Here is a 52,244-nt window from a genome sequence, read left to right as displayed (position 1 = left end):
ACCACAGTGACCCTTGGGCTGGTACCCTCTCCCCCTCTTCCAGTGCAGCCATTATCAGAAGCTTCCATTTCCATTTGAGATTAATCACAGTTATCAATGACTACTATTCATGATGATTCTGCTCTTCTTCCATGGGCAGAGGCAGTGATGCTTCTGAATACGAGTTGCTGGGTCACTGTGAGGACAGGATGCTGGACTCGATGTCTGTTGACCTGATCCAGCAAAACTCTTCTCATGTTCTTAACGTTCTCTGCAGCATAGTCTCATTCCCCCACTCCTTCCACTCGGAGTCCTTGTCCTCATGTGCTTCTTGCTCCTGATCTGAGTCTGGGGGCTCAAAGGGACAAATATTTTATTGCTTCTCATTTGATGCAAAACGTTTTCTTATTTTGTACATAAGTTGGAGAAATAACGTCCATAGTGGTGGACTTGTTTTCGAGGCAGAGTGAGGCAGCTGCCTCAAATGACAGGTGCTGGGGGAGGCAGTGGCATCCAGCCAGCTTTCCCCATTCTTGGATCGCCAGATGCTACTCCCATCATGCCTAGCCAGCATGGCCAATGGTTAGGGACCCAATATTGGAAAAAGCTGCCCTGAGCTAGCCTGCTGTCCTCAGGTGCTGTGGCCATTAGTGTCTCATCACCCATCCAATTGGACATGCCAGTCCAATCAAATGATGTACTTAGAAAGGTGGAAGGGTGCTGTATTGTCAATTTTTGGCCACCCCAAATTCTGTTGTGACATAGCTTTTTTGTTTTGGTTAGTCGTTTAGTCGTGTCCAACTCTTCGTGACCCCATGGACCAGAGCACACCAGGCACTCTGTCTTCCACTTCCTCCCGCAGTTTGGTCAGACGCATGTTAGTAGCCTCGAGAACACTGTCCAACCATCTTGTCCTCTGTCGTCCCCTTCTCCTTGTGCCCTCCATCTTTCCCAACATCAGGGTCTTTTCCAGGGAGTCTTCTCTTCTCATGAGGTGGCCCAAGTATTGGAGCCTCAGCTTCAGAATCTGTCCTTCCAGTGAGCGCTCAGGGCTGATTTCCTTAAGAATGGATAGGTTTGATCTTCTTGCAGTCCATGGGACTCTCAAGAGTCTCCTCCAGCACCATAATTCAAAAGCATCAATTCTTCTGCGAACAGCCTACTTTATGGTCCAGCTCTCACTTCCATACATTACTACTGGGAAAACCATAGCTTTAGCTATACGGACCTTTGTTGGCAAGGTGATGTCTCTGCTTTTTAAGATGCTGTCTAGGTTTGCCTTGCTTTTCTCCCAAGAAGCAGGCGTCTTCTAATTTTGTGACTGCTGTCACCACCTGCAGTGATCATGGAACCAAAGAAAGTAAAAACTCTCACTGCCTCCATTTCTTCCCCTTTTATTTGCCAGGAGGTGATGGGACATAGCAGGGCTGTGGAATTACCTGCTTTGGAATATAAGTGCACCAGACCTTCTCAGCGACTTCAGGGAAATGTTTTCAGCTTCTTTGCTCATGCTCATCATTGAATATTGTGGTGGCTCCGTCTTTGTACCTAAGCTGGGGGAAAAAGCACTCACATTTATTATGGCTACATTCACACTATACATTTAAATCACCTGATACCACTCCAAACAGTCTGGGCTTTCCCCAGATAGTTCTGGAAGCTGTAGTTTGTTACAAGTGCTGAAACCTATTCCAGATCTCCAATTCCCAGAGTTTCCTTTGAAACTCAGCTGGTCTCTAAGGTGCTACTGGAAAGAATTTTCTATTTTGTTTCGACTTTGAGAGGGATTGACTGTTAATTCTGAGAACTGTAGCTCTGGAGGATGAAGAGGGAGTCTTCTAGTAACCTTGCAGTGCAAGGTTAACAAACTGAAGCCCCAGGATTTTTATTTTATTTATTTTTTGGTGGAAAACCATGACTGTCGGATCATAGTGTTTTAAATATGTGGTGTGAATGTGGCCATACGTCTGCAGTGCAGTTCTGTTGCAAAGGTAGAAGTAGCATATGTAGCTGTTATTTGAAGCCCTCTGTTTGAAGGAGTCCTCTGTTTGGAAAACTGTCTGCTCCAAGTTTGGTTTAAAGATGAACAACAATAAGAAGAGAGAGTTGCAGGGGCAAGTCGTGAAGTTGACCATCAACAGTTATCACCTGGCCATATTCCTCCCCACTATGGCAAGTCAGGCTGTATATCTATTAAAATTATAGTAATTATTTCCAAATTTTGCATCTCTCTGTAATACATTAGCATGCACACATTTTTTTTTATTCTTTTGCAAAGCTGTGGTCTCTTTTGTAGCTGTGCAAGTGGCCACCCTAGAGTGCCAACTTGGCCCCGTGACTCTGGGTGCCCGGGGCTGTGGGTGCCATGCAGTGTGCATGGCCCTGGTACCCAAATTTGTGGGTGCCCGGCCCCTTCATGGGAAATTTTGTGGGTGCTTAGGCACCCAGAGCCCCAGGGAGTTGGCACCTACCGGTATGCATTGAGCTGATCCTTCTCGTCTCAGATGAAGGCCCAGCAGGGTATCCTATACAAAGAATGGGATTTGGGTAGATGGGCAATCTCAGTTGCTGAGGTTTTAAGGATTCAGTGAATGGTTGAGTCTTATTTCCATTTCACTTTGTGAGTCCCTGCTTTTAAGAAAGAAGCAAGCAGGCATGCAAGCAAATGGAACAGAAATTCCCAAAGAAACAAATCATTTTCCCAATTAGGCATTATAACCCTGTTAAAAGGACAATTTGAAGAGAAGGGAAGAGTGGCTCTCGGCATATTAGAATGGAAACGGATGAGCTCAAACAGGCAGCGCTTTGTTATGTAAATTGATTATGATTGAAAGCGGTATTAAGTAGACCACTGAGGCTCTCCGCTAAAACCGCAGGATGCTTCTCTATGTTTCATCAGCAGGGGGCAGTATTGCTCAGTTCTTGGTCTAGACCAAAATCACCATGGAAACTACAATGCTTGAGTGGCAGATAAGTTAAAAAGAACTATGCGTTTTTATTTTTATATATTTTTTTAAAAAGCTGTCAACTAAGTAAAAAAAAAAAAGTCCAGTCAATCAGCTGTCTGTATTTGAACTGATTGGTCCATTATCAGTTCAATTTCTCACTGGAGCTGATGCTTGAAAGACATTTAAGGACATAAGGAGAGTCCTGCTCTGGGTAAGGCAAGGGTACCATCTAGTTCAACATTTTATCAGGCAAATGTTGCCAGGAAGCCCACAAAAAAGGCACGAAGTTTAGCATCCCTGCCCTGTTGTTTGCCTGCTAGCAACAGGCATTCAGAGGTATACCCCCCCCCCAAAAAAAACTGGAGGTTCCATAACTGGAGGTTAAAAAACATTGATTGCTTTTCCCTCCATAAATTTGTCATAAGCAGCTACCTTATACTGTCAGATCAACAGTCCACCTACTTCAGTATCATCTACACTGACTGGCAGCAGCTCTCCAGAATTTCAGGTAAGGGCTGTTTTCAGCCCTGCCTGGAGGTGCCAGTAATTTCCATCTAGGTGACTGGATTCTAGTCGTACTGGGGAGGGGAGGGAAATCTGGATAATTTTTTAAACTTTACCATGCCCCTTCTTAGCTATCTTCCTCTACCGTCAAAAGCACCCAAAACAATAGCTTGGGGTATGTGTGCAGGGAACGTAGGGCTACCCTTTCCAACCCCTTGATAATTTTATTTGCCTTTTTCTAATACCTTTTCCAACTTAATGATATTTTGAGATGGAATATCCAGAACTATACGCAGTATTCAAACTACGCTCATACGATTAGCTTTATGTTATTAAGGGAATGCTTTGTTTTCAATCCACTTCCTAATACTGTTAGCATGGAATTTGCCTTTTGCGCTGTTGCTGCGCACTGAACCGAGGCTTTCCTTGCGTTATCCATGACAACCATACGGGGTTATTTGGATCCTCCCACCCACTTGAGACTCCATCAATGTACAGTGTTTGTAGTTGAGGCGGGATGAGGATAACGTTGTGATGGCATAGGCAACCGTGTACCGGTATGTGTTTATACTCTGTCACTGGAGTGGTATGATGCAGAAGCATTACATCACATCTTGCTTTACATAAACACCCTCCCTATGTTCTTATACCATAGCACACAGGAAAAATAAGCCATGTTCTGATCCGTGGAAAGCCAGGAAAGTGTTCCAACACCAGGGCAGGCATCCTGTCTCAGGCCTTGTTCCCTGATTTCCCTCCAGTGCTACCGGTGACTGAATGGCAGCCTCGAAGCTTCACTGCTCCTGCCTTTTTGCAGCATCTTTCTGATATTGCATCGCACCAACGCAAACTTCTTTTTGCATAGGCAACCACAAGGCTGCTGATGATTATGAGGCCCTATCCAGCTTCCAGAGCATCTTCATTCTGAGTTATCTTTGTTACATGTTCTCCTGGCACTATCTTTGTCATCTTTCAGGTTGCCAAGTGAAAGTTGGGGCTTTTAATGACATTTCATATCCTTTTTTGTGATTTTAGCTGTTGGTTTTTGTTTCTTTCAGCAGTTGACCACCACCTGGGGCAGGTGTCGACAGATCTCAGCAGTTACCAACATGGGTGCACATCTGAAATTAACATGTAGCTTGCCCCTGAGCCAAAGGGGTCCATCAGGCCACCCTGCTCGCTGCCCCCTTTCCTGCCTTCTTGCTTCTTCCCACAGATCAACACACTTAGCCTGAGGCAGCCGGGGTTGCTCCATAAGCTGCCCTCCCCCAAAATAATACTTATTATGTTGCCTGAATGAAAAAGACCCAAATAAAAGACTAACAAAAATGTTTACGTCAGCACTGAACTTTCTCTTACAAAGGACAGCTTTGGTTAAAACCTGGCCTTAATTCTACCTTTTAAACCTGTAGTGAATCAATTCATGGCTGGTGATTACTGCTTTTATGCCTTAACACTTTCCTTGCCGTTGTTAAGAGGCAGATTCTTGGCATGCTCAAAAGCGGTCGCTGCCTGCTCAGCTGTGTTTGTTGTGCATCTCGGTTCAGAAAGACCTGAATAGGCCCAAACTGGCTCAGTCTGAAGATTCTTCTCTCACCCATACACAACCCCTGCCTGCTCCTCTCAGTATTCTATCCAGCTTGAGAGCACTCATGAGTTTTTGGCATCTTCCAGTGGTGGCTGGTGCCCCCTGGGACTGGTAGGGCAGAAGGCAGGGAAGCCCACAGTAGCTGGCTCCACTTACCTCCCTACAAGCACTGAGACTTAGGGAGAAGGAGGCTGATAAACAGTGCTATCCCCTGGGCTTGTAAGTAAGAAGGCAGGCAGACAATGGTGACTGGCTGAGGGCAGACTGAAATTGGTGAGGCAATGTCCATTTGCCCTAAGGGCATTTTCACTTTGATCACTACACTGCAGCCGTCTTCTGTCAAACACCCCCATTTATATCTGACAGTAGAGACCTGGGTCCCTACTTTCTGAAGTCAAAGATGTACAGGCAGAGAAGGAGGAGGAGGAGGAGGAGGAGGAGGAGGAGGAGGAGGAAGAGAAAGAGGAGTTTGGATTTGATATCCCGCTTTATCACTACCCGAAGGAGTCTCAAAGCAGCTAACATTCTCCTTCCCCTTCCTCCCCCACAACAAACACTCTGTGAGGCAAGTGGGGCTGAGAGACTTCAAAGAAGTGTGACTAGCCCAAGGTCACCCAGCAGCTGCATGTGGAGGAGCGGAGACACAAACCCAGTTCACCAGATTATGAGTCCACCACTCTTGACCACTACACCACACTGGCTCTTTGAGGCTAGGAGGGCCTTCCCAATGCATTTTGCAGCCTGAGGCAAAGGATAAGATGGTGCCCCAAACATTCCATGTACAGAAGCTGATTGGGCTCGAAGCTGACTCTTGCTTCAGCACAGGTGATGGGACAGTTTCCACCACCATACTCGGGAGCAGCAGGCTAGCATAAGGGTTGCAGTGCCAGCTGTCCTCCAACAGGGGGCTCAAGTGGAATGGCAGGCGCCTGCCACTGCTGCATTCCCACCCAAGTACCTACTGCCTGAGGCAGCCACCTCACTCTGTCTAATGATAGGGCCAGCCCTGGCAGCTTCACAGGAGCAAGCAATGAATCCAGTCCAAAATTAGGGAGGCAGCCTAAAGGAACGGAGTCGCACATAAGAAGGCAAGCAAGGAAGCACAGGAAACTCAAAGGCAAGCAGATAGAAAATAAATCTTAACCAGAGCTGGCAAAAGAGGCTGATATTATCAGACAGTCTCCAAGGCACACACAGCTCAGCAGGGAACACCCAGAGGATACCACCAGAACAAAGAAGGACGGCAGCACCGGTAGATAACAGTTGCCAGCGTGTATTGAAGGAACAGTCGGGGGAATTTTAAATGCTTCTTGGGGCATTTCTGCTGCAGCGTGCCTGAAGTTCTGCTGTCTTTTTTTATAACCCACAACTAACTCCCAGAGTCCCCAGGCCATGCTGCTGCTCCTTCTGCTATTGCTGCCCGCTTTCTCCCTTCTGTCCTGAGGCTATACAGAACTACACACAGCCAGTGATTTACCCAGGACACAACATGTTGTTGCTCTTACTGAAGGAGCCTACAGGAGACCTGGAGGTTGTACAGCAGGACGCAGAGTGACATAGTGTGGGAATATGTCTTTAAAGGTGTTACTGCACCTGTTTGTTTGGATTTACTTTAGGTGTCCTTCCGCATTAGGAAGGAAGGACAAAGGATCCAGCAGGGAGTTTTGCTGCATGGATCCCTCCGCGTTTGGGCGAAGTGCGCCAATTTGGCCAATATAACGCGCGAGACAAGCTAGAGAGAACATCGGTGCGTGACAAGCCAGAGAGAAACCAAAACCAAAACCAGGCGCACAGAGCAGTTGAGAGCTTCTTCACCATTGACTGCAGTCTCTTAGTATTTATTTCATTTTATTTAAAAAGCTTTTATTTGGCCTTCTAAGTTTTGGCCGCTACCTAGTTTAGTCTATCTTCTTCTCCGGAGACCTCCGGAATCTTCGGAACTTCCAGACACCTGCAGAAAACCTTCAGAAACTCCAGCAACCTTCAGAACTCACAACAGAAACCAGAAACCTTCAGATCATGGCCAGAGGACCTTTTCACAGTGCAGTGGGAGCAGGAACTCCAGAATTACTGGTCGTCCCATCTGCTGGCTATCCCCACAACATAGGACTTAAACTGTCACATGACTCTCTGGCTTAGGAAGGTCCTTGGTTTGCAGTTTCCCAGTTGGCTTGTTTTGCCTGCAGCTCCCATCTCCTGATTAGCTGTTCTGGCGGCATAAAGACTAGGGAGCCAACGCCTGGATCTTAGTCTAAATTCTGTAGTGTGACAGTGATGTTTATACGTATGCCAACTAATATGGCAGAGAGGAGGGAGAAGGTGATCAGTGTGGAATTGAACACTGGCCAGCAGAAGAGTGCTATGAGCCCCTCCAAGATGCTGGCAGCTGGAGCCTTGTCTGTGAACCCCAGTGGGGCAGCTAAGCAATTTTAGACTTTATGGTTTACAGGGAACCTTCCGCACCTCTTTCGATGGGAATGTGTGTTTAAAATGTGGTTATGCAGTCATGTTGCATTTTGGGAGGGAGCCCTGCTCATTCTATGCCCCTCTGCTCCAGAGCTTTGTTAGCTAATCATTCTTAAGTTGGTGGTGACACAGGTACTGGACAATAGGTACTGTATATGAAAAGCATGCCAAATTCTTTCATTCTCAGATAGCACTAAGAGGAATGTTTTTATTTAGGGTGTGTTTTTTTTAATATAGAAACAGTAATCTGAATGGACAATGACAATAAAAATGGATGTTGGTTTCTCAGTTGTTTTTAGTTTTATTTTCCAGTAATTGATGCAGATTCAGGGGAGAAGGAGAGATTCCTTCCAAGGACATATTCCCGGGGAATCCGACCACCCCACTCTGTTCCCTCCCTCGCCCCAATTCTCTCAGGCAGTATAGCTTTGCTTTGAGGGCACAGGAGGCTGTGGAAGAACATCAACAGAGGTTCCTTGGCAACTGTAAATGCTCATGCTTCCACCCGCTCAGCTTTGCCAATGAAAAGCCATAGATCCACAAAGAAAACAGAAGTGGTCATGGGGCAGGCAGGCAGTGGGCAGCTTCATTACTCAGCAAAGAGTTCTGTATTGGGAAAGTGCCACATACCGTAAGTCCCGGATCTGCTCCTTCTGAACTTCCGTATTAATTTGCAGCGTTCATTCCCACTGCCTTGCAAGTTTCATCTTGTTAATGTGCCTCATCTGAGCCCAAGCAGCTTCTACCATTCCAAGGCTGCTGGTGGTATACTTTTATGATTTTGTGGTTTCCATTATTACACATTACACTGCACGTTTCCTTCAAAGGGTGGCATATGTTCTTTTCTCTCCTCCCCCCTCCCCATTTTATTGCCAAAACTCCCCTGGTAGTTTACACTAAGAAACAGGGACAGTTTACCGTGACTGGCCCAAGGCTTTATGGCCAACGAGGAGTTTGTCAGCCCGAGTTTGACATTCTTTTTTTTTTTTAATAAGAATTTATTGGATTTTTCAAATTAAAATACACAAAATACACAAACACTACACAAACTACACAAAATAGACACAAACAAAACAATTAATTCCTCACCCTAATCTTCTTTATAATCCTAAACTTGGGACTTCCTCACATCCTCTCTTTCGCGTTCATTTCTAATCTTCTTTAGTAACTTTGTAACATTGTAAAATCTACTTTTTAACATCTAATCCAGTGTTTTTCAACCTTTTTTGGGCAAAGGCACACTTGTTTCATGAAAAAAATCACGAGGCACACCACCATTAGAAAATGTTAAAAAAATTAACTCTGTGCTTATATTGACTATATATAAAGTAATTCTCTTGAATAGGAATCAAATAAACACAAAGAAAGTATTTTATAATTACTTTATTATGAAATAGTAAGTAAACAGAAATATTAAAAATTATAAAATACTTTATTCAGTGCGCAACCAGGGAACTGTTTGGCTGAACACAAAGCTGATATTCTGGCTGGAATTTTTCCCACGGCACACCAGGCAACATCTCGCGGCACACTAGTGTGCCACGGAACAGTGGTTGAAAAACACTGATCTAATCTTAATCTTACAATTATAATCAATATATCTTAAACCTTAAACCTTATTCTTATCAACCTATCTCCAATCTCCAATCTTATTTTATCAAACAAAACATCAAATTACACATCTCTACCTCTTTTATCCTCTCTTCACTTAACTTTGTTATACTGTGGCCTATATTTCTTCTGATTCCAATTACAAATATATATTAAAAAAAACTATCACCTTTTGACACATACCTAGATGTTTCTTCCAATCTCATATTCCGTTTTCCCTCTGGTGTCGGAGTACTGTGGTGAGCCTTTCCATCTCTAATAATTCATATTTTACCCCACCCCTCTCCTGTCCATCACCACCCTTTCCTTTCCCCCCCCACCCCCAATCTCCCCCCCCCAACATTCCATCAGTCCAGGTTCTCCTTCTCTTATTATCTCCTTCAAGATTAATTTTACTTCTTTTCCTTCTGTTCTTCCCTTCAGGTGTAGCTTCTTATTCTCCAGACTGTAGCAGTCTTCTTGATAAATTGTTTCAATAAGTTCATAACAAAGTTTCTTTCCTCCACTCTCAACTTCTTGTTGCACTTTCCATGGATGTTGTTCTTGAACCTCTGGGATGCCACCCCAGAAATTCATTGTAGTGTCCACATTGAGGGCTCCCCGCTTCGCTGGCGTGAGTTTGACATTCTAACCCAGGCTTCCTCAACCTTGGCCCTCCAGATGTTTTTGGCCTACAACTCCCATGATCCCTAGCTAGCAGGACCAGTGGTCAGGGATGATGGGAATTGTAGTCTCAAAATATCTGGAGGGCCGAGGTTGAGGAAGCCTATTCTAACCATTACAATGCAGCGGGTCTTAATAGCTTTGATCATTAAAGTACTAAACAGCCTAGGACTGGGATTTCCAAAGGAAAACCTTCCTTCATGTCAGCCTGATTGTGCATTCAGATCATCAGCAGAGGCTCTGTTTGGACTGCTCCATCCTTGGGTGGGCTGTAAGTGGTTATCAGGGGCAGGACTTTCTCAGTTGGGGTACCCTGACCATAGAACACCCCCCTTCCAGACATGCTCACTTGATTGCTGCAATTGTATGCTGCATATTTAATTTTGAGCTATTTGATTGATGGTAGTAATGCTGATGCGGAAGATGTGACTTTTTACTTGTGGGTTTTTATTTGGTTTTTAGATGCAATATAATTTATTTGTTGTTCTATTGTCTTGGAGGTCACAAACAGAATGGAGGGGCATACATTTCTTAAACAAATGAAACTGTACGAACCTTCTCCCGCCCCTTCCTAAAAAGTAATCTCATCAAATAGGAGTAGAAATGTTTTCACTGAGTTTCATATAGCTCTGGGCTTGATTGCACTAAATTGCTGTGCTTTATTTTATTTAGAAGATTAATTCCCTGCCTTACAATCAAATTGTCTGCATGGTGGCTTACAACAGTCTGCAATAATACAACAAACAAACAAACAAACAAACAAACAAAATCCAGGCATCTACCCATAAACCTCTGGCTGAGGGATGGAGTTCAGACGGTCAGAGTATTCTTCCCTTTGATTCTGTGGTTCCCCCAGAACAAATCGGTTTCAAATCCTATCTGAACCGTCATTCACTAAGCAGTGCTAGGAAAGCTGCTCTTTCTCAGCTTCTCATATGCAACGTGGAAATTAGCAGTATTATTCTGCCCTATGTTGAAGGGTTGTTGTGGTGGTATTTATATGTGCGAAAGCTGCCCCAGGCCGTTTGACCCTTGAAAAAAAATATAATTCTCTTTTTCTCTGCTAGAAAAGACTGCGCAAGAGTTTAAAACGTAACACATCGCTTTACTTGGTATACAAAAACATATTTGCATGTATTTTTTTATATATGAGGCTGGCAAACTTATGAGATTTTACAGGCTTATTCAGAGGCACATGGCAGCATAAAACAAACTTGCAACCTGAAGTAGTACAGTCCATTCTACCACTTCATTTTATTTATTTTATTTATTTTGGGATGCGGAAAGGAAGCTTTGGGTTTCCTGGTTACAAGCCACTAATCAGCATGTGGTAAAGAAGGTTTCTCCTTTGCAGCAAAGGCTGCTATATGTAGGGGAAAGTATGTAGGCAGTATTGCTGCAAATTGCCCTAGAGATCTGAAGACACAAGAAATGCATTCTGATACAAGTTTATAATGTTTTGTATTACATAAGTGTGTTATTTTAAGAAGATCGTTGCACACCACCCCAATCTCCGAGTGGTGCGAAATTCCAGGCACTTACCCAGGGATCGTGTTTCATTTGGAATGAGGTACAGAAGAGACTGTGGTGTCTTCAAGAGACATAGTTTATTTAGACATTTATTTATTTACCCAAGCCTACGATAAAGGGGTTTATAACATTAACACCCCAAGAGGGTCTTGCTTCTGCCATAGCCCACCACCCCTAGCCTTGGATTCAAGCAGAAATCAGGCATGGCTCTGTCTCCCAGCTGTCCAGCCTGCAGCCTTTCTTCTTTCTAGCTTCTAGCTCACTTAACTCAACTCTCCGCCCTCGCCTTTGTCTTTCTAACTACCAGACAGTTGAGGGAAGGGGGGGGTCCACCCGTTTGCACTCTGGCACAGAGCCACTTCCTTTGTTACCTTAATGACCCGTACTTGGGCCATTACCTCACCAGGAAGCTAAGCTGGCTATTGCAGGAATCGAATCCTTGCTTAGATTTTAACACTTGCTGGATCCAGGAAGTAGAAGTGTCTTGGCACACAGCCTACCACCTCCCCCAATTTTGTGTTATTTCACACATTACAGCAGCCATTTTGTGTTATGCCACAAGCTCATGGCAGCCATTTTGTGACCTGTCGGCATCCATGTCCCTTTCTAAATTTGCTTGCTGGCCTGTAAAGGTTTGCAACCCCCGATCTAGAGATTATCGGTAGTGGCTGTTATAACCCACACCAACACCCAATGCTGCTGAGAGAATGGCAGTGTCTGTCTTCATCTTAACCATTTCTGGAAAAACAAGAATGGAAAGAGGTTAACTTGACTGTGATCAGCTGGGAATGCGAAGCAGCAAGTCTCTGGGATGCAGGCATGGCTAGGATAGAGTGTACCTGCCTGAAAGTCCTGCACTGCCTGTCCAACAAAGCAGGAGCAAATCATAGAGGGAAGTGGATTCCTTACATCCAAATTTTTAGATTTCCTTACAAATCTACAAAAATGTCGTTAGCCACATTGTTGTTTTTTGCCACAGGGGAAGCCTCCAGAGGGGTGCCATTGAGGCTCCTAGTCTCTCTGTGTGTACACAAATCTTCATGGGGGGAGTGCCAAATAGGGTCTTTGACCCAGGTGAAATAAAGTCTAGTTTTGCCCCTGCATAGAAGGTAGGGGTTCACCTATCCACCCAGCTCCATATTAGGCTGCTGAAATGGATAAAGCTTAACAGAAAACCAGGAATAGATTATGGTGTAAAAAGATTGTTTCTGGTATTAGAACAAATGCCTGGTGTGTGTGTGTGCATACTCAGAGAAAACCTTAAATTTAACTGCATACCGCCCCCCTGCCCCCCATTTTTAATTGAGGGACCTTGCTTGTGGTCTATTGAAAAACTAACACAATTTCTAGGAAGCCTGAATTGTGTCCACCCCTATAGCCTACTATACCACGCTGGTTCTCCATGACTTTGAGGGGATGGAGTTCAGGATTGGGCCCCGAGGCACAGATCCCAAACAGGGATAAGTAGGCCTACATAAGAAGAGCTCTGCCATGTCAACGGCCCACTGAGCCTAGAACCCTGTTTCCCTCAGTGGCCAATCAAATGCCACTTGGTAGCCCACCAGCGGATCACAGAGGCAGTAGTCCCCTCAGGCTGTTGTCTCCCACCCCCCACCCCAGCGGCTGGCATTCAGCGGCTTAATGCTCTGAAAAAAGGGAGCCCATATAATAGTCATCATAATCACTAATACCAATTGAAAGGCTTATGCTCCATTAATGTGTCTGATCTGCTTTGAAAGTGATCAAAGCTGGTGGCCATAAGCACATCTTGTGGTGCAGAATCCTGTAAATTAGTTGTGGTTGGAAGAACTTCTTCAAACCAGTCAATAATAGATCAAGGTGGTTCATAACAAACGTATCTCAGGAATAGGATTTCTAGAATGGGTAGGAACGACATGAAATAGGCGATTATGTAAAAATGGACTCCCAAGTGTTATTAGCTGCTTAGAACCATTGCGTATCTATCATCACATGCCCCATGTGTTTTAAGAAGTACTAAGCATTCTTTACCGATATCATCCTCAGGCAAGCGGAGAGACCTTGATTTTCCACTTACAATGTGGCGCCTGCCCTACATGCTCGAATTCCCTCTGCAATGGGCTGTGAAGGTAGAAAGTGAATACCTCCCCCCCCCCCGCGGTCACCCAATAAATGTGAGACAGCTTAAATTCATAACTCATGTGTGCTGCTAGGTCATTGAAAAGTCACAGCCCTGTGATGCAAATTTGCATAACGTGCATATCCCAATTTATATGTACAGGTGCAAATTTAGGCTGACTTTCAGAGGGAAAGCTGTCCTGTTAAGCAAAGGGTTTGTGTGTGTGTGTCTTAAAATGTAATTTGAACAAGGGGCATACCAAGGTATTGTGGCAGAGATGGGGGAACATGTCGTTTTCTCATCAGCCCCAGCCAGTATGGGCAACTATCAGGGATATTGGGAGTTGTAGCCCAGCAAAATCTTGAAGGCCACAGGTTCCCTGTCCATAAACTGTGGTATACCTAGGAATAGCGTGAAGCAATGCTGTTCACCCATAGGAGCAGGGTGAAGGCTCACATTGGAAGCTGCATTGCACTGAGTCAGACCGCTGGGCCATCTAGCTTAGTACTGTCTACACTGGCTGGCAGCAGCAGCTCTCTAGGCTGAAGAGCAGCTGCCAGCCAGTGTAGACAGTACTAAGGACTCCAGGATTCCATTCATGGATCTTTCTCAGTTCCTCCTTTAGATGCAGGAGATGGAACATGAAGCCTTCTGCATGCAAAGCAAATGCTCTACCCCTGAGCGACCGCTCTTGCAAAGAGCATCACGCTGGCAGAACCACAACAACTACGGTTTGCCGGGGTGGGGGTAGGGGTGGGCATTTTCGTCAGGGAGTGACAGTTAATAGACACCTCCACTTAAGATAAGACCCCAATTCTCTAATGGCTCCTGCTTCTCGGTTCTTGCAGCCAGCACGCCTCGTTTGCGTGAATCGTGGTTTGCCTTTCGCTGCTGCCTTTCTGCTGCCGCGGAGCCGAGCTTTTTCAAGTCGCAGGGAGTGGGTGCTCTGATGTCTTACTTAGGGGGTTTCTGCGGCATACTCAGCCGCCAGCAGTGAAACCAAAACCCCACCTCCTCCTCCCTGCCTCTTTCCACTCGCTTCTGATCTTGGCAATGGTACAGGCAACATAGGGAGGGGGGTGGGAAGGAAGCCCCTTTGAGAGCTGCGTCTCCCCCCCCCCCTCGCTGATAAACCACTTGGTACGCTCTGCCTGAAGTCCCAGCCAGCCCTTCCCAAGCCAGAGCTGGAAGGGAGACAGGCAGGCAGGCAGCCTGAGTTCCTCTGGCGGCCAGATCAGCCCCTGAGTTGGACCACTCCTTGGCAAGATGAGAAGACTGCTGGGAGCTGCGGAAGGACCTCGCCTCTGACCTGCTGCGAGGGGCGGTTCAGGGGGATCCCCGGGACAGAGGCTGATTCACTGCTTGGGCTGTCATCCTCTCTGAAGGCGATGTCAGGACCTGAAGCTCACAGCCACGGCAGGAGGCTGCCCTGTAAGTCTGGGAGCTGGTGGATACATGGGGAGAAAGGTGGGACGGGGTGGGGGTGGGAGGGAAGGCGAAGCAGCGCCCCTCTTGCCTTCCCATCCAAAACTTTTATCAGTTGGTCTCTAAGGTGCTACTAGAAAGAATTTTCGATTTTATCAGGCGTTTCTGTGAAATGGGCTGAAGCTTTTCCGCGCTGCCGTTGTCTGAGCTGAGAGGCAAGGCACAGGCGCTTGTCAGGCGCAGCAGGGGAGGCGTAGTAGGGCATCATTCTACCAGTTTCTGAGAATCGTTCCAGGCTATAGACATGCAGGGTTGAACAGCAGCAGCCCGTGGCTCAGTGGCCAGTTAGAAGCGCTTTTCTCCATGCACACTGAAAGCAAAACAAGGGGTTTGAACCCCGAGAAGAGTAGCTCGCTGGACAACACCTCCCCCCCCCCGGCTTTGCTGTTGGAAACGCGGGCTCATCGGCTTGGAGATAGATGTCAATTCTGTAGGGCTGCTCTGGGCGCAGCTCAGAGGATTGACACCTCTTTGTAATGATCAACAGCTGGGAGCCATCCTAGCCATTGTCTTGTACTGTAATTGTAGTGACAGTCACCCATTAGTATTGTATATCATGCAAACAGAAGCCCACGGCATTCCTTTCACAAGTTGAGCTGACAAGCATGCCTGTGGTTGTTGTCTCTCTTATTTCACACACGCATACATAATCTGTTTCTTGTGGCTTTCACCTTATGAGAAGACCACTTGTCAACCTTGGGCTTCTGTCCCTTTCTCGTTAGCATTCTGAAAATACACCTTGGCAGAGCCTCCCCGGCAAGCCTTAAAGGAGCCTCGGTGTGTGCTTGCGCTGTATTTATGGATAAAATGGATGCATTTGGTCACTTCTTGGCAATCATTCTCTCTCTCTCTCTCTCTCTCTCTCTCATGTTCCCATTAGATGAACAGGTTTTGTTCCAGGAAGGGAGAAACTGTAGCTCTGATAGGCAGGGGAAGCAGAGGTTTATATTTGGGTCTGCAAGCCACAAACCGTAGATCCCTCTCACCACTAGGGCTTACTGTTACCACCGTGGGGAACGGGACATGGAACTAGATGGGTTCTTGATCTGATCCAGCAGGGTCTTCTTATTTGTCCACTTCACTTGGTTTTGTTTTAAATATTCTTACTCATCCTTGAGGGGGGGGGATTAGGAAGCCAAAACTGTATGCTCCTAAGCATGCTGATTTGCAAGGTTCCTGTGGTGGTTGTGGGGGGGGGCGGGGCTTGCTTCCAAGTGAATGCTTGCATTATAACCAAATCATGCAACCTCAATAGCCCTCTTAAAAACAGCACCTAAAGAGGCCAAAGGTAAGGTGTTAGGGCACGCACCCTGCTGTAATATGACTGAGCATTCCTCTAGAGGTCATAATCCCTCTGGGCCCCACATGCCCATCAGCATTTTTCTTTAGTGAACATGAGAGCTCTGCTGGATCTGAGCAGGGGCATACCTAGTCCAATTTCTGCTGCCCACAGTGGGATTTTCCAGTGGGAAATCCACAGGCAGGCCATGAGCACAACAGTGGCATTGCACTGTTGTTTGCCAGCACTGGCATTCCGTATTCACGTTCCCTCTGATTCCCAGCCTGTATCCACCATGACACAATGACTGTTATTCTCCATGCATGTTAAGCTGTAAAGGACGTGCCACAGCCATCCCCAACATGGTGCTTTCTGTGTGTGTCTTGGGCTACAACTCCCATCAGCCCCAGGCGGCCCAGGCTGGAGGTGATGGGACGTGCTATCCAAAGCACCCAGAGGGCACTACGTTGGCGAAAGCTGCTCCAGAAGCTGTTGCCAGAGTACCGATTCCATTGCTTACTACAATAACAAGATGTTTGCCACCCCCGCGAAAAGATGCCAGGTAGGCTACATCCTTCCTCATTTGCCCCTCTTGACACTTTCCCTTGTGAAATACGTCACCCACCATCCCCGCAGCCCACTCGCCAGCTCTGACATAGTCACATGACTCCCCCCCCACACACACCTTGCGTTGTGTGCTGCCAGCTTCCTTTGCCACACAGTGCCCATCTTCACGTCATTTCATGCACAGGGAGGCTCAGTACTCTGCAGATTAAATGCAACGACGTATTTAACATCACACTGAGTGACGGTGCTGCTGGAATTATTCTCTGGTGTATGTTTGTGCGTGTGTATATGCACAGCCATGGTTTGTCAGCAGGGCTGATGTTTTTCTGAGATGGGTTATCGGGCATCTCTTCCGGTCCAGGCTGAAGGCCTATTCCTTGAAGGATAGGCTACAAAGAGCAATGCCGTAACATTGGCTCTGAGGGATCTACTGCTTATGTTGTTCCTGGAGAAACGTAGCTGAGCAAGAGAGGTTGTGGACTTCCTAAACAGTCTTCTGCTGCATGGGGATGAGGAGAAGGGGAACTTGGAAATAGCGTAGAGATAAGAGTATTTGAGGATGAGTTGGCCTGAAACCAGAGGCCCAGCCAGAATCCATCAAAGACTCTTGTACAAACGCTCCACCCAGCCTTCCTCTGGGATATGATACTGCAGCAAAAGCATAAAATAATCCAAACCACTGTGGGAAGAATTGTAGGAGGGAGGAAGGAGGGAAGGCAACCGAGGTAGCGGCTTTTGGCACAGATAGACAGAGGGCTGAGAGGAAGAGAATGGGGGCGAGGAGGTGGCACCCCATGACTCTTCTTTCCGTCACAAATTCATAATAAAAAGCTAGACCAACCAATCCCCAAATCCCTCGAGTCTCGAAGCTAAAAATATCCCCACAGATTCCTCTCCAGCAGAGAATACATCATAAGACCCTGCTATTTACAGGGCCAGGAGTTGCTTTATATAGAACGACGAGTAGGATAAAACCATGAGCGCATTAGAGGGGATGACTGGAGGACAAGAGGCTCTCCAAGCACCAAGGACAACAATCTGTGACAGCTTCTGCGTAATTCCTTATCCAGACTGAATGAAGTCATCATCATCACCATCATTTCCACCTAAGTTCAACCTAATTGCTGTTTACCTTCCCTGAACAGTTTGTAAAGGATACTTTGGGGCTTGGCTCCAGAGCAAAAGGAGGTTTCAAATGAGTTCCCCTGTGGGAGAGATTTCCTGAATCTTGCGGTTCTCTTGAAATGAATGAATTTATTTTTACAGTCACGGACCAACTTACTAAATCAATAATACAAAAATAATACATTAAAATTTACACAACAAAAACAATACACACATATATACATATACAGTAGCATTTAAAATATATAGATTAGAATTGGGGCATTAAAATATGGCCTAAAAATTGCCATTTAGGGGGTTCTCTTGAAAGGTCTCACACAGGCCACAGGAACAGCCTTAATGTGGATTAAACCAGTAGCCCAAACACAGTCTTTAGCGAAATAATGGTGTCTGAACTCAAACTTAGATGGAAGCCACACCCTTTGGTGAGAAAAACCTTGACATTTAATCCCCAAAACAAGTGGTTATGTGCAACGAAGGCAAGACATTCTGCATATGCTCAGAGGAACTGCCCTCTCCAGCTACTCTACAAATGCAGAACCAAACAGACCCCAGTAATGCTTATGCAGTAGATGCATAAGCTCATGAAGCGTTGGTGAAATTAACTACTGCAGTTGAACGGGTTGAATAAACCTAGCTGGAGCAATATAGGATGCTCCTGTACATGACAAATGATCTCTGAACTACATAGTTTCTGGAATATAGATAGTATATTTTTGTGGAATATTCATGGCTATGTGTGTTCTGTAATCATAATTTATGATTGCCAAATCTGGTATGGAAAGCAGAATTTACCAAATTCAAAGCAGCTCAGTTTTCCTTTTCTTTTTCAAACAAGCTTCTAGCCCCTTAGGTTTCAAATATAAACTTGAAAGTGCTTGTGCAATGCCTTGGGGGATCTCAGAAGCCTGAAGTGGATGTGAGCAAGATTCTGGTACAGCTCTTTGCACTTGTCTTTTGACCAGCAAAAGAAGAATAAATCATGCAAAATAAATGAGCAGTTTATATATTACATACACTTCTTGGTCCAGCTGCTGATGAAACCAGTTGTTTGGCAGAACTACAGAGAATATCCCTTTCATGTTCCTGGAAGACAGAGATTTCTTTTTTTTTAAAGACATCTTTATTGAAAGTTAGAAAACATGGTACCATGCACTAAACATAGTAAGTAAAAGAGAGTAAAAGAAAAAGAGAAACAGCACATGCGTAGAAGGCAAAGCAAAGGGGGGGGGGAGATAAAAAACCAAAACTGTATACTTTACAATTTTTTATTGCAGTTCACTAGATCTTAACCTTCTACAGTATTTGTAAGAATGGATTCCAAATATCATTGAATTTGTCCATGGCAAGTCTGCGATAATATGCAAGTTGTTCATATGTTGCGGGTTTGTATAAGTCTTCAATACAATCGTAGACAGGAGCTGCATTTTTATTTTTCCGATTCATCAATATGAGAGTCCATTCATATTGTCCTTTTGTAAGGTTCCACGTGCTGGATATATAATTCAAAAGGAAATTTTATACTGTAAATGTAAGATTATTCCATACAGTTCTGGTTGGTTAATTGGTTTGGCAACTTCCAGGCACATGATGTGTGATGCTAATTATTTCCCCCAAGAGTTAAATGATAACTGATCAGAGGTAGCTACTGGAGAGCTATGAGATTCAGGTGAGGGTCAGATGACTTGTCAATCCCAGCAGGTATATAAGAGGACGACCCAGGCACATGATCTGTGATGCTAATTATTTCCCCCAAGAGTTAAATGATAACTGATCAGAGGTAGCTACCGGAGAGCTATGAGATTCAGGTGAGGGTCAGATGACTTGTCAATCCCAGCATGTATATAAGAGGACGACCCACCTTCTGAGGGCCTGGGCAGGCCTGTGACCTGCCAAGGCCCTCAGAAAGTGGGTTCTTTAAGCAAGTCACCATTGCTGAACTTCACTTTCCATCTGCAATATGAGAATAGCAATGCTAATCTACTTGCATAGTTGTTGTAAGATTAATTTATGCAAGGTCCTTTAAATACCTGAAATGCAACAATGCATGGTTACTGGATCCACTATTGCAGTCTCATGAGGTGCAACCTGGCAAGGATATTTCTGCTGCTGTTAATTTACATTGGTGCCAGTGGCTTCCTCCCTGCAAAGAAAATCTCAGCTGCAGATGATAATTTTTTTATCAGAACTGCAGCAAGGAATAGAAGGGTTACATTTATACCATGCCTTCTGCCACCCCCATAATTACCAGCTCTCAGCTGATGCTATTTGCATTTTTAAAATCCTGCTTGCTAAATTGACATCTTTGGAATGCGTGTCTGCTGTCAGGAGGAGGGAATATTTTTCAAAGGTGTGTTGTAAATGTGTTGAAACCAGATCATATGTGAGCATACAGCTCTCCAGGGGCCTGGAGGAAGAAGGAAGTAGGAAGAAAAGTTATTCAGGTAGTCCTTATTTGCAAATTGAGACAGGTAGGGCTCAAACATAATTTAGAAGCTGTTGCCTTTAATCTGCAAATATTTACCCTTCTCAATCCAATGCAAAGGCTGGCTGGTAGGCATTTTGTACATGCTCAGACGCTGTGGGTAGGTGCTCTTTAGAAAACATTCCAGCAAACTGTATGGCAGCTATGAGTGCTGTTTTTGAACCAGAGTCCGGGGTTTGAACCCTGGTTCATATTTAACCCTGCATGAAGGGAAAAGGTCCCCTACATTAGTTCCTTTTGGTTTTTGAACCTTCCTATCTAAACATTTTCCATTTGTCTTCCATGCTTGAACCACGAGATCTAGAAACTTGATGAGAGCCTGAGGAAGCAAAATTCTGCACCATATGTGTTGACTGTGAACAGTTATGAGCATAATAAAAAGAAGAAGGGCAAAGGGTTGCGATGGCAACCATAATGGAGTCTGGGAAAACAAGTCTCTTTCTCACACATGCAAGCATTTTGTTTTACATGTGGCCGGGTGAGCAGCCCATGAACCATGGGTTAGAAATCCAAATGTGGTTTGCATTTCCCATCCCAACCCCAGAATCTGTGGCCTTCGTTGGACCCGAAGAGTTACACTACTGTTCTTCCAGTCTTGCAAATGTGGTTGTGGCTGTTCCTTAGACCCCAGCTCTGTTCCGAGTTATTTACCCTTTTAAGCAGTTGGGAGCTTTTCGTGGACTGGAAGAGTCTGGAAATGAAGAAAAGCCTCCCCCCCATCTTCTCTTGGATTTATGCCTACATTAACAATCCTCCCCCTCCATCCCATTCTTTCATTTGCGTTGCCTGATGCATAGAGGGCGTTTTGTATTCAGGATCCAGCAGGACAAGGGATAATGACAAATGCCACCACTCCCAGCAGAAATGCAACCAGACAATCCTGTCAACTCTCTTGGCCAGAATAGGACATTGCCTGCATTCTCCAGAACTCTTGGTCCACCCCATCCTCTGTTCCCAATATTTCCATGTAGATTCTATCTACTGTCTGGTAGCATCTCCTACATCCATTGCTTTCTGAGATGAGACAGAGAAGTTCTGTGCTTTTCATTATTTAGCCACAATAACTATCTAGTGCCTTCTTCTTCAGAAGGAATCAGCCACTAAATACCAGGTATCAGGGAAAACAGCATGGGAGGGCCGTTGATTTCATGCCTGCTGCCTGTAGGCTTTCAGTTGACGTCTGGTTGGCCTCTGTAGGAAACAGGATTCTGGACTAGATCTGAACGTTTCATCTGATCCAGCAGGGCACTTAGAATCATAGAGTTGGAAGGTACCTCACCTAGTCTGACCCCCAGCAATGCAGGAATCTCAGTTAAGCATCCAAGACAAATGACCATCCAACCTCTGCTTTAAAATCTCCAATGAAGGAAAGGCCACAGCCTACCGAGGGAGACTGTTCCACAGTCGAATAGCTCTTACTGTCAGAAAGTTCTTCCTGAGGTTTAGTCAGAATCTCTTTTCTGTAACTTGAAGCCATTAGTTTGAGTCCTGTCCTCCAGGGCAGGAGAAAAGAAGCTTGCTCCATCTTCCATGTGACAGCCCTTTAGATATTGTAAGGTGGCTATGATATCTCCTCTCACTCTCCTCTTTTCCAAGCTAAACATACCCATCTCCTTCAAGCGCTCCTCATAAGGCTTGGTTTCCAGACCCTTGATCATCTTGGTCGCCCTCCTCTGCACACGTTCCAGATTGTCTATATCCTTCTTAAATTGTGGTGCTCAGAACTGAGCTTGCTGTACTCATTATCTGGACGTAGCACTTTTAAAAGCGCAGAGCACTTTCTAAGGCCAAGTAGAATTGTTGTGTCTCTTTTCAGGTATTTAAAGTGCCTTACATTATCCGAGTTATTCTGACAGCCTGTAGCAGCTCATGGCTTGACTGAGATTTGAACCAGAGTGACTCCTAATTCATGTTCTCAACCCCCTGTGGTACGCCAGCTTCCTTTGCAATCTCTTATCTTGCACATCCTCATGTCATTCCTGGTAGGTCACTCTTATTTCCACTTTACAGGTGGGAAGCCAGGAGATAAGCAACTTCCACAACATGCGCAAGCAAATCCATGTCTAAAATGGGACTTGGGTCCCCAACTTCAGCTCCAGCTCTCCTTCCAGTGGAGTTCCCAGGCTGAAATGCTGTCTGCGGGCCACAGTTATTAACTCAAAATAGCCAGGGATTCCATATGCCAGGGTATTTCAAAATGGGAAGCACACCATGTAGGGGAAAGAGGAAACCATTTTGGACATCTCAGTAGTAATAGGCAGGCAGCAGGGGTGGACTTTGGTAATCTTTTGTAATATGGTGCTCCATGCAAGGCCAAAATTTGGCGCCCCAAAATAGATCTTCTCAATTTTGTACCCCCTCGGCTTGGTGCCCTGTGATGGGAAACCACCCTAAATCTGGTGCTGACTTGGGAGGTGGGCAAGTATGTGGGTCAGCGCCCCATTAGGGTTGCTGAAATGGATATTTGGGGTCATAAGCCCCCTAACCGCAGTAGAGGTCAGTCTCCAAACACTGGAGCTGGGAGGGGGCACAGAAGGCAGACCAGTGCAGCAAATTGTAAGAGTTAGAAGCAACCTCAGATATATTATTTCAACCACCTGCTGATGCAGGAAATCTGCTAACTTCTTCCTTTATTGTGGGACCGGCCCTACCATTAGGCTGAGCAAGGAGGCTGCCTCCTGTAGTGTATGCTGTATGTGTGTGGATATGTGGTGAGGTTTCATTGCCTGCCTTGGGCCTTCCAAGCTAATCCACTGCCCAAGATACTATGGACAGCACTGTCCTGTTACCAGTTTTGAAGTAAGTTCTGTCTGCCAATGCACTCAGCTTCTCTCTATGGAATGGAAGGGGACACCAACTTGCTCTTTACGTCAGGGAGTAAACTGTCTGGGGCTGGTCCAACCTGATAGAAGGCCTTCCGGCCTCTTCTTAAGTGGTTGCTGTGTTGAATTAGGAACAGGAAAAACTGGACCAGTAACTCCCCAACATCCATGGAGCTCACAGGGTGACCCTGGGCTAGGCACCATCCTCACTTCACCCCACAAAGCTGCTGTGAAGATGAAAACGCAGTGAATACCATGTACACCACCCCAAGATCCCGAGATCAGGAGTGAGGAAGCTCCAGTCCAGGGCTGAAATGCGGCCTTCTAGACCTCTTTGTGGCTCTTTGGAACTCCCCTCAGGCCACACCCTTGACTGGCGCTGCTTTGTACCCCAAGCATTTTTGCCTGGCTGGAATGTGTCCCTGAAGTCTGATAATACTTCTTGCTTGCCCAGATGAAGAATAAGGGAGCACTTGAGTGGATGTAGAAACTAGCCTACTGAACAAAATGTAAAATTTCCTTTGGTTGCTCCACTCATTCTCATCTCTGGCTCTATCCACCACTGGCAGGTGGCCCTCAAAAAGCTTGCCAGGAAGGAATGTGGCCCTTGCTCTGAAAAAGTTTCCCCACTCCTGCCCGAGAGAAAGAGCGCACTCAAAATGCAATCTTGTAAATAATAATGTGATCTGTGTGGCACCGAGGAGGAGGAAGTGGCAGGATGCTCTAGAGGAGCCAGCCTTCCTTTGATATATTAAAAGAGTTGCTGTTTTATAGCCCACATTCCTATGACTCAGGCACCCAAGGTGGCTTTCTCCTCTTGTTCCCTTGAGAACGTGAAGCCACCGATGGCGCGGCCAACCCACCTGCTTCCAACTTCTTCCCGTTTGCCAAAATCTTCCCTGCATGTACACTGAATAGAGGAATTAGCAGGAGGGAAAACCCCAGGTCTCTTTTTTTCCTTTCCTTCGGTCCCCACACTAGCATTCAGGCCCCGTCTTCGTTGTGTAATGAATGAACCATGAGAGCCGGAAGGATTAAGCAGGCGGTGGGGAGCTCTGTTGCCCATTTGATGGTCTCGGTGGCAGCCGGGTTGGGAGGTCGGCTTTCGGGGACAGGGATGGCCGGGGGGGGGGGGAGTGGAGCTGCATTCTCCCAGTTGTGAATGCGCTCAGGCCCCCATTGGCTGCTTGCCATGGGAAAGAGACCCCAGCAGCAGGGGCAGGTATTTCTCTTTCCCTTCCCCTCCTTAAAGACAGATTGCAGCACACAGGGGCAGCATTGTGTGTGGATGCCTAACAGTCTTGGGGAACATGCCATCCCAATGAGGCAATCTCAGCAGTGTGTGTGAGATGGTGAGACCATCAGTCACAGGGGGGAAAGGGGAATGGTACGTTCTCTTCTTTTCTGCTCCTGTGGTAGCCTGCTTGCACACCATCTATTTAAAGCACATTCCCCCTGCCCGGCAATAATCCTGGGAACTGTAGTTTCCCTGTCGCAGAGCTATATTTCCCAGCCTCTTTAGCCAGTGACGGTTCCCGGTATTCTTTGGTGGGTATACTTTAAATGTGCAGTGTGTATGCAGCCTTAGCAAATAAGAAGGGAAAGTGTGCATACTCTTTCCTCCCATCCATAAATGGACAGAATAGTAAACATCGCCAAATAAAAGGAGGAAGGGAGGTGGCGAACAAGACACTGTCTCTGACCCTCCCTGTAGTCATGGGGCGGTCAGGACCCATCACCAGCTGCTCTTCTCGCCCGCTGGCTATCTGTGCGAGTTACATAATGGCATTTCAGTGTTAGTGGCCGGCTGCCCAGATGGCTAATGAAATCTCATCAGGGAATTTATCAGCAGGTTTGTTAATTTACCCCGGGGAATCAATCCTGACACGTCTCTCCGATGCTAACATAAGACATTCTGTGCGAGCTCTGGCATGTACTGACACAGTACCCATCAGTCCCGTCTCTCTTTGTCTGGACGCCTGACCCTTTCTGTGGCCTGGCTTCCTGGCGCATTTCCTTGGTGTTTATGTGTTTGTGCTAGGAACAAGGAAGAGGAGGAGCAGACTCGGAGCAATGGGCTCGAATGCTGTGCGAGCTGATACAGGAATGCACAATTGTGAAATAAGAGCAGAGATTTAATTTCGGTTGCAGTAAGCCCACAACTTATGTGAATTAAATTTGTGTGCATTGTGTGCATGACCAAAATATATCAAAAAATTAAAAGGGGTGGAAAGGGAGCGGGGGTTCCAGGAAAAATGACTTTGGCAATCCCACCCACCATTGAACCCAGTGGGCTTTGACTATACACAATTTTGGCTTTAGATGCAATCCCTGGAATGTTAACCCCTGTGTAAATTGCGGGTTTACTGTACTAGGGTGGATAGAGAAAAGTTTTTCTTCCTCCCTCGTAACACTAGAAATTGAATGTTCGAAGATTCAGGACAGATAAAAAGGAAGTACTTATTCAAAGTTATTCTATGGAACTCACTTCCATAGAAGGCAGTGATGGCCACCAATGGCTTTAATTGTGGATTTGACAAATTCATGGAAGGCAAGGCTATTAGTGACTACCAGATACAATGAATAGGTTCTGCCTCCATTGTCGGAGGGAATTGCTGGGAATGACAGGTGGGCAGAGTGTTCTTGTTCTCATGTCCATCTCGCACACTTCCCACAGGCATCTGGCTGGCCACTGTGAGATCAGGATGCTGGCCTAAATGGGTCATTGGCCTGATTAGCAGAGTCGTCTTATTTTCTTCTGTTGCCCCGTTGAAGCAGAAAGCTGGAACATTGGCTGTATCAGAGTTCAGAGAACGGTGTTGTTGCCTTTGCTAATATTCTCGGCAAGAATTCAAGCCGATTGAATATGGTTCTTTGTCTGGAGTAAGACCGTGGATGCAAATGGTGCTACTTAAAGCAACGTGACCGTATAGCGATAGCCACCAACTTGGATGCCTTTGAAAGAGGATTAGACATATTCATGGAGGATAGGGCTGTCAGTGGCTACCAACCACGATGGCTATGCTCCACCTCCATGGCCAGAGAAAGGATGCTTCTGAATACTGGTTGCTGAGAATTGCAAGTGGGGAGAATGCTCTTGCACTCGGGTCCTGCTTACTGGTTTCCTACAGGCATTGGTTGGTCACTGGGAGAAAAGGATGCTGGACTAAATGGATCTTTGGTGTGATCCAGCAGGGTTCATCATACATACACAAAGGTGCCTGGACACCCAGAAGGGGACACACACACACACACACACACACACACACACACACTGCCTGCATAGGAAGGCTTAGAGAGGCCTTGGGCAAGATGCTTTCAGTGGAGCCATTACTGTTGCTACTGACCATTACTGGTTCTCCTGCTGGTCCTAATCTGCACTGCCTTCCAAAGGGGAGAGGACAAGGCCTTATACTGAGTCAGACCATTGGCCAATCTAGCTCATATATGTTGCAATATTCAGGCTTTCATGGTGCCGAATTCAGGTTACCATGGCTTGGAAGTTATGATTTTTGTAGAGCAGAAGCCCAGTGTTTGTCTCCTACTATGTTGGTTCGATCTGGGGAACTTCGCAGGAGTTGCATTCTTGTGGGAAATGAATGCCTCCCCCCCCCGCTCTGTTGGAACGAAGTTTTGTAGCTTTGCATTAGAGAACACACAACAGGTGTCCTGACCGAGTCGATGGCTTTGTGTGAAATCCAACAAGGTTGCCTCTAGCGTTTAGCCTTGGGAGGGCCTGTTATTAGAGCAGTCTCTCCCCACAAGCCTTTTTCATCACTCATTTTCTCTTGTTTTAATTGCTGGCTGCTTTCTGTGGGAAAACTCAGCTAAGCAGCTGACTGGTCTGGCCTGTTAGTAAAGGATTCCAGTTGTGATACAGCTGGGGCTTTGCAATGAATAAAAGGAAATGGCCCACCATGGTGGAAGAGGCATACAGAAACACCTCCTAGGCATGCTTACTTGGATATCAGAACATACAAAACTGCTTTATTCCGGGTCAGACTGGAATTTTAACCCATTAATGTCAAGGGTGCTCCCCAGCCAAAGAAATGCACACAGGAGCTAGTTTACTCTTTATTGTTGAAGCTGAGACAGTCGTTTCTACTGCTCTGAATACCCATGCAAACCAGTCTTGCATCTGGGCAGCTATTCCCAGGTCTGCGCTATACGGAGCAGTTGCAGCAACAGGAGGCCATGCCTCCTCCACCAGCTTATGCATCTTCCCCCGACGGGCTGTGCATGCAGCCAGAGACTATGCCTGCGTGAAAGCTGCCTCTGCTGTTTCCAAATTCAATTCTCTCCTGCTTCTGGGAGACAGAGTTGCAGGAAAGGGTGGGGAAGCACCCAGCCCTTCACTTGCCTTTCCTGCTTCTGCCTCCTGTGCTCCATCCTCCAGCTCTGAAGCTTCTCCTGCCTCTGCCTCTTGCCTCCTGGCTGGTACAGTCTCCACAAATCACTGACCCCTTCTCCTGAGTCAGGCTCCTGCCACCCTTCCCCCAGTACACACTTGTCAGTGTCCTGCCAGTCCTTGAAAATGAAGCACACTATTGTCTATTCTCATTGGCAGCAGATCTTCCAGGGTCTTGGCCAAAGGGCTTCCCCATCATCTGCTCCCTGTTTCCTTTAGCTGAAGATGCCAGTGATTGAACTTGGGACCTTGTCCCTGAAAAACAAGTGCTCTACCACTGAGCTATAGCCCTTTCACATAAGTAAGTTCCATCCATGACTACTTCTTCTTCATCGGGAGTGTGCTGGACTCAGTGCGCAATACATACTTGTGCATCCTTACTACTATTAGCCACTGTGAAAACTGCCGGGGTGGTGATGGTGGTGGCTGGCAGAATAGTCTCCATGGAGGTATATATCTTCCCTTCCTCCCGAGTGCCCCCATTCTTGCGTCATGTAACATTTGGAATCAAACGAAATGATTACCCTTCCGGATCAGCTAGTTAGGAAAATAAGGAAGCTGACGTCTACTGGTTTGTGCTACTAGCTCAGTATTGTCCACAGTGGCAGGTTGTGGTTCTTCATGATTTCAGACCAAACACATGCCCGGCCTTACCAAGAGAAGCTGGGGGTTGGAACTGGGATGTTTTGCATGCTCAGCAGATGCTTTGCTACTGAGCTGTGGCCTCTGCTTCCTGTGCTTCTGCACACATTCCAGTGTTGACTGATGACCTAGGAAAGCCACTGTCAGCAGCCGGAGTCAGGTGCAGGTCAGCAATAAAAAAACCCACTGTGTCTGTGAAGTCAACTCTTTATTCAAAGGAACCAAAACTACACAGGCCTAGTGATCCCATAAACATTTGCTTGTAGGTTTTGTCCCAGTGAGGCGGTTGCAAGGACTGAAGGTCCCTGCCTTCCCACAGCTGCCCAAGTCCCAGAGGTTCCCCCTCCCCAAGCAGTCATAGACTGCATCTGCATGCAACCAATCTTTCCTTTGCCCTTTTCATTTCTCGCTGTGTTCTAGGTTACCAGAGGGTAGGGGAGCTAGTTGCAGCAGGAGGGGGAGACCTCCTGGATTCTTCAGCATCCTGCCTCATGGCTCCCTCTCCTCTCCAGCCTCCTCTTCTGCCTCTAAGTCTGGACTGCTCTCTGCCACAGCCTCTTCCTGCTTACTAAGCTCTGTTACCTCTTCAGCTTCCAACACCACCTCCTGCCAGTCTGCTCCCTCTTCTCCCTATGACCACTCATCTTCATCCCACCACCACTCGCATGGCTCTGAGCCTTCTTCTTCCACAGCTGGTGCCTCCCACCACTCATCTGCATTCAAGCAGTCCATGACTGCCATGCTTGTTAGCTGATGTACATGTGTTAAGAAGACTGCATGAGCCTTGCTTAGCCCAGCAGCTGTATCCCCCTTTTCTGGTAGCTGCTGCAGGATCTCCTGAGTTTTCTCTTGAAACTTGGCACTGAATACCTTATAGTCCCAGTAGAGAGCCACAGCCTTGTCTGGTTCCTCCTACTTCTTTTTTTCCACAGCCAACACAAAGTTCAACAGTTGCTGCTGTTTGGTTGAAATTTCCCCTGAAGCAACAGACAAGGCTGCTGAGCCTGAGACGGAGACAATTAAAATGTTCACTGTTTGTTTGGTTTCCTTGGTTATGGCACTGCCCAACTCAGTAATCACATTTTCCTTATACCAGCCAGACTGGTCCCTGCATCGATGGCTATTGAGTCAAGAAGCTTGGAGGCATCTGAGATTTGCTGCGGAAAATCTCAAAGGCCAATGGCTACCCAGTTTTGTTGTTGCTCCTCTGTTGCTTTGATCATTGACCTCTGGATTTCTCCCCAAAATGGGAGATTGGCCCAACCCTCGTCCTGTTCATAACAGGCTGCGATTGATTGTTGAACTTCTTGACTGGTACTTTCCCCTCTTCTGCCACCCTTGTGGTTTTCGTCATGGAAAGAATTAAAAGAATTTTTTGTTGTTGTTGTTGTTAAGAAAAAAAACTGAGCAGGAACTGAGTTATCTGTGTTCAAGAGGAAATCTTTTTATGGGTTTGGGGAAGTATGCTGATGGACTGAAGAAAAGCGTGAGCATGAAACAAAAGGAGCAATAAGCAAACTTGGCAACTTTTCTACTTCAAGTGGGTACCCAAGGGCTCACCTCCTTCCTTCTCTTTAAAATTATAGGGATGGAGGGGAAATTCATTTGGAAACCTACTTAATTCACACTTCTTGAACCAATTGTGAACTGAAATAAAGCTATCCTTCAAAATTCTCCAAATTTTGCAGTGCAGTTCTCCAGGCAAGAAAACACGTACCACCACCCCCCCTGTATTTGACAGAGTATTTATTGTTGTGAACTGATGCAGATATGAGGTGAATTGAATTTAAGATTGGAAAAATGAGAAGCCAGAATTGACAGACTCATTCTTCCCTAATCCTAATGCCAATTTTAAATAAATATTCTGGCCAGGTCCCTAGCTCATATTATTGGCAATTTAGTTGCCCAGTACTAGATCAAAGTGAAGTACTTTGGAACCCAGCTCTGCCCTTGTGTAAGTCCACTTAGATTACAAGGGAGCTGACTCTTTGCTTTGATCTAGCAATTTCATAAACCAGGCAGAACCTGGTTTGCTTTTTAGCACATATCTAAAAATACTGTCTGAACAAATGCAGATGCTAAATTTGCAAATATTAAAATGTCTACCGCTGTTTTCTGCTTTCATCATGGGTCAAAGTAGTGGAAACTGGAGGTGTTGCCCCCATCTCGTACTGTGAGGGAAATATTTAAACCTCTCCCCTTGATAATTTCAAAAAATGGATACATATGGAACAAGGCTACTAGATAATGAACTGTGAAGATGGTATAAATAGCAGAGGAGGATGAGCATCTGTGTGCCCAAGCTTCCTTCAGTCTACTGATTCACAGGATGGCTGAGTCTGAATCAACCTTCCCCCAGCCTGAGTCCCTCCATATCATTTTGGACTGCAGCTCCCATTATCCCTGACCACTGACCATTCTGGCTGGGGCTGATGGGAGTTGTGGTAAAAAGTATCTGGGCACCTGGTTGGGGAAGACTGGTTTCGAGCATAGATTCTCAAAATGTGGACTGTGGTCCTTTGGCGGTCCATAGCTCCATCCAAGTGGTTGACAGAAAGGAACACTTAAGAATATCTATACTTGGCCCTGCACTTTATTTATTCTTTTCCAATTGTGGAGATTGAGGACTCTTTTTTTTGCCAAGGCTGGCTCACTTAACAAGGCATGTGATTTTCATAACACAGCCTTGGTACAATCTCCTATTTCCCCCCCCCCCCATAACAATTTGCCAGTTAAAGAAACCCTCAGTGACTGGGTCTAGGGCTCATATTTTTCACAGTACTATATTGGTTTTGACAATGATGCCTGTGCTTAAGTGGGGGGAAAGTGTGGTTAAAATATGAGCTCTTTATGTGGTTTGACTGGTAGAACAACTTCCTTATTATGTGGCCTGTCAAGATCCCCAGAAATTTTCCAATGATCCATGGAAGGAAGAAAGAAAGAATTCAGAACCAATGGTTTAGAATATACTTAAGCCTAATGACTGCTCTCCATGCTGCTTACTGTCAGGCTTGTTCAGAGCAGAGATTGTCATTCTAGAACAGGGGTAGCCAACCAGGGGTCCTCCTGATGTTGTGCTCAGAAACTCCCATCATCCTTGATCCCTGACTATGCTGGCTGAGGCTGATGGGAGTTTCCACACACAACATCAGGAGGACACCAGGTTCGATACCCCCAGCCTAGGAAACCTACAAAAAGCCTGAAGTACAAAAGGCTGTTGTCTAGAGAGGTTATGCATGCCCACTGACAATTCTTCATAGGTGGGAGAAATGTGAACAAACACACCCAAGAAAGGGATACAAATTATTTGTCAGCTTGGAAAGAAAGGCGGCTGATAAGGGTAGATAAGAGCCCAATGCCTTTCTCCCAACTACCATGCTATAGCTCTGCAGCAAGTAGTGTAGCTGGTTTGGTTAGACAGAAGCAGGAGGTCCCTCCTACCCCCGGAGTTTGAGGTAGTTTGAAAAACAGAATGCTGCCTGTGAACTGCATGGTCATTCTGTTTTCACCTTTGGTAAACAGGTTTTGCAGGTTTTGTTTAAGAAACCTACCCAGACCCTTAGATCTTCCTCTGAGGCCCTGGCCTGAGGCCCTCTTCTGAGGAAGTCTGGGGTGATGGCAAGGGAAATGGCCTTTTCAGTTGTGGCCCCCCATTTGTGGGATGCCCTCCCCAGTGAGGTCTGTCTGGGGCTCTCACTAACAACTTCTTGGTGTCAGATTAAAACCCATGATGTTGGTTGTTGTGCTTGATGATTTGTTGCTGATGAAATGTTTGCTGAGGCTTATTGGGGACTGTCAGTGGATCTTTTTATGAACCGCTACATCTTTTTATTATAATGTCTTCGTTTTATGCTTGCTTGTTTATTTTGTATACCTCCCTATATCCACAGGTCTCATGGCAGTTCACACTTTTTAGAATGCGTAAGACCCCTGGAGACTTTTTCTTTTTTGCGTAGAAAGTCATTAATAAGTCATTCATAAGTTCAAATCATCATCTGTAATAATAATAAAATACTTCATGCTGGCCACATGACCCGGAAGCTGTACACCGGCTCCCTCGGCCAGTAACGTGAGATGAGCGCGGCAACCCCAGAGTCGGATATGACTGGACCTAATGGTCAGGGGTCCCTTTACCTTTACCCTTTACTTCTTGAAGAGCAGTGATATTATGGCAAAGAAACATGTGCAGACTGAACCTTCTCTCAAAGCAGTTTAAAGTTCTCATTAAAATACTTAACCTGCATTTGGCTCTGGGAAGTGTTTCCCTTCAGATAACAAATGAGAGGAAGCGGCTTCTGATTTCTTTTCCTCTCTCTGGTTCCTTTGCAGCCGACATGGACAATGGGCAGCGAGGGCTGGATGCAGAGCAGATGCAGCAGCAGCAGCTCAAGCTACGGGAGAGGCAGAGATTCTTTGAGGAGGTTTTCCAACATGACGTAGATTTCTTCTTCCCAGTATCACACCTGCAGATAGAGCACAGGAGACGTAAGTGCATTAGACTATGGAGCACAGTTGCGCCACTTGCATGTAAAAAATTAGCAGGTAATGGCCATGCAGCATGACATCTGATGGCTTCTGTCTCTTTGCTAGCTCCCTTAGGCAGCATTTCCTCCATGGAAGTGAATGTGGACATGCTGGAACAGATGGACATGATGGACCTTTCTGACCAAGACACTGTGGACGTGTTTCTCAGCTGCGGGACGGAGGACAATAACAACGTAGCAGCTCTTTTGCCAGGTATGTTCAGTTCCCATTAACTGACCCACATCAACTTCACAGGGCCTTCTCGGTAGTGGCGTCCGCCCTGTGGAACACCCTCACATCAGAAGTCAAGGGAATAAACAACTACCTGACATTCAGAAAATACCTGAAGGCAGCCCTGTTTAGGGAAGTTTTTAAACTGTGATATTTTAAATGTATTTTAATGTTTGGTGGAAGCCGCCCAGAATGGGCGGGGTACAAATAAATTATTATTATTATTATTATTATTATTATTATTATTATTATTATTATTATTATTATATTCTAGCCGCATCCAACTCTTTCTGTGACCTGTTGAAATATACCGGTAACTCCTTCTTAAAAGGGAATGGCTGGAATGGCCACCCAAGGGATTTGGAGTGTGAATTGGACCAATCGCTAACATCAATGGAGGAAGCTACAATAAGGAAAGAACATATAGAGTGGCTGGGGAAACCCAGCCAGATGGACAGGGTAGAAATAAATAAATAAATAAATAAATAAATAAATAAATAAATAATAGATAATAGGTAATATAGGATTTGTGTGGGTGTGTCACTGTGTTTGTAAGGCTACTTAGGGTGTTCTGGTGGCAGCCTTCTGATTTCTGGTAGGTGATTGCAGACCAACTAAATTGCAGAGCTACTAAAGGGGATCCAAAGAGCTGAGATTAGGAATGAGCCTAGTGAGCTCTTGGACCATGACTCCCCTCGCTAGTAGAGAGAATTGATCTAGCCTATCTGAGATACTGGCACAGGCTATACGCCTTTGAGAATCGTACACTTACTAAACTCTGCTGGTTAGAGCAACTAAGGACAGGGGACTTGGCTCAAAAGTGCCAAAATAAGCTTAGGGTTTATAATCTTCAAATGGACAACTACTTAGCCCATGTGACCTTAGAAATTGGATTTTTGATCAGGATGCCAACCAAGAAAGAGCATCCATCATTGCCGCCCATTACTCTACTTGTTACACCCAAATTAAGACCAATCACTCAAATGTATATATGGATGCAATCAGGTAGAGGACATCACACACGACCTGCTGATTTGCCCCCTGTATACAACACCCAGAGGAAATTTTATATCGCCAATTTTTAATTAGCTTCCAGGTCGATCCGCACAGGAAGTGACAGTTGAACTGCTAGCAGACAAACATCTATATATTACAAACCAGGTAGCCAAATTTGCACTGGCCGCCAAGAAGCTCCATTCCAGCTATGTGAATGCACTCCAATATTAAAATTTAATGTTGCAAATTTCTTTTGATGTTGCACACTGCTACAGGCTATGTTGTATGATTTTAGAGGAAAGTTTTCCTTTTATTTTCTGTCATCCATTGTAAAGGCCTTTGGCTACATACAATAAAAATGGACTTGACTTGACTCAGGATCCTCTCGGGTTACTTCCTATATCAACATCATTAACAGGCACGTGCAAAGGTTGCACCTGTGCAAGTTGCTCCACCTGCGTTTCTTACCAAGGCAAGGTGGAGCAGACTATCCCTCTGCAGCCTACTGTTCACATTTTTGTGTGCAAAGCGGTGATACAGGAATTACTTGAGAATAAGCACCTCAACCTACTATCCTGGGATAGGGTGAGGGGGATGCTCAGTTGACCAACTGCAGATAGCTCTGCCATTGGGTCGGTCTGCCAGCTTGCTGCTTGGGAAGGAGAAGCAACAGTTTGGAGGAGAGGCGAGAGAAATAGAGGAGAGAGATTGAGCTAAGCAGAAGCCTGGTCTACTGCTTACTAGAAGTACTGCCTAGTGCCACCTTTAACTTGTACGCCTTTGGCAGATCATACCAAATTCTTATTTTTCTTCATAATCATGAGGGCTAGAGGTTCAAAACTAGCTAAACTCTGACTGATTTTGGAATATGGTTGGGTGTTATGGGGGTCACAAATACCCTGCTTTTAGGATTTATGGAACTCATTCAGGCACCAGCAATACTCTGTTGAACTGATCTGCATCCACACATACACTAGTGAAAAATAAAAAATGAAATCTATCCACTTTCTACTTACCCGTTTGGTATGTCATGCTTGTATCGGTTTGGCTTCTTTTTCTGTGCAACGTGCACGTTAAATGTGGCAGTAAACAGTGAAAAGTCTCTTTCATTATGTGTTTAAACGGTGATGGTGCAAAACAGGGTCACACCGAACACATTCCGTTTCTGAGCATGTGCTCTTCAAAGTGAAATTGTGCTGCCTCTGAGTGGGATTTATAATTTAGGAGGTGAAACCATTGCCACGGCCAAAACAGATTATCAAACAGCGGAGAAAACCAAAACATTTATGGGTTGTGTGCCAAAAAATTGATTGGCTTTTTCTCCGTAGCAGAGAAATCCAGATGATTGAAATTAATTAGTGTGTTGGTGTGTTAGTTAAAAAGCCATCACAATATCAACTCAAACTCTGCTGCTAGCGCACAGAAACAGCTTTAGCCTTTCAACCTACCTGCTGATTCCACCCCCACCTGGACTTCTCCCTGCTCCCTATTACTAACTATTCTTCTGTTTTCAAACCCTTCAAATCCTAAGTCAGTGAAAAGTACATTTTTTTTCCTTCTCTGGGCCGTACATGCTCATTTGAATCTTTCCAAACAAGAATAGATGAGGGAGCAAGCACCAAATATGACAGATCTAATGCTGGCTGATGGATAGAGCTGACATTTTATTCAAATGTCACAGAGGTTTCCATGGATTGGAGGCTAAACAAGTAGCTTGCTTTGCCATTTACAGTGTTTTGGCTGTAATATGCTCTTCTGAGCCTGAGCGATGGGGACTTTGATGCAAAGATTCCTAAGACTGAAGAGGAGCAGTACAGGTGAAATGCTCTTTGGTTAAAGGAGCAGAGGGGGATGAAACTGGAACTAATCTCAGTCTACTACAGGGGTAGTCAACCTTTTTACACCTACCGCCCACTAATGCATCTTTCTTGATGGTAAAATTTCCTTATCACCAACCAGTGCTTGATGGAAGGAGGATTCAGCTTGTGCCGTATAACCCCCTACCGCCCACCTAGAATCCTGAAATGCCCACTAGTGGGTGGTAGGGACCAGGTTGACAACCCCTGGTCTACTAGTGGAAAGGCTGAAAGAAGAAGTCCCGGAAGAAATCTGTGAAATAGGAAGGTGATTTATGTCTCACCCCACAACAAAAGAAACATGCCACCAAAAAAAACCCCGAGGGCACAGTCTTGCATAAAATTTGCATGAAATAACTTACTGTATATGTATGGTTGAAAATTTAGAAATGAATAATATAATCTGAATAAACATACAGTCCATCTCCCTATAGTGGAGAACACTGCGCCTAGGGAAACTGTGTGCCTGCTCAGTCTTCTGCCCATGTATTAACAGCTGTTGGGCGAGACTCAGGGCTTTTCCACACCTCTGCTTGCCCCCAGAGGCGTGGAGGACCTTTAGTGCTGAATCAGAACAAACTGCCATTGCCATTTGCTCTGATTTAGCACGAAAGAGCTGGTTTTCCGGAAGAGAGTGGCAAGGCCAAGGCAAAACAGCTGAGACCAATGCCTCGAAAGCACAGGGAAAGTGGGAAACCGCTTGGACCCATGCTTTCCAGGCACAGGGGAAGTGGAAGTATGGACAAGCCCTCGTACTCTTTGTTCTTAAGGTTTAAACCAAACTTGAACCAGTCAGCCTCTCAAATAGAGCAGGGATGGCTAACTAATCACCTTCCAGAGGTTGTTGGACTACAACTCCCACCAGCCCCATAAGTATGGCCAATAGTCAGGGGTGATGGGGCATGTAGTTGTAGCTGAAACACTCCAAGTTAGCCACTCCTCAGAAAGGGATCAATGCAAGGAGGAAGGGGAGGAATCATTCCATCTGCCAAGCTGCAATGCTTGTGCATGAAGCATGGCTGTAGGAGCACAACTTTAAATTCCACCCAATGTATCTACTGAGTAGAACTTACCATAGGCTGGGATTCAGCTAATGAGCTCCATCCAAGGGAGAGAGAGCCCTGCGGAAGAACTTCCACTTGTGCAACGGGCTTCCAGGAGGTTGGCCTGCCCCATGCCCCACGTTCTATGATGTTAGGTAATGTGGTTTGGGACAAACTATGCCATGGGCTGGGACGCGGGTGGCGCTGTGGTCTAAACCATATAGCCTTGGGTTTGCCGATCAGAAGGTCGGAGGTTCGAATCCCCACGACGGGGTGAGCTCCCCTTGCTTGGTCCCTGCTGCTGCCAACCTAGCAGTTCAAAAGCACGTCAAAGTACAAGTAAATAAATAGGTGCTGCTCTGGCGGGAAGGTAAACGGCATTTCTGTGTGCTGCTCTGGTTTGCCAAAAGCGGTTTAGGCACACTGGCCACATGACCCAGAAGCTGTACGCCGGCTCCCTTGGCCAGTAAAGCGAGATGAGTGCCGCAACACAGAGTCATCCACGACTTGACCTAACGTTCAGGGGTCCCTTTACCTTTTATGCCATGGGCCAAATGTGGAGGTCTGGCAGGCTTCAACAGCCCACAGGTTAGATGTGTCCTACCACTGATCTATCCCATCGCTCTGTGACCTCAGCTAATCTTACTGCATAGTGCAATACGAATGTGGCACCATAACTTTGGAATAAATGTTCAGGGGTGGGGACAGGACACAGAAAGACTGGCCACGCACCTCACTTTGTGAAGTTTAATGCCTTTTCTGGAAATGCAGTACCACCAGCAGAAGGCTGCTTGTTCCCACTGAACAAACTAATTAAAACTATTTGGGAAACGAACTGCCAAACCAACCTACCAACCAAAACCTGGCACACCATTTAATCAGCTTTTATTATTCTGCAAGCATGGGCCAGTTGTCCCTAAATGGACAACTTCACTGACCTGTCTCCCAAAGTATTTGAATTTATGTTGATTGCATTATTAAAAATACAGCTCTCTGCATCTCCACTCTGTTCACTCTCAGGCTGGAAGGCTCTTTGCCCTGTGCAGGAGGTCAAAGAGAAGGCAACGAGACCCCACTATTATGCAGTGATTCAGCCTGAGTGTGATTCAAGCACTTTACCGGCACAGCCTCCTGCATTCCAGTTAAACGGCCTCACTGATGATGTCTCCAAGCCACAAGCCGTGCACAAAAGCTCCCGTTGCCAAACATGGAGAAGGAATGCGAGGCACGTGGGTTGTACAATGACACGGCCAGGGATTCACGGAGGAGATCTGGCCTGGCCAAGCTCTTGACGGAAAGGGTTTACGGGGTCAACCTGCTCCCACTGTCATGGAGTCACACGCTGTGCTGCATGTTCAGTGGTGTCTTTGGCTAATGATTTATTAGCAGGGTGGATAATACCATCCACGCAACGTAACCTTCGCGCAGAAGCACGGGAGGCTGTTTCTAAACAGGATCGGGAGTTAATGAACCATACGGCAGCATGGGCTGCCAAGTTCTGTGCAAAAGCAGCAAAAGGGAAGGAAGATGTAAATTAAGCAAAATCCCATATGTTGTATTGCATAACTCATTCTAGTTTCAAAAACGCAAGTTTTCAAATAGTTGTCTTGTTATCTTGGCAACGAGTGGTGGAATAGAAGGAAGAAGGGGACCTGTAGACTTTATGAGCATTAGCAGGCATGGAGCGTAAGAACCACAAAGGGAGCAGAGGCCCAGCTTTCAGCAGCTGCTATGGGCTGATGGCCCCAACAAGGCCCCACCACTGCTGACAGCTGTGCCAGATAGCTGTGTCTGCGAGTCCCCATTTTACGATGTTCTGGTAAGTTTTTAGAAAACTACCCTGCAGTCTCTAATATTCCCTTCCAGGGCAAGGTGAAAGAGAGTGTGGTGGCTGGCCAGCTGCAGATATGCCTGGAAGCATTTTATCTGGATCCATTCTTGGTTTCAGGTCTGGTTTTGGCACACAAGCAGCCAGATTGATGGCCTCTGTCAGACAAGAGATGGGGAATGCAACCCTGCTGCTTTTCCTTGACCTCTCAGCAGCTTTTGGAAGAAGGAGCTACTCCCACCCCACCCCAGAGGGTGCTTTGTCCCATGTCCCCTAAAGCTTGGAGCTAACTGATGGAGCAGAAGGGAGCTACTGAGCGTTTCAAGTTGGATCCCTGGGTGCTCTGCAATCTCGAATTTTACCCAAATACCTCTCTTGTCTTGCAAGCCTTTCTCCAGAGTCGTAAGGGAGAAGGAGTAGGTTTCCTTTCTTCTTAAGCTGAGATTTCTGTAGAGCTAGGTTTTGCACCCTACAAGGTTGTGCTTGTGTGGTGATTTCAATGGCATGCCAAAGGTAGCCACATTTCTCTCTGTCCCTGCAGATGCTCCAGAACAATTATATAGTGCCCTTTTTGAACTTCAGCCAATTCCACACCTGAAATCTCCTCATTGCAAACAGCGGAGTCAAACTGGTGGGCAGCAGTCGGTTGTATTAATTTGACAGGCTCCAGCAATGGGAAATATGGCTGCTCAAGGCACTGGGCAATTTTTTAAAGTAACAAAACTAAACAAAATAGAAAGGCATTCTCTGGGCACCTTTTCAGATTACATTTTGCTGTTTACAATCTAAAAAACAAAACAAAAAACGGTGTGTGTGCAACAGCCAGAAAATGCCCAGAGATGCTATAATCTTTAGAATACTTTAAATTAGGTCAGGCATGGTGAGATGCACAGAGAGTCTTAACTTGTGTCTGATTCCTCTGACACTACAAAGGCTTATCCAGACAGCAAGAAGGCAGCATGCCCCGCCCCATTTTAGGCTTTGCAGAATGGCTGCAAGAAATAATCGTTCAAGATCCTTGTGTTTGGGTAGCCTGTCCGTGGGATGAAGGGGTGAGTCTTGTGTGTATATGGAATTGTATGTATTTTAATGCGCTGGTATGGAATTTGCCCCCACAAGAAGCAGTGATGGCCACCAACTTGGATTGCTTTAAAAGAGGATTAGACAAATTCACGGAGGATAAGGCTCTCAGTGTCTGTTAGCCATGATGACTAGGCTTTGCCTCCACAGTTGGAGGCAGTAATGCTTCTGAATACCAGTTGCTGGAAACTGCAGGGGGAGAAAGGGCTCTTAGGCTCAGGTCCTGCTTGCAGGTTTCCCAGAAACATCTGGTTGGCCATTGCAAGCATAGGATGCTGGGCTAATGGGTTGTTTGCCTGATCCAGCAGGCTCTTGCTATGCTCTTATGTATGTGAGGCATTACCCTAGGACAGGCATAGGCAAACTCGGCCCTCCAGATGTTTTGGGACTACAACTCCCATCATCCCTCAACACCGGTCCTGTTAGCAAGGGATGATGGGAGTTGTAGTCCCAAAACATCTGGAGGGCTGAGTTTGCCTATGACTGCCCTAGGATACCTAGAATATCAGCGTAGGTGTTGATATGTTGATGTTGTGTTTACAATACCCTTGCAGCAATTTGCATGCAGTAAATTTAGGAATGGAGCAGGGGGGATAGGCACCTGGCATCATACTGCCCTCGGTGCTGCAGACATTATAAAAAACTTGAAACATTTGCATTTTCTATTATAATGTGGCGTGCATGTATCTGCTAACTAGCTACAATAACCAATGGTGGGAAACAGCAGCAAAGCTTAGGTTTTCTTCTGTTCTAATATAGGGAGAGCCAGCATAGCTTAACAGGCCAGAGATGTTGCAGGAACAGCTTCACATCGGTATAGAGGGCAGCTAAATGTTGGCCAGCCTCATCATGTGCTTGTTCTCTTTTTGTCTTCCTCCTTGGCCAGATTCCAACCGTTACGAGGAGGAAATTTCTCTGCAAGTGCCCAACTCAACCGAGATCAAATCCCGGATCTCGTCCACGTCCTCTGCCTCTACAGACCTGAACAGCCTAGACACCAGTGAGGAAGGGGCTGAGACCCCCGTGGTGCAGTCAGATGAAGAAGAACTGCAGCAAGATGGCCCCGAGGAGCAGGAGAGCAGCAGCTAGCGGTGTGTGTGTGTGCGTTTGTGTGTATGTTGCCAATCCACCGCATTGACTCTGCCAGCTGACGTGATGATGAAGGAATGTGGCTGTCTGGCTCAGTGACTAAACCTCACAGCGGTTCCCTATCTCATTTTTTGTACTTGGGGAGAATTAGAAAGAAGCCTCCCTGCAAGATGGTCAATGCATGGAGAAGGTAAAGAGCATAGGGAGAAAGGGGTGAGGCAAAGGGACTGTAGTTTTGTTTTGTTTTTAACTAACTCTCCAGCCTTTTACAGCTAACGCTCTTGGTTCACTCACCCTGACTACTCAAGTTAGCCATGACCTCGGCTGCAATTATTTCAGGCAAGGCATTTGTGCAGGCTTAGAGTCTCTCCGATTCCAGCACATCACATACACACAACAAATGTCTTAGTTGTAACATAAAAGAAAATTATATTCCTTTCAAACAAGCACATGGTCATCTAGTTGAGACCCCTACATTGCAGGGGTTGGGCTAGATGACTTTCGAGGTCCCTTCTAACTCTGCAATTCTGTGAGTTTACAACTGGGAGGATGTGCATTATTGGGGGGAAAGGGCCAGTAAGGCATTGTGGATCAAGAAGAGATGCCTGAACAGGATTAGATTCCTGGGGGAGGCACTGATAAGCAGTGGAGCAGAGCTGTTCATTCTTCCTCCCCTACAAATATAATTTTGCAATCTTACACTGCAAATATGTAGTGTATATTGGGAAGGTAAGAAGCAGAGGAATGACTAATGAAAAGAAAAATGGGCTTCAGAAAAGGGGTGCAGCAGTAACAACATCTACTTAGCGTGTGCCCACATAACTTCTGACACACAGAGCAGAATGCAACCTACCCCAACCATGTCTTCCCCCCTCCCCCCTTTTCATGTTTCCAAGTGATTACAAAACAGGTTCTCACGGTCCTGGTATGATGTAATTGGTGGTTGCATTCAGCTTGATGGGTGACAAAGTTGTGTAGCCCTTCCCTAGGTAGCAAAGTTGCCTTGGGCTGCTGCTATGTGGCTAGTTTTTCAATGACACAGTAGAATTCACTTGGTGCAGTAGCTAAGAATACAGGATGCATGAGATTAGTCTCAAAGAATCCTTGATTCAAATCTTTCCTCTGACATGAACTAGCACAGTGGCCCTGTCCTCCTTCTTCAACAGGGGGAATAGCAGCGATGACACACCTTACGGGAACATTGAAAGAGTTTCTGAAACAATGTACATGAAGAGCTTTGAACACTAAATGCTAAGTATTTTTTATTATTCATCATGTTTCTCAACTATCAGGCTCAGCACCAATACATAGGGAATGTTCAAGATGCACACCTGAAAACGAACTGATAGCAAAATGGTGGTTTAGGGGGGAGCTACAGCTTTTTGGTAGAGTACAGCCATTGTATGCAGGATGTCCTTCCAGTTAAAATGATCTCGGCTAGCAGAACAGGGGAAGATTTATGCCTATGGCTTTCCCATGCAACTGCCACACAAATTTGTCCCCCACCAATTTGGGGTTCATGGTGCCATTGTTAGACACTGCTTAAGTCACACTTACTCATAACTAGATCTCTTTCTCACCCCCTTCTAACATTAACAGTGAGCAGTCTGATTGTAAAACAGAAGCCAAAATGAACCAGGATGCAAACATGCATAGGAGATGGGATGATGAATCAAAAGAAACATCTCACAGTGGAGCTCTGAATATCCATGACATTTTAGGTCAGGGATGGGGAACCTGTGCAACCACTTCCAGATGTTGTTGGGACTCCCAAGTCCCGTGGTCAGGGATGATGGGAGCCGTATCCCAACAACATCTGGAGGACCACACATTCCCCACCCAAGCTTTAGATTACTTGCCTAATGTATTTTATCTGTTGATAACCTCACTGTGTAAAATTGCTACTATCACAGATGGAGCACTACATATTATCAATGAATTGGTTAGATTAACTGATTAAACATCATGATTGACTAAAAAAAGAAAGGTGCCCCCAATTAAATCTTCACTGCATCAGGTGGTTTGAAAGTAGATGAATGGCATCTGGGTTGCAGGCTGGCAATGCTACTTGATCACAAGCTATCGGTTGTGTATGCAAGACACAAACAGTTGCACGACCCAACTTCTAGCATTCCCTTGGTATATGCAGCAACAGCTGCAAAAAAAGTGTGCAATAAGCTGAGAGGTTAGACTCAGCTGACAGAAAGGGGGGGGGGACACAGGAAAACCACATGGACAATACCAAGAATAACCATCCATGTGGCTCATCCTCAAGTCAGTTTTGAGGACAAGTAATTATAATGTCAGTTTACAGGTGGGTAATAGAGGCTGAGAGGCAGTGACATTTTAAAAGCCACCTGTTCTCAGCTGAGGTTTCAAGCTCAAGCCTAGTACTGTTTTCCGTATAATGCAGCTAAACTGTATACAAGTCTACAATTGTCTTACCACTCTGGGCAACTTGATTGGGTATACAGAAAACAAACCATATAAATATATGGTCATCCAAATGTTGTTGGACATCCATCCCCCACCAGCCCTGACCAGGTTCCCCATGCATAGCTTGTATCATGGTCACAACCGGATTTTGTTGGGTTGGTATACAGTGGGAAGCCATAGCTAATTGTAACCTTCCAGCCTCAGCAGAAATACGTGTATGCAATGGTCCACACCTGAAAGCAATGCAGTTTTCATGCTTTCCCCTACACTGTAAATTAGCATGTCAAATTAATATTGGGCGCAGCACTCAAGCAATTTGAAGTCTTCGGTTTGCTTTAAGCCAGACAGGTGCTGGCCCTGTTGGAAACTGAACAAGAAAACCACTTCGATTGTGAAACTGGAAGAATCCCAAGAAGAAATAAAAGGAGCCTGGTGTATAAATAACCTTGGGCCAGCCCAGTTCCTGGGGAGCTCCCTTTAGCTGCCTGGCATCGGCATTGACTCAACACATCAGCCAGCCCTCTTGGGTCTAGCATTTGAGCTTCCATCCAGGTGCAAGTGAGTCATAGGTTCTCCATTTGCAAACAACTCCAGCAACTGCTTTCCAGCGAGAGGTCTGAATAGAGGGCGAAGGACTGAGAGGAGGAAGTGACTCAGGGAGCTAACAGCACAGGTGGGTGGGGAGAGAGACCAGTGATAGAGATTTAGCAGCCACAGGGACAACCCACCCTAAGCAATAAAAGAAACCAGTGGAAAAATACAAATAGAAAGAGGATGAACTGCGAACACAGAAAACAACTCTTAGCAACTGTGTGGGGGGAGAAACTCCTGACAGGAACATGTTTGAGCACCAAGTGCACTGCTTTTCACAGAAAAACAAAGTCTTACAGCAACTTAAAGAATAACAAATTTATTGTGGCACAAGCTTCTGTGAGTTCATATCTGTCCATGTCATCAGATGCATAAAGTGTTGTCCTCAGTCAGGTTTGGCCCAATACCTTTTGCTTCCTCCGGTGAACCAGAAAATGCTTAATGACTGGGTAGCCGAGAAGCGCTCTCTCCTCTGAACACAAACAGAAACATGCATCCCCCCAACTCTGAGGGGAAATTTTCAACTGGACAGGAATTTTCATTGTTGTTGATCCAACTAGGGTTATTATCCCCTTTTCTGGACATGCTCTTGTGCCTTTAACAAGTGATAACAGAATATTCCAGGGATGAGGAATCTGCGGCCTTCCAGATGTTGTTGGACTACCAATCCCATCATCCCCTGACTACTGGCTGAGCTGACTGGGAGCTATAATCTATCAGGAATTGGAGGGCCACAATTCTGAAATTTAAAACCAGTGGGACTTCTCTGGCTATTTCAAGTGAAGGTTGCACTTAAGTATGTGATTAGGAGTTAGATAAAAGGAAGGAAATTCAACACTGCATTCCTGGGCTCTAGAAGAAAATGACAGGAATCTGAAAAAGGTTGTGCCTGCCCTCTACTGGGGAAATTTTCCTATCAAGTTGTGGGAAATTAAGCAACTTGGTTAAGGCAAGAGGCCTTTGTGTAACTTCAAGCCTTACAAGACTGGTTCAAAACAGTTGACTGCCTGAGGCAATCAACAAGATAGTACCCCCACCATCCCATGTGAAGAAGCTGACAAGATTGACAGTCAAATCTTACTTCAATGCTGGTGACTGGACGTCTGCACTGTATCTAGGGGCTGTGAGATAGCTTAGAACAGGCATGTCCAACCGGTCAATCGTGATCTATTGCTTCGATCGTGAGGTGTTCCTGGTTGATCCCAATTGCCAGCCCCCCCAAAAAAACCTCTGTCCTCCCCCCCAAAAAGCTCAACAACTCTGGGCAATAACAATGAGTAGATCACTGCCAGTTTCATTATACCAGGAGTAGATTGCAGTCTCCAGAGAGTTGGACGTCCCTGGCTTAGAAGGTACAGGGCAGGCCATGTGGCAAAGACTCTTCTGTTTTCTAAAACCTCAGCACTCCTCCCACATACCCAAATCTGCCACTTGACTTGAGAGCCACCTCTTTCTCCCTAATGGTAGGGCCAGCCCCACTATCAGTAGGGCCAGCCCCACTATCAGGGATGCAATAGCAGATTTCCTGCCTAAGCAGAAGGCTGGAATAATTAGTTTGGGAAGTCACTTCTAACTCTGTTTTGTTGCACTGTGTTGGCCTCTCTTCTGTGCCCCCTCCGAACTCGTGTCAGTTGACTGACACACAGCAGTTGGGGTTTTATGACCCCAAATGCGCATTTCAGCAGCCCCAGAGAGAGCTGAAGATGAACATGGCAGTTTAAATCCCATCTCAGACTTGGATTCACTTATCTATTGGAAATAACAATGGCATAAGGATTGGCAAGATAAAATATTGCATAGGAAGCTGGTATGGTTTAGGATGTTGAAGCAATGAATTAGGGGTCATTGGGTCCCTAGTTCAAATCCTTGTTCGCTCATGAGCTGCTATACTAAAGGTTGTCAGAACCACTCACGTAGAGGTCACATTTGCTGAAAATGATAAGCAAACCAACCATACTTTGCACAAACTACATACTAGAGCACACTGATTGCTGTCACTTTGCTTCTACCTTTGCATGAACAAGTAAACAAGTAAATGCATCACAAAGGGGATAACTTAGTGTTATTTTGATCCATGGATCATGGATTTTTTCCTTCTGAGAAGCCAGGATTGCTAGGTTATTTGGCTTATTGTCCTATGTGAGTAACAAGACTACATAAACTCTACTTAATATTAGGAAGTGTTCACACTTCAAAAATGCAATGTGTTTAATGTGAAGGACATAAGAAAAGCCCTGAGGAATCACATCAATCATTTATCTAGTTCAGCATCCACCAGTGGCCAATCTGATGTCTATCGAAAGAGCCCTCCCAAGGAACTGACACCAATTCAAAAACGAAGAGGCTCCATTTAGCCATCACAGCTTAGTAATAAAAAGCACTAGGTGCAGGGAGGTTACAGTAATGGCATCTTTCAGAAAGAAATGGTTGCAGGGAACCCTGCCAAAAAACTACTTAAGCCATGGCCTAGCTTTGACATAATTAAGGCTGCAGTTCTCAATAGTTTTGCCACAGAGATAATGGAACAAATCCGCTTGCTCCAGAACAGGGATGGGGAACCTGTGGCTGTGGACTACAATTCTAGTTATCCCTGACTATTGACCATACAGGCTGGTGCCAGTGGAAGTTGCAGAGAAAAGAAATAAAGGGCTAATAAATAAGCACTTCCAGTTTGCATGAACAATGGAAGTAGTTCTTCTGGCCTACTCCCTTGTCCCGAGAAACAACATCCTATACCTCTGTCATCCCCAACAGATGCCTGTAAGCTAAAGTAAAGGGGTGGCTAACCTGTGATCCTCTGTTACTGACTATAACTCCTATTTGTCCTAACTATTGGTCAGGCTGGCTGGGGCTGGTGAGAGAGTTGCAGTCCGACAACTTCTGGAATGCTACAGCTTAGCCACAGTTAGTCTTGGTGTATTATTCTTACCTTGGCTCCAAGAGGTCCTGGGTTCCAATTCCCAGACCAGGAGAACTGGGTCCAGACTTTTGGGGGAGGGGTTCTAGCTCAGTGGCAGCTAAGACGATGCTTTCCATGCAAAAAGCCCCAGCTGCAATTCCTAGCATCTCCAGGTATGAGCTAGGAACAAACATTGGAGTGCCAATATCCAGGTAAAGAAGAATGAAAGGTATGGCTCAACATAACGCAACCCTGTGTGGTGTTTTTTTTTTTAAAAAAGAAATGATTTTATATATTACAATGCATAATACTTATATTATAGTATATATGGCATGTAAACGTATATTAAACGAAACGAGGATCAAGCTACTGCTGCTTCTGTTACCTTCTGCATATGTCTGGGCACGTGGGGCGCCCAACCGCAGCCACGGCAGGAAACCTTCCCCTGCAAGCTCCTTCCGGCATCCCTTGCCTCCGACCCGGAAGCGGATTTACGAACAACAACAAGGCAATGGGAAGTGCCGCTCTAGCCTCGTCTCTGTCCCTTCTTGAAAAGCCTCCATTGGCTCACAGGGTGAATGGAGGCGGGGCTCCATGGAACCTCCTTCCTCTGCTCCCCATTGGCTAACACGCGCCCGGGGGCAGTGGGCGGAGCTGCTCCGGTTTGCCGTGAGCGCAGCGAAGGAATGGAGCGACTCGGGCCGCCGCCGCCGCTGTTGCTGCTGCTGCTCTTCTTGGCGGCGAGCGGGGCGGAACAACCGCGGGACTCCCTGCGGGAAGAGCTGCTGCTCAGCCCGCTCCCGTCGGGGGACGTGGCCGCCACCTTCCAGTTCCGGACGCGCTGGGATTCCGACTTGCAGCGGGAGGGCGGTAAGGGGCGGGGCCTGTCGCGACAGAGGTTTCTTTTTTGGGGGAGGGAGTGAAGCATTATCTGGAAAAGGGGGTCCCTGTAGAAGGAACCCCGGAGACAGGGCTTCTGCGCCAGTTGTGTGGGTGGATGGACTACAGTTCCCAGCAAGCATGGCTAGCGGGCAGAGGTGATGGAAGTTGTAGTTCCACAACAGGTGGAGAGCCAAAGGTTCCCCCCCCCCAACACACACACCTGATACCTTTCCCCGTTTGGATTAAATAAATAAATAAATCCATTCTGTTGTGGTTGCTTTATAGTTGAGGTTCTTTCATTACAGGGGATTGGACTCTTGGGTTTTGGGATTCTAGCATTTATTAATCATTCAGTCCTTCAGGTGAAGTTCTCCAATGTAGTCCCTACGAATTAAAATGCCGCTTGCGTATCAAATGGGTTGAAATGCAGCAAAAGGTCTTTTGGGAATTGTAGGGACAGAACTACCCAAACTGTAAAGAAATTTATTTATGGTATGAGACTACAGCGGCCAGAATGTTATTTTTGTCCCCAAATGGAAATAAGTCCCTTGGAATACGCAGAAATGGCGAAACTTACCAGAAAAATAAGAAATCAAGATAACAGACTTTTTGTAAAATAATGGAATTGGTTTCTTGAATATTTACAAACAAACTGTAAACAGATAAGAACATTTGCAGGATTATTGCAATAACCTGCAGCTTTATAAGAGCATACATTTAAAAGTAGATGAATAAATGATTAAGTTAAGTTGGAATTGGCAGAAAATATAAAAAAAATAAATTTAAGGAACCGCAGAAAGTGGGAGAAGGAAGTCAAGTTTTGAAATGTTAAAATGATTGTAATATTATTGAAATGTACAAAATTGAAAAGTATATATAAAAAATAAAATGCAGCAACGGCCTGAAAGAAAATGCAAGTGCATAAAGGTTACAACAACAAGAACATTAGAAGAGCCTGCTGGATCAGGCTAACAGCTCAGCTAGTCCAGCATCATGTTCTCCCAGTGGCCAGCCAAATGCCTGTGCGAAACCAGAGAGCTGAACAAGAATGCAAGAGAACTCTCCTCTCCCATGTTTTCCAGCAACTGTTATTTGGAAGCATTTCTGCCACCGACTACAGGGGTAGAGGATCATGTCTCGTAGCCATTGGGGAGTGGTGGGGACTGTGAACTGCCAGGGGTTCAAGCCAGTCTCTCTGGGAAAGCATAAAAGGCCTGAGGTGGTGAATGGAAAATGAGTGCAGCAAAGGGTCAGGGAACCCTAGGCAATAATAGATTGAGGAATAGGCTACTGGGTGACTTGCATGAGTGCCAGCAGGACTGCAGCAGCATTCCTCTTAAATAGAGCAGGAGAAGGGAAAGTTAATTGGGGAGTGGGGCAGGTGGGCAGGTTGATGTGAAGATATGCTGTTATAATGCTTCTATTCCCCCCCCCCCTTTGCTCCCTACAGTCTCTCATTACCGGCTATTCCCCAAAGCCCTTGGCCAGCTCATTTCCAAGTACTCGGTGCGCGAATTGCATCTCTCCCTCACTCAGGGCTTCTGGCGGACACGGAGCTGGGGACAGCCTTACTTGCAAGCTCCGGCTGGGGCTGAGCTCTGGGTTTGGTTTCAGGAGTCTGTCTCTGAGTAAGTAAGCCTGAGCTGATTTTACTTGGTTGAAGGGCTCTCGGGTAAATCATAAGAAGGCTGTTGCACTCTACTTTTCTCGCCTGCCCACCTCCTTGTGGCATAAGTGCATAAACAAGATAAATCTCAAAGGTCCATTCCATGAAGGCAATCATATGGTTTTAAATGAGCAGACATTGTTCCTTCACCTTCAAATTCTGATGTCTCTTGGGTCTTCCTTTGCACTGAACGATTTTGCCAAAGGCTGCCAAGGCCCACTGGGACATCCCAACACCTAAATCAGTGGTAGCCTCTAGAAGGGCCATAGTTCTTCTCCCTTGCTGTTTCATCGGAATAGGCATGGGGTGGTGGTCCTCTAAGTTCTCTGTCTGGCCCTCAGGACTCTCCATGTCAAACGGCCAATTTTCAGGCCCTACCTTTCACAGTCCCTTCTCCACAGCCTCCTTAGAGTGCTTTTTGCCAGGCTGCAATGTGCTCTTGGAGTCTGATAATACCTCTTGCTTGCTTGGACGAAGGAAACAGTAGTGTGTGTAGAAAGTTTCCCACAATGCAAAGGTAAACTGTGTGTCTGTTTCTCTGTCCACTTTTGCCTCTGTCCCCACCCACAAGTGTGTGGCCCCCAAAAGGGAATGCAGTTCTTGGCCATGGAAAAGGTTCCCATTCCTGGAGTAGGCCATCAGGTGCTAGATGGTGCTTGTAGCTGTGGGCTGTGAACATCGCTTATTTCCATATACTTGTGCTGCCGTGTTAATGTAGTACTGAAGCAAAGCCCGAGCTATTCATTATTTTATTTTATTTTTGAATTTTATATGTAGCATCTCCTGCCACTAGAATGGCACCTGAAGTGATGTACAGCTGCAAACACGGTCTATGACTTGAAAACACATTTGCTTTCCAAATGGCGTCTTGCAAGTTTCGGGCAAATCATTCACAGTAAATGTTTGTTGAATATGTATATTTTTCATCTTCAGCGTTGACAAAGCTTGGAAAGATCTCAGCAACATTCTCTCAGGAATATTCTGTGCCTCTCTGAACTTCATTGATTCCACCAACACTGTCGTTCCAACAGCATCCTTCAAACCTCTGGGATTGGCAAATGGTAAGAGATTGGGCTATTCTGGCCTGGAAGGGCTTGTTTTGCAAGAAGGGGGCACCACTGAATTGCAGCTTGTTCTAAATTCTTAAATGACAAAGAGTTGTGTCCAGCATAGCACTAAGTTGTCCCATCAGTGTATTGATATTTCCTCCCTCTCCACCCCTTGTGCACCCCCTAAATATTTTCTCTGGGTTCCCAAATACTCTGGCACAGATTTGGTAAGAGTGCAGGGTGCATGCAGGGGAAGGAGAAAGAAAAGTCACATTGTGCATGTGGGAATCCTTGTGTTGTTGGCATGTATTGGTGAAATTAAAGGGAGAACAGAACTTCTTAGAAACACCCAAGTATCTTGTGGTGGCTTAAAAATTAACAAATGTATTGTGGCATAAGATTTTCAGATAGTTTTGGGGGTGCTGAATGGCTCGGCGTTTTTGGAACATCTACCCGTCTCCTTGTTCGTTATCCTGGTTAGGGTTGCTGATTTTGTAATTTATCTGTGTTTCTTGAGAGCATTGTAAGGATTGTTTGGGTTGACTGGGTAATAAGATTTAATTGACTTTGGAATTGGGCTGCCAATAGGTTGTGACTGTTAGTTTTTAAATGTGTTTATTGATTCTCTTTGACTATTTTGTTTATATTACTTTGAAGCAATAGGATAGCACAGGCAATAATTCAATAAATAAGTGCTTTGTGTGATTATAATACAGTCGCGTTATGTACTTAATTGGTTCCGGGTCGCTGTACATAACCTGAAAAACGCACTTTGCGCATGCGCGAAGTGCACAGAACACTTCTGCGCATGCGCGGATTGTGCGCGCGGTCTGTTACACTTCTGGGTTACGGGAGTTCATAACCCGAAAAGTACGCAACCCGAAGTGTACGTAACCCAAGGTACAACTGTACCTAGCTTTTAACAGTAGAATTAAAGAACTGTAGAGTTGGAAGGGACCATGAGAGTCATCTAATCCAACCCCTTGCAAAGCAGGAATCTCGTGCCCAATGTGAGGCTCAAACCCACAACCCTGAGATTAACAGCCTCACACTCTACAGTAGTTCTAAGTATTCCACGCATGTGACCTCAATGATCCTTAAAGAAATTCCATCTAGTAGTACCGTTTATGTTAGATACCTGCTTTTCTTAAGCTTGTGAATTCATGGCAGAGGCAAGATTTGAAGCCAGGTGATTTGTAGAAGCTGACTTCCATCATCATATTGAGAGCATTTTGTTTTATTTTAAATTTTACATACCACCAATGGGCAACCAATCATTTCCTGGAATTCACCGTGCTGGCTGGGGCTGATGGAAATTTCACCAACATCAAGAGGAGGAGGGCCACATGTTCTAACCTTTTCTCTGCCTCCTTCAGTTACAGACCACCGTTTCCTACGATATGCTGTCCTGCCCCGTGAAGTTGTCTGCACTGAGAACCTCACACCATGGAAGAAGCTGCTGCCATGCAGTTCAAAGGTGAGGCACATACCTGTGATCATGCAGGTGGAGTCTTGAACCAACATGTGTCATTGCTCTGGGTTCCCTCATCCTAGCCAAAAACAACAACAAAAACCCACCTTGCACATCTGATGCTTTGGTTTGGCCTAGTTCTCAATTGGAGCAAGTACTTTGGAAGAGAGCGAACTACGTGTGCACTGTTGCATGGTGCTTGGGCTTGTTTCTAGCTATACTACGGAGCAAAAATTCAGCCGCGTTTTCTTTTTTCTTCCTAGGCTGGTCTGGCTGTTCTGCTGAAGGCTGAGCGCTTGTTCCACAGCAGTTACCACTCCCAAGCTGTGCACATCCGCCCCATTTGCAGGGTGAGTCCTTGAAGGATTTGGTGCTGCGTTGTAAATTGGTTGAAAGAGCTGGA

At 45.8% G+C, this 52,244-nt stretch overlaps 2 protein-coding genes across 2 annotated transcripts in view; both read left to right on the top strand.

Moving 5' to 3' along the window:
* Positions 1-14,546: 14,546 nt before the first annotated feature.
* DBNDD2 (dysbindin domain containing 2) lies at positions 14,547-41,289 on the top strand. Its single transcript, XM_033153424.1, has 4 exons — positions 14,547-14,818; positions 32,530-32,685; positions 32,791-32,937; positions 40,645-41,289. The coding sequence occupies exons 1-4, from the start codon at positions 14,776-14,778 to the stop codon at positions 40,845-40,847; spliced, it is 549 nt and encodes a 182-aa protein (XP_033009315.1). The 5' UTR covers positions 14,547-14,775; the 3' UTR covers positions 40,848-41,289.
* Positions 41,290-47,351: 6,062 nt separating this feature from the next.
* Positions 47,352-52,244, top strand: part of PIGT (phosphatidylinositol glycan anchor biosynthesis class T) — a 10,432-nt gene continuing 5,539 nt past the window's right edge. Inside the window, exons 1-5 of the mRNA XM_033153980.1 lie at positions 47,352-47,643; positions 49,106-49,283; positions 50,255-50,382; positions 51,747-51,847; positions 52,105-52,191. Coding sequence (XP_033009871.1) covers positions 47,352-47,643; positions 49,106-49,283; positions 50,255-50,382; positions 51,747-51,847; positions 52,105-52,191 — 786 coding nt within the window. The remainder of the gene's footprint in view (positions 47,644-49,105; positions 49,284-50,254; positions 50,383-51,746; positions 51,848-52,104; positions 52,192-52,244) is intronic.

The sequence above is a fragment of the Lacerta agilis genome, chromosome 6 (assembly GCF_009819535.1).
Source record: "Lacerta agilis isolate rLacAgi1 chromosome 6, rLacAgi1.pri, whole genome shotgun sequence".
NCBI lineage: Eukaryota > Metazoa > Chordata > Lepidosauria > Squamata > Lacertidae > Lacerta > Lacerta agilis.
Note: the sequence above shows the minus strand (reverse complement) of the source record. Positions and strands in the feature narration are given on the sequence as shown.

Excerpts from the sequence above, each read along its gene's own strand:
- DBNDD2 (XM_033153424.1), top strand. The coding sequence starts at position 14,776 with ATGTCAGGACCTGAAGCTCACAGCCACGGCAGGAGGCTGCCCT. Across the intron at positions 32,686-32,790 it reads GCAGATAGAGCACAGGAGAC|CTCCCTTAGGCAGCATTTCC; the intron begins GTAAGTGCATTA and ends TCTCTTTGCTAG. Across the intron at positions 32,938-40,644 it reads CGTAGCAGCTCTTTTGCCAG|ATTCCAACCGTTACGAGGAG; the intron begins GTATGTTCAGTT and ends CTCCTTGGCCAG.